This window comes from Phymastichus coffea, unplaced genomic scaffold (assembly GCF_024137745.1).
Source record: "Phymastichus coffea isolate CEN01 unplaced genomic scaffold, Cenicafe_Pcof_1.1 PCOF00078, whole genome shotgun sequence".
In the NCBI taxonomy this organism is placed as follows: domain Eukaryota; kingdom Metazoa; phylum Arthropoda; class Insecta; order Hymenoptera; family Eulophidae; genus Phymastichus; species Phymastichus coffea.
Genome location: NW_026706889.1, coordinates 918,764 through 990,421, shown reverse-complemented (window position 1 = coordinate 990,421; position 71,658 = coordinate 918,764). Strand labels below are relative to the sequence as shown.

The following is a 71,658-nucleotide window of genomic DNA, read 5'->3' as shown; positions in this document are numbered from 1 at the left end:
ACTTGCTCGACTGTTGAAGAACTCGTTAAATCAGATAAATACACATCGACCTCCTGTGTGCAAAATGTCAGTTTACTTGGGCAATAAAGCATCATCCTCATCTTCGAGTAGCAGTAGCACCAGTTGCAGTACTAGCAGCTTAGGGTCGACGGGATGTTTTTCGGAAACGAGTTTCAGCTCGTTGAGTACTATTATCGCACCTCAAGCTGGCGTCAAACCGTGAGTACATAATAATTTTGACACTTGCATCACGACACGACGTGCTCGAGTATTTTTATTCAGACAGCAGTCAGCACGTGCTACGAGATATAAAAAGAGCGTATAGTACCCGCGCGTACATTTTTTTTGGGTGACCCAAATACCGACTACCGTATGCGATTTGCAATTCAATTTTTTTACTTCTATGTCAATTTAGTGTTGCTCGAGGATAAATATTTAATTTTGGCACAATTTATTTTTTTAAATATTCAATATTAAAGTATCCATGGATATAGTATTTAAGTTTTGTTTAGTTACGTTTTATTACTTGTGTAAATTTCTACAGTATACGTTTGCTATTTTATTTGTGTAGTCACTCTAAAAATTTTTTTATTACTCATTTTACGTGATAGTTATTAAAAAAGTGTGATTTTTATGAGTCATTACTATAAAAGTTTTGACAATCTATAGTAAAGTAGATAACTATCTAAAAATATTATATATATAGATTTGGAGATCCTGATTATAATTATTTTTGGATTCAAAATCAGTCGAAGACTAATCCAAAAGCTTCATACTACTATAACTACAAAAGCCACAGTGTTGTTTGGAGTAGGCCTCTGCCGAAAACTGTTCCTCTTCCTCTTTATTCAACTGCATGGGTTAGTATTTCTGCTTTTTGAAAAAAGATATTTTTCAATGAAATTGTAATTTTAATTTAATTACTTTTAGGTTCCTCAGCCAAAAAATATATCAGAGGGTGAAGAAGAGGTAATTGTTTCAGATCCTGAAGATGCTTTTCAAAAACAAAGAAGACTGCAAATAAAACAGAGAAATAGACGGCTAGCATCAGAAAATAGATCTGGAACTATATATGTACTTTCTGTTGATAATGCAGTGAAAAGTAAAAAAAAACTTGATGTTCTTTGGAAATTGTATAGATTGCCTGGTGAAAGTGTCGAAGATGTTAAGAACCGATTACTGATGCCTATAGAAAGTGAAGTTCAAATAAAAACTGAAGTTTTATCTAATGAAGATGAAAACAGTAATACTGAAGATATTTCAGTTATTAATATAAAGGAAGAGCCTAATACTTATGATGATTATTCTTTGGAGGTTCAAGAAGCTAGTCAAAGTATTAATGAGCTAGAAAATCATTCTGATTCTGATCCAGATAATGTTGATTTCTTGATCCAGCAAGATTATAATGTTGCAAATAGTTATGATTCTGAATTGGAACATGATAGTTACAATGAAAATGATTCTTGTGATAGTAGCCAGAAAGAAGAAAGTTCAGATAATGAAAAAGAGGAGTCTTCCTGGGACTCTAATGATGAGTCAATGGATGAACTCGAAAAATGGAGACAAGAAGTTAAGAATTCTTTTAATAAGCAATCATTAAGGGAATTGCAAAATGATACCATAATAGAACCTATTATTGAAAACTGCAATTCAGAAGAGCCAGAGGTGATTAATGATTTCGTTAATAACTTTTTGTTATCAGACATGCTTGAAATAGAAATTGATGAGAATGAGAAAGAAAATATGTTTGTAGAATTTAATAATACAGCAGAGAATGATAAATGGGAAGAAGTAAACTGGAATTTTGAAAAATCATCAGAATCTGTTATAAACTCGTTGTTGACTCGAGAAGCGTTAAATCCTATGTTCAAAGTATCGAAGTCTAGACCATTTCAAAGTAAGCAGAAAAATAAGATACTAACAAAAAGAACACTTGTTGAGACGAGACGAGTACCAAAACTAATAATCAAGAAAGAGCCTTATTACCATATCAAGCAAGAGTCAGACACCGCTATCAGTAAACCACTCGTCTATGACATGTATGGCACTCGCACGACCAATTACGATTACTTTCCACAATCAAAAGAATCTCCTTTGCAAAATGACATTGTTGCAAGCGATAGTAGCAATGAAGAATCGGTCATAGAAACTATCGCTCAAAGAATCAAAAATGTACCTCGTCGTGCGTCACAAAACGACGAAAAAAAGATGAATGGAAACCAGGATGCGCTGGAGCTGAAAAATTGGTTTCCCAAGAGTGAACTGGACAGCCGCAAAAGAAAAAAGTCCGATGACGAGTGGTTGGTACCATCAGATTTATCGTCTAATTCGGACTTGGACGAAAGCGATATTAAGGTGCTGAGGAGAAAACGAAAAAAAATAAGATCCAGCATCGATGAGCAAGAATGCCAGCCTGCATCAACAACGTCGGGCAACAGCAAGCAACAGCAGCAGGCATTGACCTTAGCAATGGACCTAAGTACAGCGAAAGTCGAGTCGTATTCCTTACAGAAAGATCTGATCGAATTCACGCAAGAGGGAGGCTTCACGATGAAAACGCAAGAGAAGGAGAAGAAGGATGTCGTGCAGAACGAAAAACCAAAGGAAGAAGAGAACGATGCTACTACGGATTCTGAGTCTGACTCAAGTTCGTGCTGCTCGCGACCCTCATGCTCGTGCTCCTCGTCTTCAAGTTCCTCTAGTTCGAGCGACGATGAGAATGATAAACAGGCGAAATAGCAAGATTTGTAGTTACTATGTTCTTTCTTTTTTTATTTTTTCGTTCTCGTAAAAATGTCGGTGCTTAGGTCATTTTGTTACTAATTTTGTTAATTTCGTTTAGCATAATTAACATTATATTTATTTAATATTATTTTTTTGTATTAAGTACTAGTCTGGTTCTAAATAATTTTAAAAATTATGGATAAAACTAACATGTTGAATTATTGTTGAATATTTAGTTTAATTTCTTTTACAGTTGTAAGAACAAGAACTGGTGAACCTTTATTTTCATTCGAGAAAACTCGATATAGTATACTTTTAAATCAACGATGACTACATTTTTACAGTAAGTATTTTTCTACGTATTATTTATTTATTTATTATTCATTTCCAGTTGAATTGTTAATGTAAATCCTGGCGTAGCATTACATTGTAATAAATGTAGAAAAGTATATTATGATGAAATCTCATTGAATATAAGCGTGCGTATATCTTTAACTTAGACAATGTGATACCGAATGAAGCGCGAGTGCGCAGGTGCATTATCGTTCCGCTTTTGGAACAGTATATAAAAGCTATATAATTCATTCGTTGTAACTCACGGTGGCGATGAATCTAAGCAAGCAAAAGCTTGCGCGTGCGACACACGCGCAACTTCCTGCGCGTTAAATAATAATTCTTTTGTTATACGCGACTTCCGTGTGTCAATTAAGAGTCACTGAGATTTGGTCACAAAAAATGTAATCGAAGTCTCTCCCACCATATATCAATCAATAAGAGCAACGATTTAAAGTCTCATTAAAGTCAGTTGACCAACTTCACGCGAGTGAGTGAGAGAGAGACAGCGAGAAAGAGACGGGGGGGGGGGGGGGACAAAGAGACAGATAGGCAGATAAATAGACAGACAGGCAGAGCACAGGATTGTTAGCAACCTCCATTACATAGGCATTTTTATCATTTGTGCGTGCTATATGCAGCAGCAGCAGTAGAACGCATACTGAACACCAGGATGGCATCTGGCAGACGTTACCTTCTAAGCGGAAAAGGATTGTTCTTACCTGCGCAATTGAGTCGACGAGTAATCGTGCCACACGATGGGTAAAGGTAAGTGAAGGTGCTCGCGATTAGTTTTAGGAAACTTTGATCAAAGCAAACTCTCGGGTGTGTGCACACAGGAAATTGCAAGTGGTTATTACAAGGGTTAGGTACCGCCACGAAAAAAACGTGAAGTACGAGAGCAATGTGAAGTGTGCACATGTCGCTGTACCTTCTGCGCTCCAAAAAATTAGAACTCTTGCTCGCCTTGCCGAGTAATTGCAAGTTGCGCGCAAGTTCAACGGCTCGCGCGTTGAGTCCTAATTCGCTAATTAACGTATTGAATTCGCGCGTAATCGCTATGGGAGTCCTTACGCCGTATAGATAAGTATCGCCGCCGTAGCAGTTCTCTTCTTCTACACTAACTTGGCCGTGAACTCTGGCCCGTGGGAGGATTTTTCTCGGAAGCGAAACTGCGCGTGGTGAGGAGTGAGCGAGAGAACGGCTAATGCTTTTGCCGAGCCTACCTACCTGCTTGCCTGCCTGCCTGCGTGCCTGCCTGCCTTTTGTGGGGAAAAACGGCCTGTTTTAAAGGTGGCAAGTGAGGGATCGTTCTTCAGATGGAGAGGTTCCCAACGTTCTGTAGTATTGCGCGTGATAGTAAGCTATAGGCTGCTCTGTATGTATAACTATACGAAAGATTTATCTTATATATAAAATAGTGAGATGTGATGTTAGCAACACGCGCTCCCTTCAAGTTAGCTAGTAAATATGCCAAAGGCCTAGTCCCTATTTTTACAACTTTCACCTTCAAAACTATTCTACGCCATAGTAAATTGTCATTTAAAAACAAACATTTCAATGTTAAATCTATAGTAAATGTAGATTAAAATTTAAACAGAAATTGTATAATCTTGGAGAACATTTTCTGTACACTAAACATATCTTGACTTTAATTAAATTTTAAATGATTAATTGTTAAGTAAACATTGACTTTTTTAGCAGAAATTTTTTCTCAATTATGCAAACAATTAAACTATATTCAAATTTCTCATTGCATTGTAAAAATATTGCTTATGTACATTCACTCAAATCTAAACTTGTTTTTCAACCATTTATTTTACAGCAGCTTATTAATGATTATACATTGAATTGCTTTTTAATCGTCCATTTTTATTATCCAGGGCTGCTGTAGCATTCTCAGGCAAGTATGTCTAAGACTGGCACTATAATATATCCATACAACCTATATCTAAAGAATACGTTTGCCCACTACTTGTCTTTGACGACTTTTTAATGTTTACTTTGACAAATTATGTCACATCCTTTGTTTTTAGACATATTACTATACTTATTTAATCAGTTTGTAGGTAAAATATTGTGTTTTTAAAGTTCAATTGTTTGTTTTTCTAACAATAACTTGATTTTGTCATCTGTAAAAACCTCAAAATCATTATCAATATAGTAATAGTAATAAACAATAATGTAGAATAATCATTCTGGATAATTGTAGTTGAAAAGATCGTTGAAATAACAGTTTTCAATGTGATAAATTATAAAGTTCAAATATATGAAATATAAATATTTTGTAAATAAACTAATTTTCCGATTGCAAACTTTAACTGACTAATGACGTAAATATATGTATTAACATTAAGTAAAATAACAAGTAATTAGTCAAATAATTATTTTGTACGAAAAAGATAGATTAATTTGAATTTTCAACTCTAAAATCTTAGCTAATAATCAATTTTAAGTATGTTTTCATTTTTTTTAACCGTAAAAGGTCATCTAAAGTTTGCTGTTTATAATATTAAGTTATCAATAAGATTACACATCAGTAAATATTTTAGGAAGTAATATTATTTAACAATTTTTTCTATATTAATATATTTAACACTATGAAATAATTTTCTTACTTCTTCCGAACTCTAGTTGATTATATATTTATTTATTTAATATTCAAAGTTGACAGTTCTAAAATTTTTAAATTATATAATCATATATATATTTCATCGCGTACTGGAGTATTTCAATTCGTTTGCAAAACTGTTGGTTTATAAACAGCCCATAAGTTAATATAAAAAAATGAAAAAGGTGGCATAATCTAGTCTTACAGCTAGTCTTCTAGTCTTCTAGTCTTCTAGTCTTCTAGTATCTTAAAAAAATGATAAATCACCGACATTCAGCGTTATAGTTGGTTGATACTAAAAGAGAGCGTGAAATTTTTAATTTTCATATACTTATTTTTATTATATGTTGGAGTGTGAGATTCATATTTCAACTGTAAATTTAATTTATAAATAATTAATATAGGTAATAAACTGTAAGAATGGAAATATGCTGTTAATAAATCGGTTTGAGAACATAATACGTTATGTTTTGAAATTATCAGTACAAATCGTTAGTTTATAACCATACCTGATACTGAAATCAATATCGTTGTGTTAAAATTTGATAGAAAGAGAAAGAAAATAAATAGAATAAAATAAAATAGAGGAGAATACACATTTATCTTTTGTACATTGTAAATTAAAACGAACGCAAACAACAGAAACTAATTATCAGAATATTAAACCTGTAAGAATATTTACGGGTGTTTCATAGAAGCAATAAAAAGTAAACGATGTTAAATGTATTACTTATACTAATTTAAAATTGGAGCCATAATCACTACTATTGAATATGTAAGTTTAGTGTTGTATAATAGTATATTAGCTTTATCAATCTTAGGTTGAATTAATTTTTTGAAAAATTTTTTCGATATATCTTGAAATGAGTAAAAGTTCCTCGGGTTTTGTGAAAATATGCAAGTTCTGTTATTCATCAGTGAATATTATTGACGTATGTAATCTATTTTACACATTATAACTTACTCGTACTCATGAGAATCTCCCAATTGGCATGTTAAAAGTGCAAATAATATAATAAATAATAGAAACACACAAAAAATAGCGTGGAAAGCGCGCTAAATAATACTGCCAGGTTAAACTCTTCATTTACAGATCAGAAAATTTCTCCTTTATTTTTATTTTATTTCATATTTTTTCTAACAATAAAATTAGCCATTGATATTTATTTTTATATAAATCATTATTTATTTAATAACAGTATCCATGATTATTACAATTCACTACAATCAGTTTCATGTTATTTTTTTTTTGGTAAAACAATTATTTTTGGATTTTATTACTTATTTTTAATTTCTTTTTCATTTTTATTTTTGAGAATAAATAAGATTAAGGTGGTCTTGTGGTTCATCTATCCTCACCAGATGGTGTCGGCCATCTATAAGCGGCAGGAAATTCGCTTTTTGAATATATAAATCCACATATATAGCGATTCGAACATTCCGAGCATATGAGGTACGTGTTATCGACCGTCGATCTTCACTGACGAGTTCAGTCGGTAACATCGAGATGAAACACTTCTGTCTTACCAATCTCTCATTCTACCTCACCTTATGAGTGTGTGCCGGGCTATATATGCTCGCATTCTTCTAACTTTTACAATCTCTTAATCTTCTCATTTCTTTCTTTTGGTTCCGTTTTATTTCTTCTGCATAACCACAAGGTCCTTGTCTGATTCATTTGAAAATGTAAGACAAGGTACGTATTTGTATGATAAGAAGCAGATATGGAAAAAGTATAGATTATAGATTTTTAATGTGTTGTAAAAAAAACCGAAGTTGAATCGCATGAATCTACGTTGCGAATACACCTAATGTGTAAGATATGCAGTAGATGGCGACAGTATAAAGGGGCGCGATTTTCTTGCAGTTGCATCTTCCTATTATTTCTGGATACCTATCGTTACTTCCAGATTTATTTTCCTGTAGTTAAAACCATATTAATTAAAAAGTCGTTTATCTCAATATCTCATATATATAAGAAGTTACAAAGTGGACAGTAAATTTAGATTTTTACTTAAATTGAAGATCATCCGTTAACTCTAATAAGTTAATGTCTTTGTAAATTTTTAACTTAAAATTTAATTATGTTCATATTAGTTTGATAACATGAAGATAATAATAAAAGTTTTTTATAATAAAAAAAATGAAGTTGGTTTTTATACTTTGCGAGCGTTTTCTTCTTTACCATCTTACGCTAACTTTTCGATGGTTGGTATGAAAGAATTGTAATGTTGTACTGCAGAAATTGTCAGTATCAACAAGAAGTAATTTAAAAAGCTCCACTTAAATTTTCATAACATTTTTAAAAATAGAACATTCAAAATGAGCACACTTTTTATTGTTCTAAACTTTTTCAGAAAAATCAATTGTTTCACTTATCCAACAATAATGCTCCTGGCAGTCGTCAACTGTTCTATATTAGCAATTTGTGTAGGTAATAGTGAAGCTCGCAGGAACGAACAGCTTCTTTTTAGCATACCGAAACAATGGCTCAATGAAAATAAAAAAAGAAACCCCGGAACACTTATGGAACAAGGATAACGCAGCTATAACAAGCTTAAAACCAATCGTAAACTGTCAATTCACATAGTCTCGTGGTTCATCCATCCTCACCAAATGGTGTCGGACATCTATAAGCGGCAGGAAATTCGCTCTTTGAATATATAAACCTGCATAGCGGAAAGTAAAAATAATTGGGAAAAGCAGCTGAGCGCGTCGCAGCGCAGGAGCAACGTAATTATCGTAAAACCGCTTTCATCGAGAGAATATGGAGAGAGAGCTTTGGCCGACAAACAAGCCAACTCAATTTCAAAAGACAATGCGACACGAGGGTACGAGGGAAACAAAAGCGAATGTAAACTATACAAAAAGCCACATACACATGTGGAACTTATATGGGTGTGTGTGAAAAGGTCCCGATCACGTCGCTCCAGTTATCGGCTTCCCATTCAAATCGCGCTCGCGCTCACCCGCATGCCGATGAACTTGGCTTTAACTCGAATAAAAATTGATGATCTCGAGAGCAGTATAGAGTCTTGTGATGCTCTTAATTATAGCCGATAGAAAGTGAGCTAGTGCTTCTATTTTTTTTCTCTTTCATTTTCTTTCGACGTGTATCTGCAAATTTTATTCCTCAGCACATACATACACGCGCGCGCGATCGATAAAATGTGACGTGCAATAAAATAAGAGAAAAACAATAAACAAGGTAAGAAAATATCATTATTTTTTTATTTAGCTATCATTTTTTATAGAAGTTGCGCAAATGCTGAAAAAATGGCTAACTAAAATTTTGTTTTTTTTTTGTATTACGACAGCTTTCTGCTAAGCCACAACATGCGGTATTATCCAAGCTTATTTCAGCATTATTTCAATTTTATACAGACAATACGTGGAAATTTACTGCAAATTGGAAGGTAAAAAATGCAAACATACTTAAGTACGTACAAAATAAAAAGTAGCAAACTCATCAGTTGACTCAACGTCAAAATATAAAAAAAATTAACTCATTCAAGTGCCGTTGAACTAATGAGAACTGGTCACTTCCTTAATTTTCATCTTTTGTATTTTATTTTCAAGGTGCGCATCAGCAATTATTATTCGATTGTAGTGCTTCTGAAGAATTATACTCGTCGTAATTTCTAAAAATGCCTTTTAATGCGCTTAGAAAATGAAAAAAAAACAGAAGCTGCTGTTAGCACTTGACAAGGGAGATGTAATATTTGCGTAACAAAAGATAGATTTTCTTTCTTTCTCTTCTGTTTTTTGCGGCCTGCTTTCCATAAAAAATTAATGTAGTCTTCAGCGTAGAAGCTCCTGGACATGAATAAAAATGTACTCACGTGAGCTAATTTGCAAGTTAAACGGAAAGTTCTTATACTGTTAAACATGCAACGTTTTTTTCTTGCGTGAAAACTTGCGTGAAAGATCGGGGAAATCCAAGGAAGTTATGCACTCGACGAACTCTTGTTAATTATAGTCGTAGATAACAGTTTCTTGCAAGATAAAATATTTTGCCTACATTCGCTGAAAAATGTGAAAAGCTTGACATTCACCGAATTAAAGGTCTTGCAAGCTGAAATCAGTCACAATTTTTTCCTTGAGAATTTGGGTTTTTCATCTCCGCCTTAAAAACTTTACTCTCACTCTCTAGTCTTTCTCCGTGGACGAGTATTCACACACATATTCACGCGTTTGAATGTCTGTGCGTATGTCGATACGTTAATGTCGTTAGTGAGCATTAGACGAAATAGAATTGTAGGTTCGGAGGGCTTCACTTGGGAAGCCTCAAAAATGGCGCGTAGGCGCACTCCACGGCCCAGTTTGAAGCAGTGCAGATTTCATCAGCCCAGTGTAACGATCATCGTTATCTGGCAGCGCGATGCCTGGTGAAAACGATCGCGAGGATGAGGACGACGTCGCTGCTGACGATGGGTAAGACGTAGTTCTCCTCATTTTGGGCGTATCCGCCTGCTCTTAGTGTTCCGCTGTTATACCAAAAAAGTCACGTCCCAAATGAAATTTGCACCAAACACAGCGTACATACGAAAGCCTTTTAGGGCGATTGGTAGTCTGGCAAGTTTTGCGAAGAGAAAGAAAAAAAGAGGGATGCAACGAAGTCGAAGAAGCGCGCAGAAACCGGTTATCCTGCTGACTTTTTGTACGTACGAAAGCTTGCCGAGCGCGGCTGTCATGTGAGACATGGTATATTGGTGGCGCGGCCGTGCTCGTAGGTGTATAATACTTTGCTGCTGCTCTTGCTCGGCTTTTTTCAATTTGCCATCGAGCTCTGTTGTATCGCATCGCTCACTTGGCTCGCGAGCGCGGGGACTTTGTCTTGCGCCGTCTTTAGTATAGTAGTGTCTTTATCCGCTTCCGCTCATTGTGCAGTCTCTCTTGTACGTCCAGTTTCAATGTGCGAGCGCGCGCTTGCGTTTGCGGTGTCATAATAAAACGCTCATAGTAGATAACGCGCCAAGATAATCGCAAAGACGCACTTGATATGAGTCAAGTATCGACAGGTGCAAGATGACGACGATGAAAAGCACTAGAAACGCTCGTGCTGCGTTGTTGTTGTTGTTGTTATTGTTGCTCGGAAATGCATTACCTGTGCTGCAGACGGCGACGACGAGTCAAGCGCACCAGCGACAGTCAGCACAGCCAGCAATCGGAGTGCGCTGTCGGTGATGGCCTCGTCGGTACCTGGAGGAGGCTCGAGCGTTCCTTCTCCATTCACGATACGTGAGTTGTTAACACGTTTGCCGCGCGCGTACGCGGCCTAATATTGCGCCTGAAATGAGAAGAAAAACACGCGTGCGAGCGATGATGGAAATGCGAGGATGCAAATCGCGAGCGCATTTCAATGCTCAGGCAGCCTGGCGACGACTGCACGTGGGTATTTGTGCCCGGAATAACCTGTGAGTTGCGATGGATTCCCACGATGCGTTCAACGCATAAGGCGTGCGCGGCCGACCGGTTTCACTCTCATATATACTGTGATTAGTATGGTTTTAGATGACCGAATAATCCAATGCCGAGCGCACGATTTTCTTATTGTCAAACGCCGATTAAACGATTGCCGTGTAGTGGCATATTGCGAAATAAATAAATGCGAAGATAAATATCTTTAAATAAGCGTCTTTAAATATCGTTATAGTCGAATATGGTAGGGATAATTGGTACAATGCATAAAATCAGCTTTAATACCGAGTCAGACTATATGGCCTTGTATACTACTGCGGTGTTTTTCTCTTTGAGCATGTAACTGACATCCATGAAGTATTCATGAGAAATTCGCCGACAATAAGACACGGACAGCAAAAAAACGCAATTTTTACATACTCTCATTACATAAATTGTTTGCTTGTGTGTTCCAAATAGCCACGAAATATATTGTCAATTCACTGCGTACCAAAACAATGTTTTCGGATTTTATTTGATGTTGTCATCAGACTCTGTTGTTTTGTTGTCGCTGGTCATTTTATATGACGACGGACGAGTGACCTTGTTCTTGCGTCAAGTTTATTGTAACTGTATTACTCATCGAGAGAGGACAGCAAAAGACCTGCGCTCCGATGCTTGTACAATAGTTTCTAGTTTTTTACACTCAATCCTACAAACTTTAAAGCGTTTCCTTCCGCAAGCATAAACAGTTTTTTGTTAAGTAGAAGCCATTATCGATCAATATATAATTCATAATATTTCATATATACGTACGATCGTTATTAAATGAAGTATCGACGGTGGAAAATCCAGGTCGACTCTCTCTCTCTCTCTCTCTCTCGCTGTTCAGTAGCGAAATTATAATATCCAAGAGAACAAATGTTCTCATAAAATTGCTGACTCATTACAATAATTTCATTCCAAGTATCACTTCAATTAACAGGTATGTAATGTCAAGGACGATTGCTGTTTCGAACTCGCGACGACGTCAAATTATCAATTCCGCTTGAGAAGAAATCGTAATTATGAAATATTATCTTTGGAATTTTTATTTTGTATAAATTTGTTTTTTGTTTTTACGGCATTCTTGTGTTTCTTTTCTTTACTTTGATATTACTTGCTAATTGACATCTACGTCGATATAAAAACTACACGACACTTTAATTGATCCAAGCAACCTTGCACGTTGAAGGAGCCTCTTTTACCTGACAGGAACAAACCCAAGTTTATATTAAAATAGAAAGTATTTGATCTAAAGTTACGTTACAAAGTTCAAACTGCATTTTATAAAATAAAATCCGACGAGGCGACTTTTGAAAGGAAAGTCTTGTATATGAAATCCGATCGAGTAGGTTATACGACACTGTGTAAAAATGCCACCTTTCGAGTTTCACAAAACGAATGCAAAAGAAAATTTAATGCTTTCCGAAAAAATCTCGGTGAGTGAATCTCGAGCGATCCAAATCAAACTAATCGCAGAGCTTGTAGTAACAAACGCCGGTCGCTGGCGCAGTTTACCTGGCACTTATCGGCGGCGCTCAAGCGATAAGATCGCTCACCGCTCGCTGCCCATAATGTGTAGACACATTATGCGCACTCGATGCATGCCTCCGCGGCGGCCTGTGCAAACTTTTTCGTCAAGTTTACTTTGAATTAGTGATTGTCAAAGTATATAGCTTTTCGCATAGGTAGGCGAAAAATGTTCTCGAGCAGCTCGAGGAAGAAAGAGTTTACTGGGTCGTTATGCGCAATCAATACAATGTTATTAATAGTCGAGTGCGCTGCCACCTGCGTGCACTCGGTCGAAAATAATTATTGATTGATTCGTTCCGTACTCCCTCCATCTCTCGCGCAGGAGCTGCAGAGAAAGCACATTTTTTTGGCTGAGCAATATCCGTCAAATACATGTACAGGTGCAGAACATCAGAACATCATTCGTTTCTCCCTCGCGTCATTTTTCTCGCGGCGCTCACGGCTGCTGTCACGGCAAGAAAATAAAACTAGGGCAGAGATCCGTAAAAGTGCAACTCCTCTTCGACATACATATATATAAAACACGTCGAAAAACTTACTGCGGAGGAGAGGCATGAGTAGTAAGAATATAGCAAGCTACTTTCACCTCGTCCTTTTGAACTTGCGCGCTAGGCTCTCTTCAATGGCGCGCGCCAAGCAATTGACGTTTTTTTCTTTTCTTGCTTTCTTTTTCTTTTTTTCGTGAAAGAAGCTGAAAGAAGATGAATTAAAAATAGTGCTCAACTGCTTGTGCCTCTCTCTCTTTCTCTCTCTCTCTCTCCCTCTCTCTATCTCTCGGTCTCTCGGGTTATTTTTGCGTAAGTGCTTCGGGAAAATTTGAGCTCCCGCCCTCGCTTTTTAATTACTTGAAAAAGAAAATAAAAAAATTAAAAAAAATAAACGAGGGCTTGACGTGGAGCACTGAATAGCTATATAGATCAGAGGAATCTGAAAGAGTTTATTTTTTCTTTGACTATTATCTTTCTTTGCTGGTGTTTTGAATTCGTAAAATTGAGTTTTAATTTGAACGAGCACGGAAGGATGGCTAATTAGCCGGACAGGCTTAAAATAATGTTTCTCGCGTATTTAATAAAGATTTAAAGGACAAGGAAAACAAGCAGCAGAAAGCTCGTTCTCTCTTCTCTCTCGGGAGATTCGATAAACAAGCCAATCTCGCACATATCTCATTAGCATACTTTCCATCAAGCTATTTCGTTTTGAATTTCGGCTGGAGTTTGGTATATTATTAGGACAAGCGAGGGGCCATAATGGAAAAGTTATGAACAAGTTATCAAACTTTTCAAATTGAAGAAGCAAGAGGCGGGCAGAGATATTTCACTCGACTTCCGTACACGTTTAACTCGATAACGCTCTGTCTGAGCAAAGCTGTTGGGACATGTATTTAACGTATATAGAATACTTCCAAAGCATTCGACCACTCGCTCGTGCCGACAAAACTGTTGATTCAATCTCAACATCTCAACACGACAGATACTGCACTGCACTCCAACATTACTACTAGCAGCACTTGCACATGACCAAAAAGCTGCACGCATGCACTAACGTTAAGAGTCGCCGCCACTTTGGAGAGATAATGTTCAGTGTGTCGTGTGCATTATAGGTTGCTCGGAATGTCGCCGGGGATGGGCTACAAGGTGCAGTTCGAGCCGGGCACCAATTTACGATGTCGCGAAGACCCGAAGCCTGCCGAATCGGAGGATGAAAGGTGACTTGTCAACCTTTACCTATCAACTGTTCGCCGCTCGGTCAATGACAGCCAACCTATTCGCACGCGCGCGCCGACCGAACAGAATCTCAAATTTTTGTTCTGCTTTTTCTTGAACGTAAAATCGATTCACTGCCACCCCCCACGCACGTCTTATTCTCAAAAACAAAAGAAAGTCGTCCTTCTGCAGTTTTTTTCACGCTCATTCATCAAGCGCATACGGCTTGAATAAAAAAAGCTTATTTGCAGTCCTATCATTATGGAGCATCGGCTATTCATCTTCATTGTTTATTACCATCTTTTTCGAAAATAAGAATTCTCGTTGTTGCTTGTTTTTCTGATCAAAAAGAGCTTCCACGTCTAATTACATTCCACTGCGCTCGTGCGAGCGCGCTACAACTAAAAATATGTAAATAAGATGAACCTAATTGAATTGGTTCGTCGCACACAGTATGTACACGTGTGTTTACTAAGGTTATAACAGATAAGAAAAAGGAGGGTAGAAAGACGTAAAAATTCACACGCCGACACAAGAGTGAGAGGGAGGGGGAGTAAGAAGGGGGGGGAGGGAGCGAGCGAGCGCATCAACCGGCGTTTTAGTGGCTCTTCTATTCGACAAAATTAAAACTCTATCGTCGCGTGTGTGTGTATGTGTCTGTGTGTGTGACGATGTCCCACCCTCGCAAAGTGCCTCTCTTTGACGCTTTAACTATTTATGCGACAACTGATCAAGCTCTCCCCTCTCGTATTCGCAAAACTAATGAAAAAGAAAAAGAAAGTCAGATACGCATTTCTTTTCTCACGAGCTTCTAAAATTGAACGAGCTTCTTGCATTGTTAGAAAACTTCTCTTCTGCTTGCTCGTAAAAATGAATGAGTTGGAATGTTGAGCTGCCAAAAAGAGAAGAAGGAAAAACAATTCAATCTTCGTCCCCTCGCATGGACATGTGAAAAATGCGAGCTGTGGCGAGCGCAAGTTCAATGGAGCGGGCCGCGCGGACCACATCGGTGTTTTTCCAAAGTCTAAAAGCAGGCTAGATATAGGAAATAGGAAGTCGAGAGCGTGCGCGTGCGCCATGGCTCATGCCAGGTATACTTTCTTCACATCACGCACACGTGTGCAGCCGCTATAGAACGAAAGCTGTGCTTGCGCACATATACGCAAGATTAGTATTAGAGGGAAGAGGTTGGCTGCGCGCGCAAGCTGCTCTCTATCTCGGTCTCTTGCTCGCCGCCAAACAGAGAACGTGCACTATCTGGTCGACGTTGCTTGGCCTGGCGCATGCTCGGCTCGCACGAGAGCTTGTTGGCGGAATAGCAGCCAGGCTCTCTCTCTCTCAGTGCTAACCCCCGCGCACACGAGGCGAGAGAAAGAGTCGGAGAGAAAGAGCACACCAACACGCGCGCGCACCAGAAAAAAGTTGAAAAGAAAAGTGTAAGTGAGAGGAAGGGAGAGCGAGAGAGAGAGAGAGAGAGAGAGAGAGAGAGAGAGAGGCGCGGGGAGGTAGACGATGAAAAATTGAGAGCTTGGCTCGTCGTCGGCGAGCGCGAAGGCGAGTGCGAGAGTGAGGAATCGATAGTTCGGTACGACAACGGCGACGACGACGACGACGGCTGCGGCGGCAGCGGCGGCAGCGGCGGCGGCGGTGTCTGCGGCGACAGCGCTGAGGTGCCTCGCTGCGGAGGAGCTTTTCCGACGGCTGGCCGAAAATAGTCGTCGCCTAATTACGCGCTTGAGCGAGGAACGCCGACGCTGTCTCGTGGCGAACGCGCCATGGCCGTGAGGTGGTGGCTCGAGCTGCTGGCCGCGGCTCCGCGACAGAGCGCAGCAGCGCGGACGAGCGGCGTCAGCGCGATGACAACAACGGCGACACGAGGGGCAGTCGTAGCAGCAGTGCCACGCAACTGGCCAGCTGCGAGCAGTAGCGGCGACAGCAGCTAGTTCGCCACGACGGAGGCGAGCAAGCTGGCATGCAGAGGCTGCGCTCAACCTTCAAGAGGTCGCGCACGCCGACCGGCGCCGAGATGAAGTCGCAGTCGAGCCTCGAGGTACCGAAGCAAGTGCGCTCAGCCTCCTTCGACGAGATCCAGCTGGAGGCCCAGCGGCAGGAGGCCGAGCTCAAGCACATCGCCAGCATCGCCATGGCCACCAGCAGCAGTCTGGCCGCGGCGCACCAGCAGACTTCCTCCTCGTCCTCCTCCTACTCGCCGGCGCGCCAGAACAGCAACGCCTCGGCGAGCAAGCTCAACACCCTGCGCATACCGCAGCTGCAGACCGGCCAGCGGTCCAAGAGCCTAGACGTGGGCGACCGCAGCAGCCAGGACCCGCGGGCGCCCAGCTTGCTGGACAGGTCGGCGTCCACCGCCGCGGCGAGCGCCTCCCGCTGGCGCGGCAGCAACGCCGAGCGCGACAATCCGCCGGCGCAGGCCTACAGCTGCTGGCACTGTGTCTGCGTGGACGAGTACAAGGCGTCGTTGGCGGGCACCGACTCCTGGGAGGACGACGAGGACGAGGACGAGGACCAGGACGACGACCAGGACGCCGACGACGAGCTGGAGCGCAGCCACGAGACGCTGCTCACCGTCGACGCGCCCGCCCACCACGAGCGGCTGCCGGTCCACGTGGATCAGGAGAGCAGCTGCTACTTCGTGGTCGTGCAGCCGGCCCTCGCCTCCTCGCCGTTGCTGCATCAGCAGGAGCAGGACAGCAACGAGGACGAGGCGGCGCTGAGCGACTGCTCGCGGCGCGAGGGCAGTCCGGAGATACGGGTCACGCTCACCACCGCGCGGACCGCCTCCGAGAAGACCAGCACCGACCTCGACTCGCCCGAGGGCAGCGAGCTGCCGGCGCAGCTGCTGCCCGACAACCGCCAGCGCCGTAGGTCGCTGTCCCGACAAGAGGCCCTGCCCGAGCTGCCGGCCATTCTCGGCATCCACGTCGCCGACGAGGCGGCCCCCGCTGCCGCTACCGCTGCCGCTGCCGCTGCCGCCTCCAGTCCCGAGGACGACGACGACGACGAGGACGACACTGACCGAGCTTGCAGTGCCGCCAGTGTCGAGAACCAAGCGGCGCAGCTGGTCGTGCGAGATATCTTTCTCACGGTGCCGGATCTCAAGAGGGACCGAGCTGCGTCCGTTGACTCGTGCTTCAATCAGAATAAGAACGGCAAGATCGAGACCTGCTACTCGCTGCAGGTGCCGCAGCAAAGTGCCAGGTCCAAGAGCGTCGACATCGTTCTGCCTACCGAGATTCAATGCCGTTATACCGCTTTGCTACCCGAGGACGCCAGGCAATTCAGGTGTTCTATCTTGCCTTCTTGTCTTGTCTTGTCTTGTCTTGTCTTGTCTTGTCTTGTCTTTGTCGAGCGTACGGCGACGATCGATCGTTGGCATCAGGCGTTGGTGGAGGGAAACGTTGATGGTGTTTTCAAAGAGCTTCTTTTCTTCTGTTTTTGATTTTAGCGAGAAGGAGGATACTGGTCCGAGCCAAAGAGAGCCGAGATCGACACCGGATTGGGGCGAGCATGCTTTGAATGGAGAACATCTCTGGGTTCCCACTGCTGCCTCCGGCGAGTTTTGTTACGTCAATGATTGCTCGGTGAGTTTTCTTTGTGGAAAATTTCTGAGCTTCCTTCTCTCCTTCATCGATAGATTTGCTCACACACTGAATTATTCGAACGCGAGGTGAGTCGCGATACCGAAACTCGTTTAAGGAATTTTTGAGCTGGGCTTTTTTTTTCAAGACGTTGGGTTATCTTTGTAGAGTGGTAAACGTCGATGTGATCTTGTTAGTAGATGCTTTTTACATACGCAACTAATGACGCTGACAGGTAATATCTGATAATATTGAAGAATAAGAGTTGGAGAAAATGCTTATACATTTATACTTGCCGAAAATTTCAGATAATCGAGTTGATTGTTGTTGGAAATACTCCGTGCGCATGTACTGTTTACTCTGTGGATAGTAACTTTTAAAGAGGCATAAAATTTCATCCGAAAATGGAAATGCGAAGCCAAAGTAATATTATTAATTTTGAAGGATATCAACGTGACACGCACGTCGGCAGGTTGCTTGCTTCTAAAAAATGGGACATTAAATCTAGTTTAATAGCACACACATTAAATCGCCATTGAGATTGGTTTTATTATTTACTCCCTCCGATCAATAATGCTGCACACATTATAGCAAGATAATGAAGCACATTTCATTCTTCCATTGTAAAATCATCATAAATCATAGAATGTAACTACATTGCAATTCAAGTTATTTCTTTGTAAAATAGTACATGCAACGAAGCATAGGTACGTCGAAGGCTCGGGAAATTGAATTCTTAATAAAAGAAAACGTTTGTGTAGTATAAATTCAAAGAGAACGAGTTTGCATAAGGTACCGTTACACAGATAACAATTATCCAGTCCAATTCCAATTATTTAAACTATCGAAGCACACACCAGCTGACGAGAGAGACTTCTTTTTCCAATATATACTCAAAGTTAATTACCGTTGATTAATTTGATGAATCGACTATTGTTTAATGAGTTTTGATGCTGCTAATAGAGCATACTCCCCGCATAGAGCACACTTTGCCAATGAGATTCTCAAAGCTCCAAATGGAAGTTTATCATTCAAAACACTCTGTAATCGTAATATTTATACTGCAGAGTTTTTCAAAATTATTTTTTCAAGTCTATAGAACGAAGAAAAAAGTGAGATATTCTCATTCTTGTACGACAAGCAAAAAGCGACATGTTTTTGTATTTGCATGTCAAAAGTTTCGTTCGCTCCTCCAAATAAATGACGTTCTTATGAGCTTGAATAGCAGAGTAGACACGTGTGCGTGCAACGTTGAACTATGCATTATCCCGGAAAACTTTTGACAATTAATCAAGGACAGCGAACGTTTGATTGCACTTTTTGAAATGTGAACGCGCAAACAATATCAATACCTCCCGTCCTCTACTTAAACTCGTCCACTACTTAAAATGAATAATTGTCGGACGATTGATTGTCGCAGAAACACGGATCTCGACTGAAGTGTTCAGCTTGCCGAGTAGTCGCCCATGCAGCATGCACTCTAACGTTGAATTTTGCCTGCAAGCCAACATTCCGCGACGTTGGTGTGCGTCAATATCGCGAGCAAAAGATCACCAATCACCATTGGGTACATCGTCGCTCACAAAAAGGCAAATGCTCCAATTGCTACAAATCCTTTCAGTCGAAGCTCAGCTTCTCCTCCAAAGAGATAATCGCCGTGAGCTGTAGCTGGTGCAAGAGCGCCTATCACAACCGCGAATCCTGCTACAATGCCCAGCGCGTTGGCGAAGCTTGTGAGTTGGGCTTGCACGCGTGCATTATCGTGCCACCGTCGTGGATTGTGAAGCTACCAAAACGGGGCAATTTCAAGAGTAGCTTGCGAAAGAGCCCGAAGAAGAAACGAAACCAACCGAAAAAGAGCAAGGAGGAGAACGAAAAGGAAGATCCGTGCAAGATGTGGGTTGTTAAGCCAATACCAACGAGCAGCGTGACACCTTGTCTCGTTTTCATCAATCCCAAGTCTGGTGGTAACCAGGGTGCCAAACTACTGCAAAAGTTCCAGTGGCTGCTCAATCCACGTCAGGTCTTCGATCTCACCCAGGGTGGACCGAAAATGGGGTGAGTCTCGCTTTGCTTTTTTAACCCAAGCACAACGTTTACTCGCAACATTTTCGATGATTGCTATTGATTTTTCTCTTTTGTGTTTGTTCCCCGTATTTTTCTTTTCGTTGCCACGTTACGCAATTTACAAAACGATCAATGGGCAAATTGCCCGACTCGGCGCTACTGTTGTTTATATTCGATGTAAACCACAAGCACGCGCATCGAGTTGTCGAAGAAGCAAACAGCAATTAGCGTCGCATTGGCGAGATAGGGTCCGAGAAAAAGAAAACAGCTCGTTCAATTATTTATCGCGAATAAATCAATCGAGAAGGTCAAGCACCCTCTGCTGCAAAAATAATGCTACTTGATGTATAGAGGGAATAGTAAAATCGCGCTGACAGTGGCCAACTGTATATTTCAACGTGTAGAAAAAAACACAGATTCGTCAGTGGAAGTGCGTGTGCATGTGAGTGGTTGTAGCCTGTCGTGTCTACATGTAACGTTGCTGCCACGTTGCTGCTACGCAGAAAAGCCATGCTTAATTTCGAAGAGGGCAAGTATCATAGTTCAACAGCTCATGCAGCTACTTCTTGTAATGTATAAGACGGCACAGAAAAATTAACGTATTCGGCTTTTCACTAGCGCGCGTGAATAAATTATTAACTGTAGGGACTTTTATTCTCGTTTTCTTCTTCGTTCGTCGAGTGGGTTTTTTTAATTAAGCAGTAAAAAGGCTGTTCAAGGGATTTACACGAGAGACACGACAAACTATTCAATTAGTGCGCGCTTCGTGACAGAGCGCGAGGGATCCTCTCTCTCTCTCTCTCTCTCTCTCTCTCTCTGACGTATTCATCATTTCCCTTTTCCCACGAGTTTGACTTTAACCATACGCCTGCCTCCTTCTCGCTTCGCGCTTCATCTAATTTAATGAAATACCTGCTCACAAAGTGCGAGCTTTCTAATGAAACTTACTCCAGTTTAATTTAGAGACAACGCCTACAAGCCTGCTCTATATTTTCAACTTTAACTGTCCGATTTGGCAGAATTTTGGGTTCGATACCGGCAGCAATCGGCTGAATTTTATGCGTCCTCCCATTTCAATCAGCAAACTTTGCAATCCTGCAGCATAAATAATAGAACTTTGGAACGATCTCGGGTCAGTTCGAGATCTAATTCGACGTTGAATGAACCTAATTCGACGTTTCTTTTCTTTTACAATAATTATTAGTTTGTTACTTTTTTTCACTCGAGTAGTATAAGGTCAAATTTTTACTTTTGCAACATTAATCAAGCTCGACGAAAAGATTAATAAGTCGGGCGTTTACTTATGTGACGTTTTTTATGATTAATCGCTACTGTAATATACCGCGGCACATACAGGAAAAAGGAAGCTTAAATGATGAATTGCCAGGATTTTCTTTCTTCGTAAAATCCGCATGTATGGAATAATAATTCTTTGGCGTATTATGATACGGGTTTTACTTCAATTAAATTGTAATGGAAATGAATTGTCCTGCCAACTTGTCTTATTATTCGCTTAAAATTAGTAAAAGAAAAGGAAAGATAGCGCTATGAATTATTAATGAGACTTTGCCAATATTCTTGGATTCATTGAGAAAGAAAGATATAGCAGTTTCGTGTAGCTTGATGCACAATGGAAAAAAACTGAAATTCAATTGACGATGTGACGCCTGGAGGATGCAATTAGATAAGTAGCAGCATGCAAATATTCGCAAGTGCACCTCGCTCTTTTCCGGCAAAATACTCAGCTTATCATACTATTTTCCATTTATGCATAATTTATCACAGTCACGTTGGCGCGCGCGTCTCCTCAAGAGATACTCGTACACGTGTTTTTTCAGACGTTCCACACGACGAGCACACGCACGTAAGGAATTACCGGTGAATTCATTGTTGAGCCGCGACGTCTTATAGTATATATCGTTGCTAGTAGCGTATATGTAACGAGCGCTACGCGCTTAATTGAGCGGTAAACTGTAATTTGCATCGTATAGCTTGCTGCTGCATACAATTTGTAGTGTGTGTATGCAGTCTCTGCAGTTTCGTAAAGTTAGCCGTGCGCAAATTTGGCCTAATTATTGCATTGATATTGGCGTCGGCGGCAGTCAATTGGAATGCACCGTCTACACACACATATATAATATAAACATATACGTGCGTGCCATAAGAATCAAGCTGCAGGGGCACGAACTATGTGCAAATATGGACATTTTATAGAAATGGAATTTCAGCACGATGAAATTTTTAGCCGAGCTCGGCGAAAGAATGCGTAGGAAGGAAGTAATTTTTATACTCCTAGGGAGTTGCACTCTTTTTTATTTTTTTCGCCAGCGGGCTACACTTTGACGTTAAATCGTAATTGGTGACCTGAATACGTGTCAAAGAAACATTAAATGCGTTACGAGTATGAAGGAACCTGCTAGCGCAGCACACGCCGTATGTTTCCACTTGATGCTCTCAAATGAAAACAAAACGAACAAATCGTTTTTTACTTCTTCCTTGGCACAGGCGGAAAAAGCCTGTGCTATCCTACTCGGATAACCAAACGTTATATTTTATGCCAACAATAACAAAGCGACAATAAGTTTCTCTTAACAAATTCTAAAGTTACACAACATCTTTGAAACCGCTTCGCAAGCTCGAGAACAATATAAATTCACACTGTCAGAAATGTTATCTTATACTTTTAGAGCGTGGTAACGAGTTAAGGAAAGAGATAAATTACATCTCTTACAAGCTTGCAAAGTTTGATTTACCACGTGCATAGTGCACGACAATGTGTGGACGAGAGACTTTCGTTTGCTCGAAGGAAAATCGTCTTTCTCAAATTTTCATTTCAAATTACTGCCTTGCAGCTAACTATTCGCGTAGTTAGGTTTCGAATTAAGCGCTTTTGCAGCTGCTGGACGACAAGCCTCTCTTTCGTGGTGGTTCCCATTAACCCCTCCGTCGAGTCACATTTAGACCAAAAGCCAGCGAAAATTGCCGTGGAAAAGTGTTTTAATGTTCTTTTTGTTGAAATTTCTTGAAATTTTAATCATACAATTTTCCTCGCAAGCTCGTAAACTCACACGAATATAAGCTTGCACGGTCAAGCTCTGCCGTGTAAGCCACAATGCTCATTCGTCTTATTCGCTTCGTTCTTTTCAGCTATTTGCTAAAGTATAAGTTTCCCTACTATGACCTAATTACAGCGTTATTGGCCAAAGAGAGAGAGAGAGAGAGAGAGAGAGAGAGAGAGAGAGAGCTTTCGGCTATATAGCTGCGGTTTATCTATAGCAGCGCGCAAACGGAATAAGCCATAACGTAATCATAATACTTGAACTCGCGTATAATAACTAGCAGCTGCGAAAACTTGCTCTATTTTCCTCGTTCGCATGACCACACAATCGAATGAGAAAATTGCCGATGACCGAGCTCTTTCTTTTTTCGTAGACGTAGAATAAGGAAAACTGACTTAATTGACAAACCTGGCGCGAGCATTTTGTTTTTTTTCTTCTTTTTTCGTATGTGTGTTGGTAATGAGCAAATCGCTTAATGTCGGTGATCTACTAATATTAGAAGCTTTGGCTTTTGGCTAAAGAAAAAAGTGCGAGCGATCAACTACAGTCTGTCGCTTACTATAACCGTTAACCATTTTTTACTTTAGCTCGAGAAGAGAGAGAGAGAGAGAGAGAGAGAGAGAGAGAGAGATTTTCCGTGATCATATACGCAATCGAAACGAGCGCATGCCTACCTATAACAATATTATTTATCATTCAAGGCAATAGTGTTTTTTCATCCGCCCGGCTGTATCCTTTCATAAGCGAGCCATTAATTCCACCAACGAGTATCTTTTTTTTATCGTTGAAAAGAAACGATGCAATTGTTTTCCGGTTGATTTATTTCGCGAAATCGCAGCGTGAGTGTGCAGCTATAGCCGTCAGTTGCCTCCAACGTTAGCTTGCAAATAGAAAAGTGTACTGTTCGTAATTTAACTTAGCTCTGCCGTGTGTATTTTCTGCATAATGCTGTCGAATAAGTTAAGGAAACGTTGTCTCAACAGCATACGTGACGTTAAATTACAAATGTCATGAAAACCTACGTTCCACACGCAAATATATCAACATTAAGTCTCTGTAATTTTTATTGCAAAGTCGATTACCTAGACCGTGCAGTAGTTTTTTAAAACTGTAACCAACAAAATTTTGTTACACTCTTGCAGCTAAATCGAGTTTCTTTTTTGCAAAAAAGGTAGTTGAAAAAGAATTATCTTTCGTACATGTTACGAGTAACGGCATTCCGCCCACTAAAGTTATTACCTATTTTTCATTGATATGCACTGCAGTATACAAATGTAATATTTACCGAATTCTACCGTGAGAAAATATTTGTGACAGAAGTAATAAGGCCGAACATATCAGTCAAAATGAAAATTGATTTTCGCGCTGAGTCGTCGTTATTCGCGAGAAATGAAGTACGAGAATCTTACTCGAGAGATTAAAATTTTTTGACGGATATGAAGACAAAGCACGTACTTTCAACGTAAAGTATTAATATCAGCGATATTTCAATCTGGAAAAGTTTTTTCATCCAACAATTAGCTTTCACCGATATATTTTTCTTACGCTGCCTTTTCTCGGTCTCTCTTTTCCTCACGATACAAGTGGCGACCCTATTGACGTCAGACTTGGGGTAAAAACGAACGAACCTAATGAATAAACATTTGCTTGCATTTGAAATACTGGCCCTTTCAATATGCAGCAGAAATGCGAGATAAAAACATACTATAGTTTTCCTCTGAATAATTTCACAAAAGAGGCCGATTACGTCAAATAACCCAACATGATCAGTTATCTACGGTTTATCAATAGCAGCGCGCAAACGGAATAAGCCATAACGTAATCATAATACTCGAACTTGCATATAATAATGATCAGTTATTCCCTTAGTCTCTGGCTCGACGGAAGTCTCGTCAAATACATTCGAGTTTGGATATTAAATTTTGCAGACTGGAGCTATTCAAGAAAGTGCCGAACCTACGGATACTCGCCTGTGGTGGCGACGGTACGGTCGGTTGGGTATTATCAGTGCTAGATCAAATCGGTGTCACACCGGCACCAGCCGTCGGGACATTACCACTTGGTACTGGTAACGATCTGGCAAGAGCATTGGGTTGGGGCGGTGGTTACACGGATGAGCCAATCGGCAAGATTCTGGTGAGTTTAGCCGAGAGCGAAATCACCATTTTGGACAGATGGAAATTGGAAGTGGAAAGAAATCCCGAGGCTGCCGGTAACGACGAGGATGTGTCCAAAGGCAAGGAAAGCTTACCGCTCAACGTGGTCAACAACTACTTTAGTATGGGCGTGGACGCGCATATCGCTCTCGAGTTCCACGAGGCCAGAGGTCAGTACTGGAATGCATAATATGTCCTCCTCTCTCGAGCAATGTATATCTATAAGTATAAGTAATATGTATGCGCGGCAAAGAGAGAATGTGCTTTTTGATCAATATCAACAGCTGCTGCTACTGCACTTGGCCAAAATAGCCTGTAAAACTTGCAAGCAAATGGCTGAATATTTAGCGAGAAAGCATCCGTTTGAATGTATTCAAAGAGAGACATACCTTGTACTAATATTGCCGCGCGTACAAAAATTCCGAGGTTATCTATCTTTTGCGTGCCGACGTAAATAAGAGGATCTTGCGCACGAGCGACACATACCCCCGCTCTTCAAACTTCTTATGGGCGATTTTTTGTGCTCAATTCGGTCGGAAAAAGGAGGAGCTTTTCAAAGCAAATTCGATACTCCGCCTTGGGAAAGCAATCTTTTCTGAAATGAGAAATACTGCCTGAAAGCTAATCACTTAGAAGAGAATCGTGTGTTTCCAAAGTTAGACTGTATCACTTTCTTCGGACAGCAAAAGCTCAACTATACACGTAGATAACTGATCTTATTTCCGCGTAGGAATACCTAGCAATTTAAGCTCATGTAAAATTACAAGCTGCGCGTCGTGACCATTTAACTCTCGTAGAGCTAGCGTATTATGGCTTTCAAAAGTTTTGGAAAACAAAACCTCACGCTTGCTCTCCCGCTCGTTTCTCCTCTTCCTCCTCCTCCTCCTCCTCCTCCTCCTTATCCTTCTTCTTCTTTGCAAATAGCCTTGGGGCTCTTCGGCTATCTCATTATATAAGTCGAGAGACGAAATTTTTGCTTTTTTGCAAGCTCTGGCCTCGTAAAGCTACTAACAACAAACTAACAAACTATATCGCGAACGGTAATGGCTAAAGTGAGCTGGCTGAATTATTAAAACGATAACAGCCCACACATCTCTCGTTTACACCGAATTGAGAAGTTACTCTCGACTACAAGGCATATCAACAAGTTTGTTTTTTTTTCTCTTACAGAGGCTCATCCCGAACGATTTAACTCGAGGTTGCGCAACAAGATGTTTTACGGTCAAATGGGTGGTAAAGATTTGGTAGTGCGTCGATGGAAAGATCTCTCGGAATTCGTCACATTAGAGTGCGACGGGCAAGACATGACGGCTAAATTGAAGGAGCATCGTGTACACGCGATACTGTTTCTCAATATCGCGTCATATGGCGGCGGCACGCATCCGTGGGGCGGTGGTATTGGACGTGAACCAACCACAGAGGATGGCTTGATCGAAGTCGTCGGCTTGACCACGTATCAGTTGCCATTGCTGCAAGCTGGTGGACACGGTACTAGTATCGCCCAGTGTAGTACTGCTACTATCACCACCACAAGGACTATACCTATGCAGGTGTGTTGTATTATCATTGTTCCACCTAAAATTAGACTTTCGTGTAATTCCATTATTGATTGATCATTTGCATACAAGGCTTTTCTCTTTTTTTGACCATACTACAGCCGTCGAAAAATGTATCTGTATATGCGTACTTACACCTTGACGAGTAGTCGAGATCTTAAAGGAGTATAATGGATACGTAGCTTCCAATTGAGCGACGGCTTCCAACTGCTGTTGAGTCACACTGCAACAATATTCCGCATATTTTTAAATGTGTGTGCGAACGATAATGCGCGGAGAAAAAACGACGTTACCATATGCTCGATTCATTGTCAGAATTTGTAAATTTAGATTAAAATTTATTCAACATTGTTCCTCAAAAGATAACGTTATTTTCAATCATTAATTTCTCCATTTTTAAGCTCTGAAGGGTCACGAAATGTCAAACATTACTAAAGTAGACTACAATACATGTCCTGTCAAAATTACAAGCAATTCTCATTTTTAATTCTCTTGCTCGCCCTACTCCTTTGACAGTAAGTTCACCTACGTTGAAGATTGATGGTTAAAATATTCTAATTTGATTTTAATAGTTGAATAGCTTTCACCTCTGTCGTACTTTTTATGTGTGTTTTTTTTTAATCTATAAGTGTCGAGAGATTTTTCTAGAACTTTCGTGACTATTTATACGGAGCGCTGAAGTTTTTGTTACCACATATGGAGCATGTATTATTTCTTTTTTTTTGAAAAGAAAAAACGAAGGTTGGCAGTCACGCGATATTTAAGGAAGAGCAAAGTTCTTGAAAACTGTCGATGTTCGTTTTCAAGCGAAAATCGCCTCAAGAGTCTACATTGAAAAACCAGCTGAAAAACAAAGATAAAAAAAAAAGTGTATCTCTTTCAGTCTTTATAATATTTTGGGATTCTGACTAACATGTGAAAGTTAGAGAAATAATGGGCTGTCGTATGCGAATGAGAATGATCGAAAACCGATTTTAGCGTATAAGTAGGCTTCCGAATTGTAATATAAATAGCCATTGCACAATCCTGATACATGTTAATCACGTCGACTGGGCCGGGGGGGGGGGGGTAGGATTTAGCTGAATCTTATGTCCATGCTAATTAACAAATACACTTTGAAAATCGGATTCCACCCCTCGTGTTAAAAGTATCACGCTAACCCCACCAGTCACTAGCTCGCTAATGTAGGTGCAATAAAACGAACAGGTAGACGGAGAGGCGTGTCGACTGCTACCCTCAATCATCAAATTGAGCCTATTGAACAAAGCGACAATGTTGTCAAAACGACGAAATCCTGGCAAGCCAATGCAGAAGACTCAAGAATTGGAGAGGCTGAAGTTGCCACTGATGAGGATTCGCATGGTCGATTACGAGAACTTCCACTCTGACAAAGAAAGACTGACTAAGACTGCCACCCAATGGGCCACTGAACCGCTCGAGCTTGACGCTGCCATGGATCTCGAGTCGCTTAGGAAACAACTTGCTAAGGAGTATCCCATGGATAGTTGCTGCTTTCTCGATTGTGAGTTTTTTGTATTTTTTATTCGTCATCTTTGAACTAGTTGTTTCAACTACTGTTCGGCTACTATTATTTTTATTTCAATTCAACAAATTTGTGCGCTTTAGTTATGTTTTACAATCGTGAATTTTCGTTGTATATTCACTTGAAACTTATTAAAAAAAGAATTTCTAATTATTATTTTTAAATAGACGTTTCATTATTATATTTTCAGACATGTTTTATTTTCCGGCTATTGTTCAAACGAAAAATTCGCTTAATACAAGTACCACTTAGCCACGATGAAAACTTCTTTCCGCTGAGCCCATCACGTAGCTTTTAACAAAGAGAAGCATATTGCCGCTGCCAGCGCGGAATATCGTCCGCGTTAAACGTAGGAAAAGAACGCAGCCGCTGCAAATACGTTTTTATCTCTCGCTCGCGGGTTGCTCGTAACGATATCAAATTTTTTTTTGCGCTCACGCGATTCTCTCTGACATAAAAATAGAGGGTAATTTTTTTCCTGCGCGCAAATTTCAGCTTGCACGGCGGAACGGTTTTTCCGAATCGACCGAGCACAGGAGCAGTTGCATTACGTCACGGATGTCGTAAGCGAGGCCATCTACGTGCTTCAGGAAGGTCCTGCAAGCCAAAACTCGCAAACTCAGCAGTCTACTGATAATCAATCATCCAGGTAGAACTTTTATTTGACAAATGTGATGTCTTCCTCGCTCTGCCTCTCACTCTTTGTTTTTGCTATTTGCATGACGTCCTTTGCAAGCTTTTGCGGCAATCTGCACTGTTTATCGATAGCCAATATATGGAAATATTTATCAGCTTGCTGAAAGCTCCAATACCTTTGCGTGTGGTATATAGTTGACGCTTTTATCCGTAAGAGTTAGAGAGACTATAAAAATTGATATTTTTGTAGCGATTATACACGACACCTATAAATTGTGTATCGGTGATGCTGCCTAGCGATTAATTTTAGCTTTACGAGCGGATATCGCTGCTACGCTACATTATAACATCGCGATTTAATATCGAAACTATTAAAAGCCGTTCTGAAGCATATTTCTTTTCTAGCACTAAAGAAAATCAGTGCAAAAGTAATAAAGTTAATGTCCGCATCATAAAACGAACCAAATGAAAGGTACAAACCAACAGATCAATAAGTAAATAAAAAAACAACATAAAAATCAAAATAAAATCTTGTCCACGAGAATTCTTTCGATTAGTGTCATTCAACATGATAAAATATAGCTTTTTGGTGCTTCGCAATTGTTGCACTGAGAAACTACTTATTTTCAATTCGATGCATTTTACATGTATCCTTGGCGTTTTAGAGAAAACATGCTCTTTAGCGGCTTTTAGTGTCTCACTCATCCTTTCTTTAGTAGCACAACAACAGCGTCATACTTTCAGAAAAAGCTCGCGCGCGACTTTGCCACCAGGCAAGCCAACTTAAGGTAAAAAGTTGCGGGGTGGAAATTGGCCTTTGATATTTTAGCACGACCACGCTTAGCTAATCAGCTTACGCTAGTGAAACCGATTGTAGCGCGTCGTGAAAAGTTTACACTAGACTCGTGTACTTGACGTAAACATCCATAATGCATCTCCACGCGGCTCATTAACTTAGCGCCTATTGACAAGCATATGGCTCTTGTAACTTGGCGCAAAGATTTCAAGCTTCTTCTGCGTCACGACTCTCGAGAAAGTTATATTTGCATTTGCTCTTCACCCATCATTTACTAGAGCTTGTTGAGTATAAACACTTGCAACTAGTTAAGGATGAGAAAAACCTGAAACAAAGAGAGAATAGATACGCATGTTGCTGATCTTGAAAACAAACGAAACCCTCGTTTCTCGAACATGCTACGCTGTGTTTGTAAATGTGGACGTTCGAAATTGAAGAGTCGACCGGCGCAAAACATCCGCAGAAAAGAAGGCGACGCCGGCGACCAGTGCACACTCGACGGAGGGCAACAACAACATCAGCAACCGATACGAGTCTCGCGATGAGCAACAGCAACAGCCTCAGGCAAAGTCGCGCCAGCAGTCCAAGCGTTCTGACAACTACCTCAATTACGAGGATACAAGGCAACACGCTGCTGGTGGTACTTCGACCAAAGTTGGCTCCACTTCGTCCAAACATCATTCCCAACATTCGCATGCATCGACCGACCCACCGGCGCATCTTCATCACCCGGATCCACCTGCTTTCATCAGGTCAGCTTCTCTTCTCTTTTTTCTTTGTCTGCACTACGTAGTGTGGCGGTGACTTTATCGCGTTACGACTCGATCCTCTTGATGGGAAATTGCTCGATTTTCTCGCTCGATTCGCGCCCGATTTTCACTCTTGGCGATGGAAGAGAGCGAAAACAAAGTTAGCGATAGACGTCGGAAGTCTATACGTTATCGATTTTTCTCTATCGTTGCTTTCCTGTTCCTCTTTTCTGACTCGTTGAAAAATGTAACGCAAGCTGCGTCATGCAATATGAAAACTAATGGCGCGCTCTGTAACGAAAATATAGACTGATAGTAACGTCGGAATAGGACAATATTAGACTTTTATAAATTGAATGGCTCGACTTTATCTGCCTTTTGCCGCTAGGATCAAGCCGAGTTGTTCTTCCAGCTCGAAAAATTTGTCTCCATATCCGGCCAGCTGAAACTTGTGCAAAAGCAAAGTTTTTAAAAAATACATGCATTTTTCGAGATACAGACTTGGTCGCTTGGCTCTCGCTCTAAATTCAAATCTACTGTTGACTCTGCGAATTTGTTCGGACGCAAAGCTACGTTAACTTGTCTACGCAAATATGCATACTCAACTGAGTAACATAAATTTTTGTCGTATGGCTTAATCCAACAGTACACTCGAACTGTTTTTCCATCGGAAGCTAAATTCATGGACTTTAATGGCGCTCGTTTTCGCCTTACTTAATTATCAATAGCCTCGTCGGGAGCCAAAGTGGGTCGTCTGAATTATTGAGGCTCATTAGAGCACTCCTCGATTGACTCGTGTCTGCCTGCGCCTGCCGAACGGAATTTTGACTAGACAGGAGCTTGCTGCTGCTCGGGCTCGCGCTCGTCGTCTTTTATTCACGACGCTCCTCCCAAGAAATTGAATCATTACCGTGCTAACAATACAATCGTGTCCCTTCTGCAGCTTTTATCCGCTTAATCATTTTAATGGACTTTTAATCCAGCTGGCATTTACGAGGACTTTCAGTGTGCCTTTTGATTCGCACTCACTCGAATTACAGGCGTGATGTGCGCGATACGCTTGTACGATGGTAGTATGACTCAAGTATGACGCTACTGTTGACTTTGGCTTCTTATAACGCGAATAACGAACAACATTTTAGTTTGGTCCTGCGAAGCTTTGGGAAAAGGGTAAAACAGCAATATTTTTGCTTCGGACGTGCGGATGAACTGCAGTATTTTTAGCGTACAGCTCATTTTTCGATATAGACACCGCTAAAGTGACATGTGTCAAGGCAAAAATAACGACATTCGGACATTGGACCGTCAATGTTACATTTTCGATTGTTATTGAAATGTTTTTAATTGAACATTTCTTCATTTTTTTCTCTGTGAAATGTAGACGTAAGAACACGAATTGTCGAGAAGTGTCGCAGCATCGCAGCGTAAACAGCAAAATCCGATCGTTACTAATGCATGATAGTCGTATGTTTCCGTCGATACTTTTACACTATTTAGGTATTCGGCCGTAAATTTAGCTTCTATGACGTTGAAAGTTTCTATGGATAAGTTATTATTGCATGTCTGACGTCGAACGTAAGATACCTATCGTTGACATTTGTTACATTTGCATTTCCGAAATTTATCCACAGCGACAATGTAGGTCGATGACGTCAAAGCTTGGCATTGCGCTTCGCTTAAGAACTCTCTTGACACGGCAGATATAATAAAGGCGAATTTGGCCAGTTATTTTCATATGAACCTAGAAACAAACGGCAATACTTGACTGCCGAAGAATGTCTGTTTAAATGTTCTCTTTGCTCCTCTTCGCGATTTCAATTTCATAGTCGGACTCTGTACAATGCTATGAACGATTTAAATGATAAGTTGTCGTCTCTGAGCTCCCTTTTCCACCCATGTACTCAGTCGAACTTTAATCGAAGTAGAGCGTGCGCGTTCAACTGGAAAAAAGAAATAGCGCTCGATAGGCAAAGCAAAAGCTTCCGGAATATAAACTGCCAGATTTGGAAGTTTTGAAGCTAAAGCCCTGCCTCCTTCCCGGCTCAAGTATTAACGTGGAACACACTTTGGACGGATTACATTGCAGCCCCCGTGACAGACTGTTTGGTTTGAGTTCGGAAGTGCACGTATTCAGCACGGAGCTGTTGGAGAAGACGTCGGATGGCATTTTGCGCGCCGCTAAAGTTGGCGATTTGAACGGCTTGAAGCAATTGCACTCGCGTGGCTACTCGTTATTGTCGATCGATGCCACTGGTCAAACTGGACTGCATATTGCATCACGTCTCGGCCATAAGGATATCGTCAGGTATCTCATCGCTTGCGCTCCACCCTCTATACTCAACATCGTCGACAATGACAAGTGAGTTTTTATATACTCTTTTACGTGAAAAAGAAAGGAAGTTTTTCCCGGCTGTTGCTCGGGGAGACGGATAGCCAAATCAAAATCAGATCAATGTCTTTGTTCTCTTTGTTTTCGAACTATTTTCAGTGCCGACTTCGCGTAATGACGTCCGTCGAGTGAAATAAGATATGAAACGTTCGTTTCATTAGTCCGCAGCGAAAGACAAAGCTAATGACGGTGCGCTTGGATTAATGAAAGTGCCGCGCGTTGCTGTGGGGGCCTATTTTTTCGGTAGCCAATTCAGAAAGTGTATTAATCCTGGAAAAGAAGGCGCGTCGATACAGTGCCCTCGTTCAATTCGGTTCTTGCTTGTCGATGCTCTTGGCGCGGTTTTATAATTCACTGCGTCTTTTGCAGTGCTATTGTCGAGACACAATGCAATTGCTCAATTTATCAATCACGCGAGTCGAGCAGCAGCAGCGCGGATTTCGGAATTAAAACTAATCCAACGTACGCATTGATGTGTGTGCCCAGGGGTCAGACAGCGCTGCACAAAGCAGCGCAACAAAAACGCCGATCGATCTGCTGCATGCTGGTGGCCGGTGGGGCCAAGCTCACCGTGCGGGACCGCAACGGCAACACACCCCGGGAGTTGGCGCTGCAAGCCGAGGATCGCGACCTTGCCGCCTATCTTCACAGTAAGCTACCTGCTTCCGGCTTTTTTTGCAATCTCGTTTATCCTTGGGTTGGGTTTCTCATTTGGCTTACGTCCACTTGCACGTTAATTGTCCTTTAAGGCGCAGCGGACCTGCACCGCTCATTAGCCATTCTACTTAGTTTTTATTTGCCTTGAGCTTTTTGCGCCATATACCAAAGCTAATCGATTCACCTATTGATTTCCCACCGGTGTGTATCTCCTCCTCCGTTCTTATTTCTAAAGCTTTCTGTGTTCCTTTTTTCTCTGAATTAACGTTTGTTTGTCTTTATTTTGTTTTTATTTATATTTGACTCCGAGCTTATTTGGATAATTTGTAGACTCTATAGCAGCGCTTATAATTAATTAATTCATTAACTCAGTGAACTTTAAACGTTGTAAAATCTAATCTAATCTCTTGGTATATACGTATACTTTTCGCGGGAAACACGATGAGGCCTAATATGTATTAATCAACGTGAAATCAAATATTTCGTTTTCAATTAGCAATAGCTTGCTGAAATTTTATCATCATTGCAATTCATTATCATAATCAACAGAGATGGTTGTTGACCTGCAATTATCGCTATTCATTAAAACTTGGCTTTCTAATTCGGTTGAAAATTATTGGTTGCGACGACGACAATCATTAATTAAAATGCATTGAAATCATTCGACCGATTATTACGCGACCGTTTTGTGTATTGGATGCACGCTCAGTAATGCAATATTACGATATTAAAAATTCTGGATTACAAAATCGACATTATTGTGTTTTATTAAAACACATTTGTTCATTGATATGCGCTCTTTGCACACTTGGCTACAAGCATTTCTTTCCTCGTGGATATAATCATAATTCACGGTACTAGAGATCATTCAAAAAAGTTAATGAAAAGGAAAAGAAAAAATACAGTGATGAATTCCGAGAAGAGTTTTTGATAAATAATTTGACTTAGGCCAAGAGCAATTCCAACTGGTGACGGAGGACATGGACAACGTGGCATGACGCCGCGATGAGTACGCGTAACGAGACTACGACGATCATGGTAGGAGTGGTGGTGGTGGTGGTGACGTTGATGGTGGTAGTGGGCGCAATTCGATGAACGTACTCCCACCTTTTTAAAGCTGAAGAACACGTCGCAAGCCTTGATCCAACTTATAATAATACATACACACATTCTCTCTCTCTCTCTCTCCCTCTCTCTCACATACATACACGCGCGCGCGCGCGCGTTCTTCCCAGAGCAAAGCTGTTGCAAGCGAGGAAACATCAACGAGAATATATATCTTCTTTATTTTTTCCACCTCTTGTTCAAGAATATTCACCGGTATAACTCACACATTCGAATCACATATATTTCTTGATTGTACCGTCGTTATAATACAAAGTAATTTCGAGTTTGAACGATTCAACTTACTAAAATAAAAAATAAGGTTATATACATTAGTGAGCAGGGAAGAGATATCTTAAAGGAGTGTATAGAATCAATTTAATCAACAATCCTACAACGGATTTCAATATATCTTGTAATTCTCGAGCTAAGAAAGAAAGAAGAACGGCATAGAATGACATTTCGACGTGTTTATAATATTATTACTATTTCAAAAAGTAAGGTTACACACACATACACATATGTATATGTATATTATTAACTAACGTACGAGTGTGTAAGTAAAAGTGTCGAGTAGTAAAAAAATCATGAAATGAAAGTCTGGATAAAGAGATTAGCAAACAAAAAGTATATGAAAAATAAGAATAGGAAAACACTCGACTAAATGATGAGGAACATAAACAATTAAATTTATTACATTTATTATGATAATTATAATAGTAATAATCGAACAAATTCCTTTGTAATTGTGCGTCGGTGACGCCATCGTTTTATGGATGTTCCGTACCAATCCAAATATAATGACACATCGCTACCTTTAAAAAAGCAACAAATGGGCATGAGTAGTTTTTTAAACTAATTGGGATATCTTATTGAATCAAAAAAAAAGAATAAAGTAAAGGAGGGACGAAATTCAAATGTCAATTTGTATTTGTTGTAAAAAAAAACGAAAATTCGATTTGAAATTGGATACTAGCCCTACAAACGAGACGGTTATTTTCTTAAAAAAAGTAAAAGAAAAAAAAAACACAAATTGGAGTGGCAACCTAAAAATGAGATAAACGGACATAGGTGTTTATTTCAGTACCAATATGAAAAAGAGGGATCAACGTACGAACACCAATTAGCTATTAGAAGCGGTCTATCGCTGAAACTATACTATTATACTGCTATTGTTATATATACACATATAAGTATAATCTAATCTATCGTAATATCGACTCTATGATTAGGTCGTGTTTAAGCCTACTCGAAGAGTCTGTTTTTTGGCAAACGCGCGCGATGCTGTAAGATGAGAATGGTCCGCGTGATATTATTATTATTATTATTGCGTAATAGCTACACGACACATTCTTCCACCTATAAAATTTCTTGGTTTTCTTCCTTTTTTCCGTGTGTCGTTAATGTACAGATATAGAAGGGAGCAATTGTTGTAAGTACGTTCTTTTGTTCGTACAACTGTGTAGCTATACATCGTCATGTAAGACAAAGTAACTTACTGCAGATTGTTAGGTATCGTATAATGTTGAGCAAGGAGCATTAATGTACATTTTTTCCGGAGAGACACAAAAAATATTTCCTACATTCTTTAAACCTGTATTTTTACCGGTTCTTTCTTAAATTAAATTCGAATTTTCATGAATAACGAACAAAATAAAAAAGTATTTTTCAAGCGAAAACTAATCAAATTTTATCAGATTTTACTAAGTACAGTATTAATCACTTTACGCTACTTTAATTCCATATCATTATTAACGTAAGATATGAGACCGATCAAATTTGAAATTTATCGGGGGTTAATATTTTAAAGATTTATAATTATCAAAGATTTAAAGTCGTACAAAATACACCAACAAAAAAAATAATCGTTGTTACCTTGATACATTTTATACTATCACTACAATCTAGAAGAACAAATCTGACTTGAAAAGTTTAAGAATAAAAGTTTAAAAATAAAAGTTTAAAAATAAAAAATTTTACGACAAAAAGTATTTAAAAAAATGTTATTACTTATAACGAAACATTTAAATGGCTTTTTTTACAAACCACAATTATATATCGAATCTGACAATCTCCACGAATAAGTTCTTCTTTCTAAAATGAAAAATAAAGAAAAAAAGACAAAAAAGTAACAATCGTCGCGCTTCTTTTTACAATGGCCGTACGGTATATATATATATATTTAATAAGATTAAGTATCTTAGCCGATTACATATGTATATTGCATGCATGCCTATATACATACGACACACACAACTCTAGTTAAATTACAATTACGTCAATCGTTTAAATGAATTAGCAAGAGCCAAGGCACTAAAAAGGATTATCGACGACGAATCGAATACTCGTATTCGATTCGTCGTCATTAAAAAAAATTGACGAATAGAAAAATAATATTCCTAAGTACGCTAATATATACAAAACTACAGAAAAAGTATAAGTAAATAAATATAAATAAAAGAATAAAATAATGCCTTGTAAGGTTCAACAGCAAACTACGCGAACGAAAGCATATCGGCTATCGTGCGTACAAGTCGAAAGCACGTTATAATAGAGGATATTTAGGGATGCGAGTATATTGCGTGGGATAGTAGCGGGAGCAAGAAGTTCTAGTATAGAAATGCGCGCTATAAATATAAATCTACGTGTGTGCATTGTCGGAACACAACATTGCCTTCCTCTCAGATTTTAGAGAGCGAGACGTTGGCCTGCTGCGCGCCATCGGCGCATAAATATACAACGTATATAAGTATATATCTCTTTATGATTTAACGTTTTTGGAGCAATAATAATTCGGAGGACAATCAATTTGAAATGAGGGAAGGCCACCATACGCGAGCAGGTCGGCGTCGTTCTCTCTCGTAAGTATCTCTTTCACGCTGTAATATGGCGTCTGTCGTTGAGATTTTCATTGATTATATAAGATAAATATTACATATAATAAATACACTTGTATGTACGTTGTCTAATGGTAGATTATACGGAAGATGAATGATACGACGCATCACACAGGCGTTGCAACGAAAAGTTTTTGTGTCTTTGATTTGACGAACTCTTGATGTATTCGCGCGTGTTTTTAGGACAAAACGAATTCTAAATATAAAGAAGCTTTATCTCTAATTTGGGCCAGTATCTTAAAGTACACAACGATGATTGTTGGCGTAAGCCCCTCGCTTTTTCGAGAAAAAAGTCTATTGTAAATAAAACAAATGAAGGGTAAAGAATGAAAAATTCACGCTGCTCGCGAACACTTCACCTACTCATACGATACCCGTTCGCGACAACAAGAATTCCATAAATCGATAAAGGCATATAGGGCAAAGTACTAACGTATGTACAATGAACACTTATTTCTCTTTATTCTTTGGCTCTCTACGATTGAATTATTGTCGTTGGCTAATTAGGTATATACGCAGCCGTACTAATCGAGTGATTTAAATATAGATCGCGCACGGTCGAAATTTAAACAAGTCTTTAGGCAAATCAAGTCTTAGGATTAATGTACCTTGAGTGATCATATATCCTTATGCTCATTTCGATTATTAAACTCTTAATGAATTTAGATGGCCTCCGTACACGTGGATTAACTTCGAACTATAAATTTATATTTTAGGTACCTTTGACCTGCTCCTCGTAAAGAAAGTAGTCGTCAAACCGCTTTAAAAAGTTTTTTTTCAAACATTGTTCTTTCTTCCACTTAATGTTAGTTTATAAATGTCGCTGATAGACACTCATTCCTCTGCTGAGCATTTTTTTTTATTTTGTATATTTATGCTGATGATATTTTAATACTTACACCGCGATGTGTACATCTGACTTTGCGTCATAATAACGTAATGAGAGTTTCCAATAAAGTTGATCTATACATTTTGTTAATATCATTATAGCGACTGTTAGCTATTAGAGTGTGTATAATAATAATAGTAATACAAGGGACGAGGAAAAACAATCTTATGTTATGTATAGGGAGTTTGTAAATGATACAACACGAAGTCGTTAGTAAATGTTACATGCAAAAAAACTTCCTAATGTAACAATGTAAAGTGTTAGATCTTTTTAAATATTCTTAATTTCTTATATTTATCATCTTAACTAACTTAACATCCACTGTGATATTTACCTTTACTTTATTGCTTTTCGAATTTCGTTGGAGCTCGCTCAGAATCAAAACAGACTTCGGTTATTTTGCGAAATATAGAAAAGTGAAAAAGGAAAACATAATACGAGTGGTTGTGAAAAATTTTAAAGTAAACAATTATAGACAGCCATGAGTAAATAGGTGGAGCGAGTTCCTAATGTTAAAACGTGAGAAAGACAGCAATTTTTACGTAAAACTTCAACAGATAAACACCAAAGTATTAAAAGACGAAAACAAGTAGCAAAGTATATTAAAGAAAAAAAAAAAAAAAAGAAAGCGTCGAAAGAACCATGTTTATTCGTACTACGGTACTGACGCAAATCTTCTGTGCAAAGAGCTAAAAAAAAGTAACAGTAACACAAGCTTATTCGGTACATGCGTACGTATCTTCCTTAAGAAATTAATTTACCATTGCTGTTTGTATGTACTATAATCTTTTTAGAAAGCGCGAATCTTAATTTTTTTGACAAACGGACGAAAAAAAAAGAATTTATTCACAATATATCTTGCCATCATTATAACTAAATGAATACATTTTTGTAACAGTTCCCTATTGTATATAAACATGAGTCGAAAACAATTAGAGTTATCAAACTATATTACTGGAGAAGATATAAAAGAAAATAAATATGAACCTTTCAGGAAAATTACTTTCCTCGTGAAATCTTTGTTCTTCCACGTTCGGTATTCTTTTATAATGAAAAAATTGCGTTCTGACGCAGAGACATGTGCTTTCTTCCCGTGTGATATGATTACTTCTGACATGTAATGTAATGAGCTATGCGATCTATCCCTTCGCAACGAATCATTTTTTTTATCCAGTTCGAATATTGTTGATATAGGTTTATCTGTCATTATATAATTTTCTTCTTAGTAAGACTGTAAGTATCAAAATTATCATTGTTATATTGTTGTTACCTCTGTTATTTAAGATCACTCCTGATATCTACTTGAGTTATTAATGCTGTATAAGTTTTTTCTCATATTAATGTTTTCGATTCTCCTCCTACACATTATGAAATTCAGCGTGTTTATGTGTATGATACGTAAAAACTTCTCTTTATATATTTGTTTATTTACTAAGAGTTACAATTACTAGTCAAAAAATCAAGTGTAAAGAATATCAAATGTTGTTGATTTAAGGGGCTGCTAATGCATAAAATAAATGTATGAAAACAAAAATTTCTTTCAATAAATTTCAACGAAGCCCTTTGTTCTCTGATTCCAACAGTTTCCATTGTATCTAAATAATATAAGGCACTCAAAGAGAATGGCTATAAATTATTGAATATCGTACATACTACTTATTTTATATGTTATTCTTTAGATGAAATACAACGAAATCCTTAATGTATAGTATCTGAGACTGCTAATTATTCTAAATTTTACTATTCTTTCGACTTATGATGTATGGTATATTATATATATTTTTCAAAATTCTTTTATAGAGATAGAAGTGCGAATTTTTCGTTCTTATTGGTCGAATCGCTTGGGCGTATTGTGTTTGTAGCCCCTTAACACTTTGAAAATATCATGAAAAAAGGAGTAAGTTTAAGCTTAATATTGCTGCAAGCATCGTCGTTATATTATTGTAGTGTAAGAACTGACTATTTTAATATAAATCATTCTCACTACAAAGGAATTTGTACAGTAGCTGAGAAAAAATGTTCGAGCGAGATATTGATTGAGTAGAAAGATAAAGTAATCAAGAAAAAAAACCACTTAACTCTCCTCATTTAAAAATTACAAATAATTATGATGAAAATACAAAATATAACGAAGAAAAATATGTGATTTGGTAATAATTAATTATCATATCTTATTTGAAAGCTGCAGTAATATACGACAGCGGCACAGGACCAATAAAATTGTTAAAAACAAAACGGTGTTGAATTTCATAAAAAAAAAAGTTTAGAGAGCCAATCTATTTATTAATTAAATAACATACTTTTTAAGCACCTCTCGGTAAGTTTCGCTACCAAACAATCATCTATGATAATAGTACTTATATTTTAATATAATATCCTGAAAATTTTGACGTCGTTCAGACAATTCTTACCGAGTTGTGCAAGAATATAGCATTATGTTTAAAGGAGATGTCACACACAATCTAAACTTTATTGTAATTCATAACAGTAATTCAATCATTATATCATTTCCTCGATAAAGGCAAAGGTAAAATGATTTTACTTTCTAGATTTAATTTTATGACAAATAAAGCACTTTACTACAGCAGTTTCTTTCTTGTTTTCTCCTCCAATATCCTAGAAAAAATTATTTAATAATTAATTTAAATATTCCATAATCCGTTTCTTTATAATATATATCTAAAAGTAGAAACATTACGTTTATATAGTATTTACTATATTTCAAAAATATTACGTAACACTGTCTATATACAAATACAGTGAAATAAATGATTATCGAATAATAACAAAGATGTTAAAGCCAGAGGAAATAGAGATGAAAATTGGAATTTTAAATATTCAAACATATTCCCTTTATTTCGACCCTCCTTTAGCAAATAAGAGATAAGAAGAGTACTATCTGTTCAGATGAGAGATAAGTTTAAATATACGGTGATAATTCACGAGAAAGAACGCAAACAGAAACTTGCATTGTTTTGTCAATGTATAGATAAAACGATAGTCATAGTCCCGTCTATAAATTATGCTGTAATGGTTTCCTTATTTATTTAAATACTCATGAAAGATGTATCAAACATTAGATTTACAATATTTCTATTCTAAATTGTAGTTACGAATCAAATAATAAATGTAAAAATATCTATAATTCAATATCACTAGCCAAATGTGTACAATTATTATGAAATTTGTACAGCTTTCATTTAAAAATTGTCTTATGTAAGTATAACTCAGATTACATTAATAGACCGTATGAAAACTCGATCAAAATATGACTACCTATACGTATCGATAACATTATCGTTACATGGAATAAGATTTTCTATGACCTATAAAAATATGGATATCTCATTTCTGATTTTTAATATAAATAAGTATGAAAATAGTAATAGTAGTTGCTATTACTTGTTTCAGTGAAGTTTGTTGCCAGTACATTTTTACACAAATGTCGAACATTTACTTTTAAGCTTTATGTAATGCGTCTACTTGACGGAGCAGCTCACTTTTCATTCGGCACTGAAGTCTAATAGTACGAAATTTGTGCTCTCATAGTATTAATTTAGTGCTTTGAATACACAATGTTGATGACTCTTATTTTGTCATTTTTATTATTATTTATATTGTATGATTGGGCATGGAGAACATTCAGTAAAAATGGAAAATTAATAAGTCAAATTCCTGGACCACCATCATATCCAATTTTTGGAAATTTGTTCTCATTTAATTTTCCTTCTGGTAAGTAGAATGTTTAATATTTTTCGTTCACCGATATAATTGTTTAAAAAATTTATTTACTATACTTATCATTTTTGTAAATTTATTATGACAGTTATAATATAATTTAATATCGTTTTAAAACATTACAACGTTTCAATTCATGTGGGAAAAGAAAGATCTTTATTATAAATATAATTTTACGAATGAATAAAAATAGTTTTCGAATTAAGATAATACTTGATTTAAAAAAACTAATTCTATTTTTTAACATTTATTCTAACTTGCGGCATAAAAGTTTGATATAAATGGCACAATATTGTTTTCCCACAAGTACCCTTAATATATTTACAGAACTTTAAAAGTTTATAATAAAACACTTGAATACTGAGTTAAATTATTTATAACTTTTAAAAAAATATAGATTCTCACGTTAATCAGCTTATAAATACCAAATAGCATAAGTACTATAAAAGTTCATTTTACAAATAACTCAAATATCGGTTATCATTGGCAGCGTATGATTAATTTGTGTGTAATAGAGAAAAAAAGTACCGTGCAATAAACTAAAACATAACGCAAGCAGCGATATTCTGGAATTCCGATTTTTCATAAGAAATTTCAAAGAATTACTGATTTTTCTGGAATCGCCCGATTTAATCAAAACCACTTGTTACGTAATTCGTAACTAATGAAAAACTACGTTCCGATACTAACAACCCGGTTTTCTCTATGAAGAGATTCCCGGATAACAGGCTTTTTGCTCAGATGTCAATTAACTTTTTCTCTTTAAATAATTGTTTCTAGAAAAACTTTGGAACGAGGTACGGAATTTTTCGAATAAATATTACCCAATATTTAAAATATGGGGTCTTTCAAAAGCGACAATTATAATTCGACATCCAAATGATATCAAGGTACTAATTATCTTGCGAAATGATAACTCAACTCTTAACTTTATAGGTTCAATTATAAAGCATAAAGCTACTATATTTTCATATAGGTTATTGTAACGAGCAGGAAAAATACATATAAAAGCACCATAGGATACGATATATTAAGAAATACTGGAAATAACGGTATATTTGTATCGATTGGTAATAAAAATGTATATTTATGTTTAATAATTTTAAAGCTAAGTGACTGTATAACAATACGTATTTTCTAGATGAACTTTGGCAACGACGTCACAAAATGTTAGTACAAGCTTTCACCACGACTTGCTTAGAAAAATACGCTGCGAAATTTGGTAAACGCGCAAAGAATTTATCTGACAAACTTCGTTCTCAGGGAGAAAGCGTTGTGAAGAATATTACACCTATGTTTTTAGATTGTGCCTTTGAAGCTGTTTGTGGTAGGTTGATAAATTTCACATTTCCAAATAAATTAGTAACAAATTTAAGTTTACATGTTGTAGATACAATGGATTTCGATATTGATACTATGCCAGTTAATAAAGAAAACTTTCAAAAAGCTATAGCAGGCTTTCATAAAATATTTGTTTATAGGTAAAGTATTACAGTGTTATTAATGTAATGTAATGTAAGCGAAACATTTATATAAACTCTTGTGGCTTGAAATATTTTGTTTATCGTGATTCCACCTTCTACCCTTTACCTTTTTCAATCTTCTACTTTTTCTATATTTCAAAACAGAGGTAGTAAATATATTAACTTAACAAAATAAATAACGTTTATTAACAGAAGACATACATATAATACATATTTTACTCACTATGTCGAATTGAGATAATCTATTAAATTAATAGCACATTTACATGATCTCATCAACAAAACCTATGCTTTTAATTTTATCTATAAAGTATTGGGAGACCTTACGTATTGAATTGGATGTTGAAATATGTACCGCTTGGGCGACTTATAGACCGAATAAATAAAGTATTCGATGACTTTAAATGGAAGGTAAATTAGTTCATTTTTTATGACTGAATAATAATTATTAAAATGCACTAACAATGAAGTATTCGATGATTCTTCTATTATATCATAGGTGAGTAGAGAGCGTCGACTATTCCATGAGCAAACTGACTACACTTATCTCCAAAATAATTCAGATAATAAGATGAACGAGGGTGATACGAAAAGTAAGGGTATTGCAATTATCACGTAAAACATAATTATTTTTTACTATTTAAATGTTTTTGTATTTTAGAAGTGAAGAAAGCTTTAGGTGTACTAGACTTATTGTTGCTAGCTGAAAAAGAAGGCCAAATTGATGAAATAGGCGTGTGTGAGGAATTTTTGACTATGATCACAGCGGTGAACACTATTTTTTTACATAATATGAAAGTTTTTTAAATTAGTTTTCTGTAAACGAGTGAATAAAATTTTGTATAGGGTTTCGAAACAACAGGTATGACGATCTGCTATTTGTTAACTTTACTAGCAGAAAATAAAGAAGCACAGGTAAATCATCGTTGCGTTAGTTATATCTTAGCCGAGTAAATATTTTCTAATAAAGTACATTTGTTATCAGAATTTGGCTAGAACTGAAGTACGCGAAGTCTTGGGTGATTATACTGGTCCTTTGACAATGGAACACCTGAAAAAGATGGACTACCTTGGACGTTGTGTAAAAGAATCATTGCGAATACTTCCCACCGTGCCACTTTTTGCTCGTTTGATAAGCGACGAAGTAGAACTAAGTAAAATAAACAAAAAATATAATTATACTACTATCTTTTCTTATTAAGCTCGATCAATATTACAGTTAAGTGAAAGAAATGATTACTAGCACTTTTTTATAGGTAATTACCGAATTCCACCGGGATCAGAAGTAGTGGTCAGTGTCTTCGATGTTCATAGGGATCCTCAATTTTGGCCAGAGCCAGAAAAGTTTGACCCAGACAGATTTTTATCGGACAATTTAAAAAATCAACATCCTTTTGCATATATACCTTTCAGCGGCGGAATGCGCTCATGTATCGGTAAGAATATAAAAATGTAGTTGCTCTACCAGTATGTTAAACGAGGCAGTTACGATGACATAACGCGATTAAATCAGTTAATGAAAATATAGGTTAAAATGTTTATTTTTTCTATTAAACTGTGAAGTATGATCATATACATGGTATTAAACTAGATTTTGCATATACCTTTTTGATACGTTCGCGATATGATTAAGGCATTCGCATCAATATCTCATTTTTAATTTATTCAATACTTCGTGAAACTGAATAAGTTTGTTTAATTTAGAATGAATATATAGTCGAAGTTGACTTAATATTATAACGTTTCCTATTTTTATATACAGGACAAAAATTTGCTTTGTTGGAAGTGAAAACTGTGACCGCTCAAATCCTGCGCGACTTTTACTTGGAACCTATTGATGCTAGCAAAGACTTCAAGTTTTTAATGAGTATAACATTAAAAGTTGACGATCTTCATTTGAAATTTATTAAAATTAATAGCTAATAAATTATTTTATTGATCTTATAATAACACTTGAAACTATTGTGATTTTCAAAATATTTGCAAAATCGAATTTCATATCTTTGATTTCGCATTTTTTACTATCATATTTTACATTTAAAAAGCTAGATATTAGTTATCAACACAATAACCCTGAAGCTGATGAATAGCAATATTCTGTATTCCAAGTATTTTTTTAAGAAAATAATTAAAAATATTTATCAATAAAATTAATCAATTTAAATTCTATTAAATTATAAATTATTTTCAAGAAGTTTAGAAAAATAATTATATGTATACATACATTGACGTAACTTTCTAGTGAATAAATAAATGGTATGATTCTAGCACAATTACAAATAATTTATAATAGTTTGTTCAATATTTAATAAATTTAATAAACGCCTTCACATAAAAATACAACTTTTCGCTAAAAATGTAATCCTTTTGATTAAAATCGTAAATGAAAACTGATACCCCGCTGATGCCAGATATCTTGCTGCTCGCGGGTATAGGGTACAGGGAGTGCGCATATTAGATGATTCTTAAACGAGTCTGTATAGACAGGTACGCTTAAGGCACATAGATCACTCGTTAACTCCACATCGTTTTCACTTTCATCGTCATTTTCATCGGGAATATCATCAACAAAGGCAATGAGACACGGAGGTGCTGTTATCGCCGAACTTGCATTTGCAGTCACTTCGTCTAGAATACCATTGTCTATTCGTGCACCTAAAATGAATATTACATTTTTCACTTATATTCCAACATTTTTAGATAATGTCATCATCCTTACCGGTCAAAAGAAGTCCTTGAACAAGTACAGATATCCTCCAACTACCCTCTTTATCAGTTTCACTCGTCCATTTAATTTTCAATCGTAAGTTTTCGAAAGCTTTGCCTGTTTGTCGCGCGGTGTGCTGTTTGAGAGCTGAGAAAAAAGCATCAGGCCGAGCGAACCACGATAACTCCACTTTACTTGGCAAACCACTTAACGTCATAAGTGATTGATACCTCGATACTAATTTATTCACAAATGGAATGGTTTCCTGAGGTCCTGAATTCCATTGTACAATCCATGTTTTAGGAGTCTGCATGTGGAATATAGATAAAAGCTTTTCGTCTTTCAAAAAGTAAAAATTCAAAAAAATTTAATTCAAAGAGGAAGATAAATTACGTACCTTTAGGTCATCGGATGATCGCAGACTATCAAGATCTGATCTAACCATTTGTAGTAACTGTCTTGTAGTATTAATCTCGTCGCTGAAGAATCGCCTTAGAGGGTCTTGTTCTTTATCTTTCGACGTACTTTTCGGGTCGTCGATTCTTTGTTGATCTATCATGAGTTTCAACTCTCTAATAGTTTTCGACATCGATGGGGAAACTCTTCCATCGGAGTTTTCTTTACTAATTTTTATCGTTCTCCTGGATATTTCTAAAAAAAATTAACAAATCATAATATGTTAATTGTATTCACTCTCCATAACTATCAGTAAATTAAAAAAAAACTATAAAATAAAACTTCAAACTTATTCTTTGTAAGTATGGTTATCTCACCTCTGAGATATCGCAAACTCAATTCAGCTGCCGACTTTTCCCAAGCCCTATGGGCATTAGCTGGTAAACCAAAGTACATTTGAATTGGATCAGTATCATCCAATCTATCGGTCAAAGTCAAAGGGTTTTCAGATGCAGCTTTTGGTACGCTAAGGATTCCTCCAAGTTTGCGTCGACCGAGATATACATCTTTAGACCAAGTATGCTTGAGTATAGCTCGTAGAATTCTCATGTCATATTCATCTTGCAATAATCCTCCATAAACCGCTACATCAAGAATACCTCGATCGGCTTCCCAATCATCGTCTAATTGATTCATTGCTATGTATTTCTGAATTACCAATTCACAGGCTGCTTCAAGATCTGCCTCACTCCATGCGTAAGCTTTGATCCAGCTTTGAGGTACAAACCTTTATGACGAAAAAAAAATTTTTGAGTTAAAATTAAAAATCATATGCATCGAATGAAACTTACTTTCTTCTCTCTTGAAGTGTAGCATGGAGCCATGAAATCATCAATGACTTGCCAGCATTCTGAATAGGAGGTTCCCGCTGTTGTAACTGCTGTAAGGAGCGTTTGATATTGCGTTTCACGCCTTCTGGTGGTTCGTATGCTAGTTTAAGACACAATCCTGAAAGTCCTGGATAGAATCCCGAACATTCTTCTGTGCTTAACCAAATTCTGGTATTTGGATTTTTGTGAGTTGTGCAGCTTGGTGAACGTAATAAAGCTTCAAGACGCGGTAACCAGTTTAAAGCGAGTTGTAGATTGCTCAAAAGAATCCAACTTCCTTGCCTGTATTATATGATATATTAAAGTGCGGTATATTAGTAAGCAAATAAAGATAATATTATTCTTACTTGCAAGCTAATTCTAAAGCAGATTCAGCTTGTCCGACATGGTCTTGACCTAGAGATACTTCGACGAATCCGTGGGCTAAGACTATCTGATTAGCAATCAAACTACTTAATTCTAGTTCTGGATCTGCTCCAGGCGATAATAATAGTAATATTGGTTTCTCTGCATTTTCTTCGGCTATCTGCTTCAAAGTCCATGAAGGTGGCGTTAGATTCCGAACTCCTAAATAGTATTTCAATGAATGTTTTTCAAAATCATAAAAATATTAAGAAAGAAATTATACTTACCGAGTTGCTGAGAGGCCCATTTTGATAGAGTTGTATGCAAGTGTTCAGGATGGAGAGCTTGAATGACTAGAATCTTTTCGAAATTATTTAAATTGTTCTCCGCATAAACACTAACAATGTTATTAACCCAGCTGGATTTCAATTTTTGCGCTATCTAAATGTTAAATTTGTAATAAATAACCTGAATATTTTTTATTTGAAAAATGGATTAGGCTTCTTAATTACCGTAGGTATCGTCGTAATGAGACTCCTAACAGCGGATTTCTGCTCAGACGAAATAAAATCAGGTAAATCAAATTCCAAACCAACGTGCATGCCTTCCCCGCTCATTAGTAGACTACGCTGCTCATCTGGTATCGAGTTCAGCGATATCGCTAGATGAAGGGCCATGGGTAAACGATGTTTTCTGTACGCTGCTCTTATGCAATGGTGCAATGTCAGTGACGTGACACTGAAATATTTTTAAATAAAGTAATAATGTACAATGTTTCATTTAATGAAAGAATCCACTTACGTTTTCTCTAGTGTCTTCTCACGCTCGTCTTTTCCAAGCCTAAATCTAGATCTTTCTGCTTCCAAAAATATTTCCGTAATTGTCTCTGTGGTAAAAACATAAAGCGAACTCAAAGCAGAAAACGACCTAACGAACTTATACATAATTGCCGTGAATATAGCGAGCCTTTCGTGCTCTTTGCTTCGTTTATTGATATTTTCAAGATCACGCCGACTCTCTTCAAGAGCTTTAGCAATTTCTTTGGCTTTCGACTGAGTTAATTCAAGAGTAGCGAGTAATCCAGCACCATCGCTTCGCGATTCCTGAAGGATATCTTGGCCACGGGCTTCACCCAGCTGAACAAGAAGCTCTAAGCGAGCAGCTTCAATTTCACCGGACAATTGTTCTTCGCGTTCAAGGGCTTCTTTGCGTCTCATCTCGATCTCCGGGGTCTCTTGTAAGATAGCTTTTATGACTAGTCGTTCTGTTAAGCTTCTACTTCCAATGCCTAGACTGATTTTCACTAACGTCGCATCAGCTTCACTTGGTAACTTGTTTGTTAAACTGTCTTGCCTCGTTGCCAAAAATAATTGAAATCCTTGCTGAGCTGGTAGGCTTTTATCTCCAATTCTTAATGGTCTTTTTCTGAGCAATGGCAAGAGTATAGTTGGTAGTTCGATAATTTCTTCTACAAGAAGTGGTTTGCCAAATCTCACTGCTAACTCGACACTAGTAAGGAAACGAGAGTCTTCAGGTCTAGTAATTTCTATTCGCGTTTCACCAATGTTAAATCTTAACCAATTCACCGCTACACCCAAAGGATCTAAGAAGAGAGGTACTAAATTGCCTCTTATTGCTCGTGCTGCACCGATGAAACTTTCTGTATCGACAGGTAAGCCTTGTGTTCGCCATTGTAATTTGTCGCGTTCAGTTATTAATAGATCGATCGTGTGTTTTCGTTTTTCATCGTTCTTTGTTGCTGGATTCTAAAGTTATAATGTTGCTCAATTATTTGGATAAATTTGATATTTACGTTGATCATACCTGGTAAATAAGTAATGTAGCTAAGGTTGCCGCTTCGACGTCAATTTTACTATTTCTTTCGGTCAATGTCTGGAATTGTCCTCGCCAATCGCTATGCTCAGCATCAAGTTTACTAAGTAATGAACGAGCTGAATTGAGACTTGCTTCAGTTGCCTCCATACGTAACTGAAGCTCAGCTGCACCTCGAGTGTGAGCTGCAAGCTCTTCTTGCAGGTGAGCTACTTTACTTTCAACAGTGTTTAGGCCAGACTCTAATTTGCCGATTTGTGCTTCAGCAGCAGCAAGTCGACTGTGAGAAAACGCTTATGATAAACTACAACAGCTTGACCAATTATTGTTACCAATAATATACTAAAAACTTACTCAGTGAGTACTCGCTGTTCTCTCTCCAATGGCGCGACCTGTTGTAATATTTGTCCATATTGCAAATTCGCCAATACCCAAGCAGCCAAAGGTGCAGCAGCAACAGATGCTCTCTTGGCAGTTTTCTCATCGAAACTTTCTGGCCTTTCTTTAATTAACTTAGCAACGGCGTCAAGACTCGTCGGCGAGCTACGTCGTGCATCCCAATTACGTATCTCCTCTTTAACCCCGCGCTTTGCTAGGAAAGTCTTCATACTATTCCACGAGGTATCGCGAATACCCATTAACCTTAGTACTCCCTCGAGAACATCACGTACCGCAGCAGGTGGTGCTCGTAGAGAGCGAACTTCTGATAAAGCATCCGAACTAATATTCGCAACTGCCTGCGATGCTTGCTCAACTAGTGGTTCAACGCTGCCAAGTTCGCTCTCGATGTCAGCTTTACGACGAGCAAGTTCGATACTTTCACGCTCCGTTTCACTTTTCAACGATGCCATTTCAGTTCTTTGACCGGTTGCTCCACGCATTGTCGCTGTTATTTGTTCGAGTGCTGCGTTTGCTTTACCTTTTTCGATCTACAACGTAAATACATTTAGTTTTACAAGAGCCTCTATTAATATTTTTTTGAGGTACCTCGAGCTCTCGCCTCTGCTTCGAAGCATCTTCTTCAAGTTTAGCAACTCGATCGCCTGCTTCTTTTAGTCTCTCGATACCCGCCTCTAAATGCTTCAATTTTGCTGTTATATCATTAATCCAACTTTCTCTCAACTCCTTCCACTTATTCAGCAATGCAAGGAATCTTGCCGGTGCTTGCTGTTGAATTGGAGCATTAATGTGCGCCTGTACAACTTCAACCACGCCGCTCGCGACGTCTGTCGTGACTTTCGCTGGATCTTTGTACAGGCTTGCTAACTCAATCAATGAACTTTCCGATAGCCACCATTCGTTTCCTAAGTTTTGGCCAGTGGTTTGAATGCAGTAAAGAAGAAGATTTGATTGGCAGAACCAAGCTTCTTTTAGGTCGTTCAAATCGACGATAAGGACCACCTTTAAGTATTTTCTTAAACCTAAGAAGAATAATGTTACTAATATTTTTTAGTATAAAAGAGATTACATATTAATTTGAAAACTCACGATAATACAAGAACTGTTCTAAGCTCCCAGGAAATTCTTCTCTAGCAGCCAAATCGGAAAGTGGTGCAATAAGACCATCAAGTTCTTCCGTCGTGTACAGACCTGGTACTTCACCATTAGCAATAATCCCACTGATTAAAATAGCAAAATCATCTTCACGAAGATGGTGTTCTTCAAGCAATAGAATCGTCCATTCACCCTCAATACCAGCTGCTTGAACTGCTGATTTTACAGCTGATTTACCCTTACCAGGTGCCGAATCAATGAGTTTCAAACATGAAATAATGGAAACAATCTTTGTTGCCGACTTTCTAGCCGCTCCCGGGCGACCAGTTAAAAGTATGCCCCTTTGCTCACAACCGAATCCCCAACTTATACCTGCTGTTATTTCCATTAAGTAAGAGAAAATATTTGTTGACATTGTATCTCCTTCACGAATGCACCTTGTTATCGCATTTTCAAGATCTGCTTTCCAATGAGCGTTAGATAATATTGTTAAGCCATTGTTAGCACCTTTCCACACGTAAACGTTGTCTCCTAAATTAGTGCGAGATGTTGTACGAGAATTCACTATTGTTTCCAAACGTTTTTGTTGTTTTAGTTGTAATCTAAAAAAATCATAATTTTTATTAAACTTGTCATGAAATTAAGTTAACGCGCAAAGCTTACTTTGGTCTAAAAAGTCGACGTGAAGCATCAATCAAATAGCCTGTGATATTACCCTCGGTGTCTGTTTCAGGATAATATTTCAACAAATCAATCCAGGTCATCAAATCTCTCGGCGTCCACTTTACTTTTGACATGTCATTTGTAATTTCGTTGAAAGCTTCAACTATAGCTGGAGACATTTTTGATATCCATGCTCTGACTACCATTTGGTCACTCTTTAGAGATTCTCTTAAATGTAAGTCAACAATTACGTCTAGGTCCTTAAGTTTGATAGACCTGAAAGTATTACATAGATTCATTGATTAAAAGAAATTAATATGATATTTATAGCATAATTTTTCTTTACGGCAAGTAAAGCGTGGCCAATAAAGAATCTAATCTTGGATGTAACTTTGTTGATAAATCTCCCGTTGTCAGTATAGTTAAAGGTATTTTCGCGAATTCTAAATCATCTTCGTAAAAACCACCTTCTTGAATTAACTGCCTTATTAATTCTTGCAAATTCTGCGAAGCTAAGTGTAAATCTTCGACAACTAAAATTATACGAGATCCATTTTTTGATCGGTATTGCCTACTACCAGCTGATGAATCTAATTTAATGCAAGATCTTTTCAATCTAGTTATAAGATCTTTAGATCCATATAATGATGAACTCTTTATGATTAAAATAGCTTCGTCTGTTTCGTTTTTCAACGAGGTGATTACCACGTTTAATAATGCATTTTTTCCGCAACCTGTTGGTCCTCGAAGTATCACTGGTAATCTGAATTTAATCCATGGTAATATTGCATTCATTCCCCTTTGCATTGATCCTAAAATTGTCATTTGTTTGTGATAATGATTATATGAGTGCAAAATAAATTATATTATAAATTTACCTGATAGATAAACAGATCCTTCTTCTGTTTTTATAATTGTTACTTCGTTAGTGAAAGAATCTAGAATATCTTTTTGCTTATTATAGACAACATCGCAAGGATTATTTGAATCCGGACACCTATGTTATCAAATAAAAATTATTTTTAAAAGAATAAATTTACATTCACACCATTAAATAGAGTGGTTACCAAACGCCAGTAAGATGATAAATTTTTCGTGCTAAATCGTCACGTGAAGTGTGATCTTTAATTTGACTACAAACTGAAGCTAATAAGGCTTGAGTACAACTGGCCTGGGTACTAGCAATTTGAAAATGTACTAGTGCTGCTTTTAACAATCCCGATGCAGATTTTTGATCTTTCTTTGCTTTTAACACTTGTTCTATTATGTCACTCAGATGAGTCATTATAGTATCTATTGCTATAGATGTAAAATCCTTCAGAAATGAAGGATTCAATAAAACGGACGAGTCAAATTCTCGAAGGAATACGATCCCTAATCGAGATACAGTTGCTGGACTTGCTCCTGATAGTTTATGCGACTCGAATATGAGTCTAAAATTTGAGATTCAAAGATTTCAAAACTCACGTTATCTCAATGATTATAAGAAATATATTAAGAAATAAATAGTAACTACCTTGTATCATTACGAAGTTTTATACCCACACCATTAGGTAGTGTAAGAATACGATTGTCATCCAAAGCAGAGTTAAGAGCCTCCGCCCATTCTGGTTCCACATCACCATTGAGAACAATCCATAAAGGTTTATCCTCCGAGTTCGAAATAATGTTTGACATCAAACCTTCCTTTAATTCTCTAAAACCATGGAAAATATCTTTTCAAATTTTATTTTCAAAAAAATTAAATAATATTTTGAATAGATATTGGACCTTGTTTGAGAATCCACACTACCAAGTAATTTCGATTTTGAAATAGCTCCCGGATATACTTGATACAACTTCACTGCCTCTCCTATTTTCAATAACGCTTCAGCCAATATCTTAATAATCAAAGTTTTGCCACAACCCGGTGGACCAACTATAGCAACACCACTTCTACCATGCAATTGATCATTTAATTGAGTACAATTCCTAATCAAGCTATCGTGTAGCTCTTGAACTTCACATATATTTGCGAGAACAGATTGCAGTTTGTCTTTTCTTTTAGCTAAAACTGAAACATCAGTATTGGGGAAAATGTCATTCAATAGCGTTAAAAATTTAGCAGCGTCCTCTTCAACCAATTTCGGCATCGTAGACACGTAAATTCCTGACAACATTCTAAAAAATAAAAAAACAAAAGAAAATAATTAAAACACCGTTTTACTTGCAAATAATAAGAAATAAAAGATTATGCCACCTAGCTACTTCAATAGATTCGTTATCGGAGCCACTCGACAACGGAATAGCATTCAAAACCGATCGAAGTGCTCTCAATCCCCAGTCATAATGCGGCTGTTTGGACAAAAGTTTTTCCGCCGTGTCGAAGGTCTCGACCAATTGATTGGCCAATCTCGAAGCATTGACAAAGCCAGCACACTCGAGAAGAGATCTAACAATATTGGTTTTGTTAGGATGAGCCATACCAATAGGTCGAAATAGGCGGGCAAGCGAGTCGGGTAGTTTGTGTCTACCACCGTAATCGTCAGCCGCTGGATTCATCGTGATAAACAGACAACAATGCGGGTTAACTGGTATCTCAAGACCACCAAGATTCGCTCGAGTAGCACCGTCTCGCACCGCTTCCTGTAATGGTCTTATCAGCATCGCTACAGCACTCATTGTACTCTCTTCGAGACGATTGAATTCGTCGAAACAGCCCCAGGTACCCGCTTGTGCTAAGCCACTCAAAATACGACGCATACTCCCGGAATCCATCCCTTTTGTAACGAAAAATAAAACGATTGTATGAATCCAGTTGTTTCTTTTCTTTAAATACTATCGATTGATTATAAACCTACCTTCGTCACAATTGAATACAAGTACTCGGCGACCTAAGATGCTACCAAGAGCTTTAACGCTCTCAGTTTTTCCAGTTCCAGCCGGTCCGGTTGGACTACCGCCTAATCCTAATTTCATGGCTTGTGTTAGCGCGAGATAACATTTTTCAGTCAATGGTGTTCTAACGAGTCCTACTGCTGCTCCTTGGTATTCGAATCGATATGGAAATTCCGCCTTAGCGCAACGTATTAATGCTCCTCCACCCTGAAATTATCGTAATTGTCGTAAACAATTTAGCGTAAATTTAATATTTAAAAAAATTACTTACACTCTTGTAAGTTCTAACTTGACGACTCCAGTTCCACTTAAGCGTTTCTTTGTCTGTTACGGCTTCTAACAAATTTCTAACAACATGCAGATGATGAACTGTCTCAAGCAATAAATTCTTAGCTTTTAATGATTTTGACAGGTTATCTGGATCTTCTAAACTCCTGTAACGCGTTCTTTGATTTTCTAGATATTTTAGTAAATTTTTCAAACCGATAGCGTCGTCGTCCATTGCCATCTCGCATTTTTCCGTAAAACGTATTCTTTCACAAAGTAAAAGTATCTGTGTTGGATACGCAGAAATGTCTGGCGTCTGTTCAAGTAAACAGGTGTTTAAACACTGCTGCAATGCATTTCGTATACCATTTTCTAAATTGATTAGCCACTGAGGGAACGTTGCCGTTAAATTTATTTTCTCTAAAAGTTTTAATTTTTCTCCTTCTGGAGATATCACACTTGTAATGTAGTTTAATTCTTTTTCACTTGAGCTAATTCCTTGATATAATTTTGATAAATGGACATCAATCCCTTTTCCTTTTCCAGATACTAATTCAAGAAGATCTTCATCACTCAAGAAATACAATCGCGGATAAGCTGATCTTTTTTCCTGTAAATAAATAATTTTTGTGTGGAGTCGAAAGTTACTTTGTTAACCAAAATATAAATGTTTACCTCTAAGAAATCATCTAAGCTTCTTTGACATCTATCCAGCAGATCTTTTAGATTCGTCAGAGCATGAAATGGTAATTTTCTTAAAGACGGTATCTTTGGATCTTTTGCTATTTCTCCCATAAAGTACCTGAAAGTGCCATCGATGTCACTAAAAATATTACAAGTTACGTATTTTTTGCACGATTTATACCTAAATTCTTTATCAGCTCGTGTCCATCTACCAGAATCGTTAGGCGCAGCACCACTGCTATACACTGGGTCAAGGTAGATCCATTTTCTTTGAACAACGCTCAATATTTTTATACGCTCCTCCAATTCACTTAAAGCTGCTTCGCATCTTGCAGCTCTTGAAGCAAATCTTTCGTAACCTGCTGCACCCCTCGCACCTTCTAAAATTAGCCTCAGCTCACCTGTAATTTACAATTTACTATACGACTTTCAATCGATCGATTTATAAATTCTTTTTTTTTAATATTTAACTGACCAGCTCTAACGAGCAAAGCGCTATAATCACCGACGATGTGAATTTTTATATTTCTACTATCTTTTGATTCTAATAATGGAAGCGACGTGTAACTTTCCCAAGCTTCCAATTCTATAAGAGCTTGTCGAATGCCACTTTCGGCTGCAGCTCGTTTTGTAATATCCTTCATTCAGACAAAAGATTACGAAAAAACTTAATCACTTATCTATAACAATAAATTTTCTAAAAGATTAAACAAACCTTAACGCGATCCAAATTACTTTTAATAAGCGGGGCACTCTTTAATAAATGTCCTAGCGTGATATCACTCATTCGTTTCAATACTCCAAGCTCCAATATTTCATTTAATTCATTCCAGTGTTCTTCAGCCAAATCTTCAGCTCTGAGTAATTGTACGCATTCCACCGCATCTCTTAGCTCAACAATCTTTCTCTCGATAAATGAGTTAGCTTCTTGCTTCGCTGATTCTTCCTTTAATGATTCAGGTTGATTTTTCATTTGTAAATGTAATCGACTCTCCCAAGAATCCAGCCATTCATGTAATTTAGGTAATCGTCGTCTAGCCACTGACCATTCTTCTTCTTCGTGTTTTTGAAGTTCTTCGATGAATTCACTCTGAAAGCGATTATTTAGTTCTTCAGTTTCCAGTTCGGCTTCAAGTTGGGCTATGAGCTTTTCATTTGATTCGAAAATTTCATCGACGGGTAGATTCAATCTTTTGCAATCGTTGACAAGTACATCTCTTTGCTCGATTAAATTTATCCATCTTTCGCGCATGATTTCCAACCAATCTTTAGTGACGACTGCCGGTCTTGATGCCCACACGTCTTTCCAACGCTCCTGATCATCGTGCATTGCTAAAACTTGATGTCGCAAGTTCAATTTGGCTTCTTCCAATTGATGTAACATTACATCGTGATAATTGTCTAGACGCTCTTTCAAACTGTCCCACGCCGTAGATGCATTGCTCAGTCCTGTAAAATAATAAATTAATGATCAACTTTAAATTATTAGTAATTAATATGGAATTTTCCTTGCCGTCTAATTTGTCTCTGGTCCAAGCTGCCAATACTCGACCTAATCCGGATACATCTTCTAATTCTCGTGCAATGTCATCCGATTGCTTTTTGATGCTCGAGTATGCCTCGTACGCTTCACCGATTTCCTCAATTGTACGTGCGCGATGAGACAATTTTTTCGACGCCGATGACAGAAAGTCGATAATAAACACTAAACGTGACGATGCTTCTGCTCGCAAGTCAAGTGCTAAGCGCTCCCAGTACCTATAATTGTCGATCAAGTGTTGGGAGTACATACATGATTCGATTTAATTAATTAATTATTACCTTCTCGAGAGCAATTCTAAGTCGTTTCTTATTGTGCTGATATCGATGACTATGCATGATATTTTTATTTCTGTTGCTCTTAATTTATTTACCTACAAGAAAAACATATTATTTAAAACATCGATACATTATTTTATATTTGCTTCTCTTACTTCTTGTGCCCATTGTTTAGCATCTTTGAAAGCTTTTTCCCAATCATGTGACTGTTTTCCCTTTAATCTAAATTCACAGAAAAATGAAAATCGTTAATATTTCAAATCATCGCAAATTTGCATATATACGTACGTTTGTCCAATATCGATCTTGGCCGGTGAAACTAGAGGTAGCCACTTGACGCGCAAACACTCGAAGGCGTTCAGCAAATTTTCCGCCTCCCTGTACACGGCGCCAAATAGATAAGCACTTCTCGGTACAAGAGTATGGAAGTGGCCGTCCTCCGGGTTACCAACACCGCGAAAGTTTGTTGGTATAGCCAGGAAGCGTCGGATACCCGAGTAAAGCTTCATGCGGGTATCCTCGAGCGTCGGCCGCCAATGTAAATTTTCATCGCGGAATGTTAACTCCACTCGGATTTCCGGCAGCTTTTTCAGTAACGTTGGCAGTGCAGCTCTGTAAATAGAAAGAAGTGTAATTAGCTCGCACTAGTTCAAACTCATTGTATACAGAGCGTAATTTTGGCTAATTGACTGAACTTGAATATTTGAATAATAGTTTAGCACGACATTGTGACGATTTAAAAAAAATTTTGAAAAACAAATCGTAGCTGGCGTTACCTATATGCAATCCCTAGAGCTTTGAGCAGCTGTCGGTCCCAGTGCAGCTTCCAAGCTTTGGTATTGCCGTAATGCGCCTCAACCGAGTCAACGACATCTCTCATATTCCTTAACGTGTCTTTCCAAACGTTTTGATTTGTCACCAAATTAATCGAGTCACCTTTTAGCAGATTACATACCAAATCTCTCAGAACTGCATGCTTCGACGCGAGTTCTGCATTTTGACGAGCGAATTTTTTCACCTAGCACACAGTTTTGCATATTAATCGTTACATTTATACATTTTCAAAAAAATAAAGAACTTACCAATTCCCTAAGTCGATTTGTATACACGTCAATGGCTCTCGCATCCGTCCAAATAACTCCCGATTGTTCTCTCACAGCACCGGCAAGTTCGAGCGATGAAGCGAGCATTAATGGCCTTTGCGAAGGTATCATTCGATCACCTATTGTGTTATGAAAGTTAGCAATCTGTTGAAGAGCCCTTGCTCGACCAGTTAACGATGATGCACGTTCGACCAACTCCTTGATTTCACGTGGCAATTCAACCCCTTGTGCTGCTAGACCACGAGATTCACGGATCAATGCCGTGAGACGTGGATCGAAATTTACGCGCATCAGTTTTGCACCGCACAACTCCACCACTGCTGATTCTTTTCCGAGAGAAAGCTCATCTCGCTGGACGGATAGTTTGGTATCTTCGACCTAGACATCGGTCATATAACGTTAAACTGCTTATAGTATTGTTTTGTGCTTTAATTTTATATTTGTACTATTTGTATAGCACAAAATCAAAAGATGTTTTGATATTTTCACCACCTCTTTACGCCACATTTTCTATTTTTCAAGCAGCGGCAGCAGCTGCAGTAACAGTTCGAGACAAAACGACATACTTACCCATGTCTCGGTGAGTTCTTGTCTTTGCCTCTCGGCATCGTTGAGAGCTGTCGTGAGCTTTCCCGAAATGTCATCGTAGCCTGGAAGATCGCTAAGCAATTGTTTCCCTAGTTTCTGCAAACTCTCGAGGCGCAATTCCGCCACTCTTGCCGTCTGCACTTTCTGTAGGATTTCCGGCGTGTCGAGCAGTTCACGTGTATCCGGTCCGTGCATGCACGCATCTAATTAATGTGAGGATAAGTATAAATTTTTATTAAGCATTAATGATGATATAACAAGCAGTAGTGATGGGCTCCCCGTTAAGCACTTATAGACAAGCAACATGCATCTAAAATCCCAACAGCAACAAGGCTTAATCCAGTATCGAGAGAAGGGAAATAGATAGGGGCACGATAGACCGAATGAATGGACTCGTATCAAGTACTCTAACCGATAAGATCCGCATAAGCCGAGAGAAGAGCCTGCCGCTCGGGTTTTAGTTGGCTTCTGATTGCTTCTCGACGCATCAGCTCGCTATAACGACGAAATTCTGTTTCCAGTGCCAACGGCGTTTTCGCTGCTGTAAACAATGCTCGCAACTTGGCCGCTACTCTCTCCTCTGTTAGACCTAGGCCTGTGCGAAGTTTGTCTCGCAGCCGATCCCATTCCACGTCGTTCTCTTCCCCTAATAATTCTGCCGAACGAAGATTAATAGTAGTTGTAAATTCGTTTATGTTTGTTCTTTTTTTAATGCACCTTCAATATTGTCGAAACACTTGAATATTACGTCGGTGCCGAGATTGGCGCGCTCCGTTGGGGTCAAGAGTCTCGTTAGCTGGCGGTTCTGCGCGCGTATTTCCGCTATTTCCCTTTAATTATAATCGTGTACGCTAGTTAATTTTCCAAACAATAGTATGTTTCCACGGAAAACATGACGCACTACGTACTTGAGCCGTGTCTCGTAATTGTGACATTTTTCCGGTTTGTAAGATTTGGCTTTCCACGCGTGTGGTAAATTCGGCCAGAAAAGACTGGTCAATTGATGTGTCATTTCCATCCATTTCTTGCAGATCATTGCTCCGTACGATATCGCTTCGTCTTTCGCACGACTGTTGGACTGAACCTGCGGCCGATAGGAGAAAATTAGTCGCGCGTGTAGCTGAATGGATTCTGTTCTATTTTACGGAGTAATAACAAGGCGAGTTACTTTGCTGATCAGAGTTTGGACTAACTGTGCTATCTCAGTGCCCACGACTTCCAGCAGCGACTGCATGCGTTCCTCGTTATAAACTGGGCCTTTGAGCTTCCACAAGTCGTCCAAGTGGCCGGACAGCGTGTCAAGTATCTCTTCTAACATTACCAAACCTTCCCTGTTCAAATTGTTACGTACAGCAGATCAGTACGCTTAACGCAAAGTCCGACTAATCCGCGTTAAGCCGATAAACAGGAGAAAACAGTCGAAAAGGCAAATCGTCCAATTTTGATTGACAAACCTCGCAATGGCAGCACTCTCGAGTTCACGTCTCAAATTCTTTAAATAGAGTACGGCTTGCTCGTAAAGTTTTTTCTCGGCGGATGTCTTGGCAAGTTCGGATTTTTCTCTCATGTGAGTTTCCTCCTCGAGAAGAGACGAAGCCGTCCTCGGCCCAAGCAATTGGTTCTCCAATCTTTTCAATAGCAACGAATCGAAGCCAGAGCTTTGCAATGCCGGCGACCAAACTTGTCGGAGTGCTTCGGCCAACGATGCTACGCTATTCTTACTTATTGATGTTACTTGCACGATTTCGTGAAAGTTTTCCTCGGTTACCGTCGAGTCCGATATCTAAATTAACGTAGATTTTTTCTCTTAGTATTCTGCTACTTTTTAACAAACAATTTCAATACTGACGTAAGCATGTGTCATAACAATATAAGACTGAAAAGTGATATTTTACAATTGACGGCCTTGTAACTCTTTGCAAATTTCTTGTATCAACGTGCACACATACTTTTCTCAGTCGCGTACGAATATTCATGTTTGAAAGATAACAACTCGGAATCGATTATCATGATTGCCATTGTGTTATGTGAGGATACAAGCTGGCTATAGATTGAGGAAAAATCTATACATTTTATATTTCGTCGTATAAAATCGTATAGCTAGTCAGGAAATGGAATATTTTCACATAATTACAAATGAGCTGAACTATGCATCGAAACCAATTCAAAAAAAGTAACATTCTCTCGACAAAAAGTACGCGTTTGCTGGATAGACACATACGTACACCTTGTTATCTATCTATCACCTTGAACTTGACATTGGTCATGGGTACATAATTACCTTGAAAAACACAAGTGTATTTTCGCCAAATGATAGATTATTGGTCAACTTCACATGTCGCCCAGAGTGAGTAGGCGAAGCTAAAGCGATAGCACACAACGTCCGGCATTTTTTCTCATCTAAAAACTTGTCAATCGCATCTAATTCATCCTTACCGAACTGGTCGTTTACAGGAACACCAAAAAAATTATGAGCCGTCGCTACGACAAACGTTTGTCTCTTATCGATCGCGACCATTTTTTATATTAAATCTTTGGAAAAATACGTATGCAAGGTGTCGTTCGGCCGAGTAGATCGTAACAATGTGCATTGGAGTAGCGTCGTATCCATGGTTACGCTTACCTACTCGAAGCTCACAACAAAAAGCATCAGAGTGCGCGATGTACGCGTGACACATGCATAGTGAACAGCCTACAAGCGTCTAGTTTTATGTATCACCGCGGATTTTGGCCTTCACGCGACCGAGATTCCACGCAGGTAAAATCGATGGGCTTCAATATTTCTGCTCAACTGTGGACTCGATCTGCCTCTCGGCTTGTAAAACGTGCGTCACAGTTGACTCGAGGTAAATGCTTAACACACTTGCTTGAGCGATTGTTGGCCGAATGCATAAATTGTTCGCGCGGTGCCTCGTTGTTTTGGAATAATCGATGCTACATCTTTCTACAAAATTATTTCGGAGTCATATAATAAAGTTCATTAACATTGTTCTTTAAATCAAGAGTGCAAATGCCCATTGAATAAATGTACTTTTCTCGCTGTCAAAGAACGGATGGATCACGATATTAAAAAGACTATATTACAAAAGAATCTGTTAAGAAAGCAATGAGAATAAAATAGTCATTAAAAAAACGCTCGCGTTGCAGTTAAATATTTTCGATAGAACATAACAATGGCATGATGCCACTGCTCGAGCGCTTCGCAATTCAACGTGGCGTTGAATAAGAAATTAATAAGATTAAGATGGAAAACCTGTTGAAAGGCGTACTCGCGCGCGCATTCATAACGCTCTCACGACACAGCACACAGTTTGCCAACGATATACGTAAGTAGTTAAAAGGAATCTTCTCTCGCGTGTAATCGTGTAATGCTTCGACGGCACGACACACGACACCTTCCATTCATGGATTTTACGATGTGCCACAACTCTAAAGCATATGTAACGAAAAAAGGAAGTCGTTAAACTAAATCTATCAAAACTACGCCTTTTTTTCTACGCGCGAACTCGCCTTGATCCAAATCATTCCGAACAATTAAACATAGCTATTTTTTCTCCTCTTTCCGTCGGTTAACAAACCGCAGACGCCTAAGAAGAAGAAGAAGAAGAAGAAGAAGAAGAAGAAGAAGAAGAAGAAGAAGAAGAAGAAGAAGAAGAAGAAGAAGAAGAAGAAGAAGAAGAAGAAGAAGAAGAAGAAGACGAATTAGAAGAAGCAGCGTGCGATGTGTATGGGGGATCTCTTGTGTTGAGGCTCACACGAGTTGGTGGGAGAAGAAAACGAGCGGCCGAGCGAGTTGAGGCATCAAGGCCGACAGTCGCCGCGCGGATTCCAAACGAAACACCTGCTTACAAGCCAACGGTTTTCATTCAGGTTTGTGTGTTGTGTTTTTTTTCTCCCTTAAGCTGCGACTTCTTTTCTTTTGTCTTTTATATTTTATATTGCCGATTACTTCCCGAGTTACTCGAATGTACGAATGTATTCATAAACGCGAGGCCCTTTATTTTTGGTCTGAGTTTATGGTATTGGACTACTCTCGCTTAGTTTTCTCTATTGTGTCGCGGTAACGGCGTTCTCGTGTTAGTTGGAAGGAAAATACCTTTCTAGATTCAATGAGAAAAAAAAATAGAGTTGCATAATTTGGTTGTATGATTGGATGCATTTCTGCATCTCGTTACGTACAAAGAGCAAAGGTGTACACATTTTATTCGTTAGAAAGTTGTGTATGTTATGGGCTGAAATATATGGTAAATGACATATTTTACGCTTAATTAATCAACGATCGTTCCAATATACAGTTTCAGAACTGAGTAGGCTCATTTATGCCACTGCATTACTCGATGCACATTTGCTTTGACACTGTAAAAATTCGCATAATTACACGTACAATTAGCATAGCAGCATTTGTTAAAGCACAAGATTTATTTGTAAAAAAAAACGATTGGTTTGCATTGAAAATTCCAGCTGAAAAATAGCAATTATCTCTAGTGTATACGTCATACAGGAAACGTTTAGATAATTTATTGTGAATTGTATTAATTGACTCTGGGAATAGCCGTCATTCAACTAAACGAGATAATCAAAAAACTTTTGTTTATATATCTTTTTATCAGTTTATGCTTGCAGCTCTGCAAACACTGCTTTTAAAAGTAGTCACCAAACGCGGCTCAATGAATTTCAAAAGCTCGCAGTGTTTTGAATTTCGCGAGAAACTTACAAATGTTTTTCACTGGCTCAAATACATAAAACAGGTAAAACTATAATTGAGATATCAGCAACCGCAATGCATATATAAATTTTCTCGACAACATTTTCTCTGCCCGCAAAACGGATTTATAAACAAGTTGGAGTATTGAACCGCGTAAAATTTCTCGAAAGCTCTAATAAACAATGGGTTTTTCGAAGGAAGCTGCCTAATAAACAGCAGTATTGAATTACTCGAGACAAGGCGTGAGCAGCCTAATAAAATATACAAGACCCAGCAATTAGTCGCGCAAACAGAGAAAGAGAGAGAGAGAGAGAGAGAGAGAGAGAGTAGTACGAGCTTACTAGGCTCGAACCAAAAAAGCTCACACGTCGAAGAATAATATTTGCTGGCGCACGTGTAAGCGAGAAGAAAAAGACGAGAGAGAGGGGGAGAGAGAGAGAGAGAGAGAGAGAGACGCTGCTGCATCGGCCGTTACAAGCAATGATGATTCGATGAATCATTGCCCGAGCATTTCTTGTAGTTATTACGTAAAGAGATTCTCTCTTACAACGCTTCTTGTCTAATTGACTACTTGACGCACTTGTTCTGGGTTCTGTTCGCAGGCAGGGGTTTTTAAACTTTCGCGCCTTCATGCTCTAGCGGCTGACTGATTTGTCGAGGCGACGTATAACTTTGATAAGAGATACACAAAACGAACAGATAATACCGGATAAGAGAATGAAGAGCGAGGAGCAGCAGCAACAGCACGGTGACAGGGGACTGTCCAGTACTGTTGCGTTTGTTTTCAGCATGCTTACCCACATTTTGTTGCTAGTTTCGGTGCTCTACATCGTTGGACTTGGCTTTCAAAATTATCAACTTTTCTCTTGGCATCCAATATGCATGGCTCTTAGCGTGAGTACTTTTTCAGTTATTTTAAATATCCTTGATTTGTTATTAATTTTGGAATAGACAATGAAGATTACATTAATTGACGACATTCTTTTCAATTTTTGCATTCACTGCCTCGATTGTATCATGCCTACGTTCTTTCTAAATGAAGACTTACGCGCTGAAATGGCACGTTTATCAATGAAATGTTATTGATGGCTGCAAGTCGTAAAGTTAAAAATTTAGTCAGTGCTGCATTAAAGCTATCCTTTCGCGCTATATATCACTGCAAATGTTGTTCTTATTATCAGTCGTTACCAGAGATAACGAAATATTCTTGAAAAACACTCCCATGTACATTGCAAAAGTTAGTAAAAATATGTCGAACTTCAATCTAAATTTCAGTTTTAAATTAACCGGAGATAGGTATAAATTAATCACTATTGATTTCCTTATTCTAAGAATTGATAGCGAGTCGCGCAGACCTGTCACCGTCTTGGCAATAGGCTGTAACGCCTTCGATACGGACTTACTCAGATGCATAAATTGAGGCAACTGTATTGATTGCAAATTTTATTGTCGACTTTTACAAGCCAAACAAAACTTTATAGCCGTGTTAATAACGTTGAATTTTATAAATATCTTAATCAGTTAATATTCGTCCGATTACAATAAAATAATTATTTATCAATTCAACATTATTGAAAAGGAAAAAGGAACTCATACCAACAATCAGTTTAATGCCATAATCCAGTACGTGATAAAAATAAAAGTTCACAGTAGGCGAATATGAATCAATGTGTAAAGGTGAAGGTTAAGAAAGTAACTAATTCACTAATTATTACGTCAACAAATATGCGTGCTGGTGAAGGAGCGACGACTCCCCCGGCATACATGACATCAAGGACAATTGTTAGAAATTGCTTTTAAAGAGGTCGACAACGAGGCCGTACAAACGTTAAATAATACGGCGTTCAGTACTCTTTCGCTCCTTTTTTTCTGATATACATGCCTTTACTTTAAGTCACTAGCGAATCCAGTGAAATTCACACCGGCTTTAACTGTTGCCTGCTTATAAATGATTTAATGTCCAGCACACTTCTCAAGATTGTTAAGTTTGTAGAATTCACAGGGAAAATGTCAATGATGCATGCAGAAAAGTGCTTTGCTGAATAATTTTTTTTCAATGATTATTGAACCGAAAATTTAACAACAACTCATTAATGCAGTAATCAGTGTGCAAAACATTCAAAAAGTCAAATTGATTGAAATAAAAATTATCTGTGGAACGACACGCGACTAACTAGAATTCGCTGCTGATGAGATAACTGTTTATCGAGACTCGCGATCATGTCGGCGAATGTAATAATCTCCAGAAAGGTACTTGCAAGAAAAGTTACGATACAGATTATGCATCGACTTATCTCCATTTGAAATTGGCATTTTTAGCTTCGATTTTCATCTAACTGTATCGTTGGGCACTATATGATAAATATGTATTAATTATATATTTTTACAAATTATCGTAAGTCTTATAGTTGTGACTTTTGATAATAAATTATTTTTTACATTATTGTTGCATAAAAATTAATATATAAATAATACTAAAAATTTTTTCAAGGTAGACTTTTTATAAAAACTTGTAAATTTAAGAAAATCTTTTCTCCGTACTGCTCTAATTTTCAAAGTACCGGGAAAATCCTTTTTATGATTCTTTGTCGACATCGCGCGCGCGCGTCTCAATAATAGATATACGTATCAGTATTTAGTACAAGAATTTCTAATTTACTGAAATATTTTGCAAGAACAATGAAACCTATTCACATAGAAACCCATTAATTTTTCAGGCCGGCTTTCTGCTTATCGAAGGAGTCTACGCAATCTCGGGTGAGGCATTTGTCTCAAAGAAACTCACTCGTAAGAATCGTATAACCTTGCACTGGATTCTCCATCTAGTTGGTTTGATTCTGATGACAATTGGTTTGGTGATAACCATCGTCAATAAGAACAAGCTTGGCAAGGATCATTTCGTCACGACTCACGCTCAACTGGGACTGGCAGTCTTCGTCATCGTTTGGGTCATTGCCGCTTTTGGGATTCTCGCTAATAACGCTCAGTGGTTCTATCCGACAGTTCGACCTGTACTTCTCAAAGTCGTGCACTCGTGCGCTGGTATTTGTATGGTGATTCTGCTACTTGCGACTGTCATCAATGGTACTTATACCAAGTGGTGGGGAAAGAGTGGTGGCACTGAAACCAGCAAGGGTCTTGTCTTCGCGGCCTTATTTATCGCGGGTGTTTTAGTGATTGTTAAACCGATAATTGGAGCTATTGCCAGGACGAGGGTTCTCATGCGACCTCCACCGTCAGCGCAGTCTAGTAGTAATGTTGCCGCGAGTTAGTTATTTTTCAAATTTTGATACCTTTTTTTATTTCCTTCTTTACTCTTCGATGATGCAAGCTTTTGTAAACGATGATGACTCATTTTTAATTTTATGAAGTATTTTCATGTCTTCGATATCTAGAAAATTTATTGATCACATCATGCAAAGATCAACTTATTTCGTGCTTGTTAGAGTTATTTTTGAGGAATGTAAATTGAAAAACAATATTTTCTATGAATTCATTGGAAAAAAGTCTATTTATAATATTTTTGCAAAATTTGTAAACATCTTTCTATAAAAAAACCTCAATATGCGCAGTTTATTCAAAAGGCTTACGCAAACGGCTTAAAAAAATTGACTTTGATGAAACGGAAATTCTCATAACAATGCCGAGTCGATCGTAGGTAGACTGAGAGAATCTTACTGTTGAATAAAAAAAACTATAAGACAGCCAACGACGATTCTAAAAAAGGCGTCATTGCGCATGCGCGCTGCATCATCCTTCGATGCAATTCCAAAGATATATCGTATACTAAACAATGTGTCGTACGTTTTTTCCTTAATTTTATTATTTCTGCTTCGTATTCTGCGCTAAAGCAACTTGCTGTTGTTATAGAAGCTCTATTACCGAGAGAAAGTATTGCATGAATAATAATTTTTTATATAATTGATGTTTGTTTAAGCGTAAAAAAATTTGTTATAACGTTGTTGTATTATTCTATTTTTGTAATTGTACTAAAAAATTGATATAAACGAAATTACCATTTTTTACCAGTTCTTATATAACTATTGCGTAGAATAATAAATGTAATTTTGTATGTCACATTGTTACGTATCGACTTTTCGACGCGATATTTTTCTTCCAGTAATAGTAAGGCAAAAGTCAATAGTATCGTTACGAGTTTCTCTAGATATACATTACGTAACGGTGCCATAACGTATTCAATACACATTTATGTCGCCGCTTATCACCTTTTTTCAATCTGTCCACAAAATTGTAATACTACACCTGATCCGTGGCAGGTATTACAAAGTTATATATAGTGTAGTTAAACCAATGTCTCGATATATTACTTAAAATTTAATTATTCTCCTTTATCCCGTACTGTACGTTTTTTATCGACTATTATATATTTATGAGATCATTTATGCATAATGCGTATTATTTCAGGTAATCTCAAGATAAGCATCACAATGTGTATCATCAACCATATATCAACACTTTATTAATCTTACACGCATCATATACATATACACAAAATATAATGTATATATTTTCTTTCATAGTACAATATATTCGCATAATGATACATTACAATTTTTGTCAACGGTTTTTCGAAATAAAATACATCTGCTTTGGTTTTTGTGTAATACAGTCAGCCGTTTACAAGAATTCTTTTTTCGACACTCCGCGCGGAAAGTGTGTTTTTCCCGCACGCTCGGCAAAAAACGTGCGTTGAAAATCGCACTTTCCACACGTCGTATCAAAAAATACGGTACGGGACATGTTCGGGAAAGAGTTTCTCGTCTCGTGTACCTTTCCACCATCGCTTCGCTCGGGCGTAAACGCCACACGAGACAAGAATCTACTTTCCCGCACTTGTATCGTAATGTACTATTTATATAATCGCAAACGAAAACATTTTTTTTATGTTTAACATTATGTAACAACGTCTATACATATATTTATTTTTATACATATATAGATCTGCATCTATTTTTTATATTTTTGAACGCGATGTGTACAATAAAATATCTTAAAAACCGAATAATTTTTGCATTTCATTTTAACTTTGGAAAATTTATCTTCAAATTTATTTTCAAAGCATCGATGTGTTTATACAATAATAATTATTCTGATAAAATTATTTTGCTTAGCGTTAAGCATGTGCTTTTATAATATCTTTAATATACAAAGCATATTTTGAAGGCTTCGACAAATATTATTTTCAAATCTCGATACTTCTTTGTAAACATCTCGCCTGAATAAATTTCTAATTTCATTTCGGTATTACAGCTAATATTGCTACGTAAAAATTTATCCAATACAGTATGTGAGTATAATTTAAAAATAAATATACTGCTGTGGGTAAAGCGATTCATTATACTTTGAGAGTACAGAGGATAAATTTTTCGAAGACGCTGCAACTTGAATAATTCTCCACGTTACGCTGTAATTTCTTCTATAAACTATATATCACCGTATTTTTTTATTTACTTTTATTCATTGAGTAATTAATCTGGTTTTATTTTTTCAAATTTTGAATTATATTTCGCATACAATCACTCGTGCTTTCATTCTCTCACATACGGTATATTTAACGGCGTGTACGAGAATCGGTTACATAGATTAATGTTTTTCTGAATTTTCAAGAAAAAATTTTAGCTGGTGTAAAGTACTCTCATTACTATAAATTTTCAGAGTTAAGTTTCAAATTTACCACATCATGTTTCGATATTTAATTTCTCTACAAATTACGCTGAAAACACAATTTGTCCAATTTATATTTTCAAACTTAACATTACTTTCTATTAACCCTTTGCACATATAGTACATAGGACACATTACTTTGTACTGTCTGCTCTATATATTTCGATAGCTCATTTTTAAGCTCAGAACACTTAGCCACGCGCTGTGCCGCGCTAACCGAACAACCATTCGCCCGCAAGGTCGTTCCTCTATTATTTTACTTATTTCAATTTTTTTTTATCATTAGATTTTCTTTTATTTTTTTACTTAAAAAAAAATTATGTTTAATTTTTTTGTGACTTTTGAAAGTCAAAAGTTTTTTTTTAATATTGTGCTCATTTTGGAACATAATTTTGCACTTGAGAAACCTGAATAAAAATCAGTGAGTGACCTATATAAATATATACTTTAATCATCGAGTATATTTTGTAGATGGTGAGATGCTACAAAAAATGTTTCTATGGTTATCAGCATTCAATGACGTAAGCTTATAATTTTCTATGCATAAAGCACCAAATAGGTGTCATAAATCGTACTTTATACATGTCCTACTTGATTGGATTTTGAAACTTACGTTAACTATACAGTAATGAAATACTGCATTATTTGATTCGCGCTGGACAATTAGTCATTTTTTAATGCGCTAACTAGATCAGTCACTCGGCTTACACGTATAGATTTCTTTTCTCGCAGCAAAAAATATCACTATTCTCGCATATTATTATATATATATATATTCCTTTAGACCGAAATATTACTTCAGCACTGTATCTACGTACATTTACCTGTGCAACAAATAAACTCTTTTCTTATATATGCATTATTTTTCGCAATGCGATTACAATCTTCTGACGGACTCTTTCACTCGGTCATTTTAGCTTTTACATACTCTCGTTTTTATTTCTCTTTCTCGCATTGAACAATAACAAGAGATACGGTGTGTCTCACTAGAATTATGTATATTTATATAATAATTCAAGAGAAAATTTACCTAATATCTTATTGTAATTTCTGATGTAAACATGAATTTCATTTTATATTTTTATAACATTATACCTATGTCTACCACATCAGAAACAAAATTTTTTTCAATTCCGATTGATGTAATTTTCACATAGAACAAAAATTTCTTATCGACCTTCAGACCTATAAATTTCAGTGTTTTGTATTTTTTAAGTGCATGAATATTTTGATTGAAGAGTTAAAGTGCCTATATATAATTAATAACGCTTTAGTATGTAATAATTGAAACAGCTGTTTCGAAAAATTGATTTTGGATAGATTAGCGTATCAAGAATATAAGAGTTCCTTCAATTTAGTTCAGTTCTAAAGCACTTTTCTAGTCATGGATCAAAAAACTTTTCCCGACGCCGTAACACATAATACTAAGAAAGCAAATGCAAAGTTGAAAAATACTGTAATGTATGGAATTTCTTTTGTGTATTGCTTGTTAATAATGAAATCATATTAAGAATAAATGATTTTATAATATTGGCACCAAAAGGTAGGGTTACACTTTGCAGCTAAATCAATCAAGAGTGCAAAAACTGGTAAAAAATAGCTGCTTTGTGAAAATTAGATTTGTACAAAATATTATAAAAAAATTTAAGATAGCTATTACCTGCTAATATAGAAAGATATACAAATCTATGATTGTTTTGTTGGTACGTGAAATATTTCAATTGAATATTTGTAATTTGGATTGTGATCACTTTCTTTTTACAAGAGTAAAAGTTTTTTTTTCGATTTTACTCAATTTAACGTATAAAATATTAAGTACCTATTGAAACTGCTATTTTATACCAATTTTCATGAAAAAATAAAGAATGAATAAAAGTCATTAGATAGATTATTTATAAATGAATATTCTAAGCTTTGAGAATATCAGTCATCGTACTCCTT

At 37.7% G+C, this 71,658-nt stretch overlaps 5 protein-coding genes across 7 annotated transcripts in view; 4 read left to right on the top strand and 1 right to left on the bottom strand.

Annotated features, from left to right (window-relative positions):
- The window catches only part of LOC131668478 (uncharacterized), a 3,824-nt gene extending 933 nt beyond the window's left edge, over positions 1–2,891 (top strand). The window contains exons 2-4 of the mRNA XM_058942680.1: positions 1–219; positions 707–860; positions 931–2,891. The exon at positions 1–219 is cut by the window's left edge and continues 2 nt beyond it. Coding sequence (XP_058798663.1) covers positions 65–219; positions 707–860; positions 931–2,739 — 2,118 coding nt within the window. The 5' untranslated portion in view covers positions 1–64 and the 3' untranslated portion in view covers positions 2,740–2,891. The remainder of the gene's footprint in view (positions 220–706; positions 861–930) is intronic.
- Positions 2,892–15,658: 12,767 nt separating this feature from the next.
- Positions 15,659–41,032, top strand: LOC131668513 (eye-specific diacylglycerol kinase). The gene is made up of 11 exons (XM_058942764.1): positions 15,659–17,646; positions 17,810–17,945; positions 19,363–20,000; positions 24,997–25,394; positions 26,395–26,774; positions 27,987–28,302; positions 28,819–28,972; positions 30,193–30,507; positions 32,591–32,863; positions 33,380–33,543; positions 34,499–41,032. The coding sequence occupies exons 1-11, from the start codon at positions 16,319–16,321 to the stop codon at positions 34,546–34,548; spliced, it is 4,152 nt and encodes a 1,383-aa protein (XP_058798747.1). The 5' UTR covers positions 15,659–16,318; the 3' UTR covers positions 34,549–41,032.
- Positions 41,033–43,957: 2,925 nt separating this feature from the next.
- On the top strand, positions 43,958–45,765 carry LOC131668494 (probable cytochrome P450 4p2). Its single transcript, XM_058942715.1, has 7 exons — positions 43,958–44,073; positions 44,162–44,255; positions 44,324–44,430; positions 44,509–44,577; positions 44,648–44,816; positions 44,919–45,098; positions 45,425–45,765. Exons 1-7 carry the CDS (start codon positions 44,002–44,004, stop codon positions 45,583–45,585), a joined length of 852 nt encoding a protein of 283 aa, XP_058798698.1. The 5' UTR covers positions 43,958–44,001; the 3' UTR covers positions 45,586–45,765.
- Positions 45,766–45,916: 151 nt separating this feature from the next.
- LOC131668461 (cytoplasmic dynein 2 heavy chain 1) lies at positions 45,917–61,845 on the bottom strand. Its single transcript, XM_058942654.1, has 39 exons — positions 61,609–61,845; positions 60,782–61,110; positions 60,484–60,658; positions 60,236–60,405; positions 60,045–60,157; positions 59,740–59,982; positions 59,310–59,530; positions 58,719–59,117; positions 58,413–58,654; positions 57,925–58,248; positions 57,792–57,858; positions 57,640–57,731; positions 57,332–57,576; positions 56,534–57,267; positions 56,294–56,456; positions 56,000–56,219; positions 55,810–55,936; positions 55,139–55,744; positions 54,831–55,074; positions 54,230–54,749; positions 53,761–54,150; positions 53,507–53,686; positions 53,058–53,423; positions 52,869–52,987; positions 52,337–52,802; positions 51,991–52,266; positions 51,322–51,929; positions 50,821–51,254; positions 50,188–50,762; positions 49,825–50,113; positions 48,802–49,766; positions 48,513–48,738; positions 48,288–48,441; positions 48,003–48,222; positions 47,617–47,937; positions 47,143–47,552; positions 46,767–47,020; positions 46,382–46,676; positions 45,917–46,317 (listed from the first exon to the last, which is right to left on the bottom strand). Exons 1-39 carry the CDS (start codon positions 61,843–61,845, stop codon positions 46,034–46,036), a joined length of 12,303 nt encoding a protein of 4,100 aa, XP_058798637.1. The 3' UTR covers positions 45,917–46,033.
- Positions 61,846–62,052: 207 nt separating this feature from the next.
- On the top strand, positions 62,053–67,304 carry LOC131668447 (transmembrane reductase CYB561D2-like). Of its 3 annotated transcripts, none has more exons than XM_058942625.1 (4): positions 62,053–62,173; positions 62,911–63,197; positions 64,635–64,926; positions 66,750–67,304. In XM_058942625.1, exons 3-4 carry the CDS (start codon positions 64,750–64,752, stop codon positions 67,302–67,304), a joined length of 732 nt encoding a protein of 243 aa, XP_058798608.1. In that variant the 5' UTR covers positions 62,053–62,173; positions 62,911–63,197; positions 64,635–64,749. The 3 variants fall into 3 exon arrangements, with proteins under 3 accessions (XP_058798608.1, XP_058798609.1, XP_058798607.1); XM_058942626.1 differs by lacking the exon at positions 62,053–62,173 and having other exon boundaries at positions 62,685–63,197; positions 66,750–66,789; positions 66,859–67,304; XM_058942624.1 differs by lacking the exon at positions 62,053–62,173 and having other exon boundaries at positions 62,691–63,197.
- The last annotated feature ends 4,354 nt before the right edge of the window (positions 67,305–71,658 follow it).

Coding starts and splice junctions, on each gene's coding strand:
- LOC131668461 (XM_058942654.1), bottom strand. CDS start 61,845: ATGGTCGCGATCGATAAGAGACAAACGTTTGTCGTAGCGACGGCTCAT. Junction 52,803..52,868: donor AGGATCTGTTTATCTATCAG/GTAAATTTATAA, acceptor TGACAATTTTAG/GATCAATGCAAAGGGGAATG. Junction 48,223..48,287: donor ATGGGCCTCTCAGCAACTCG/GTAAGTATAATT, acceptor AATACTATTTAG/GAGTTCGGAATCTAACGCCA.
- LOC131668447 (XM_058942625.1), top strand. CDS start 64,750: ATGAAGAGCGAGGAGCAGCAGCAACAGCACGGTGACAGGGGACTGTCC. Junction 64,927..66,749: donor CAATATGCATGGCTCTTAGC/GTGAGTACTTTT, acceptor TTAATTTTTCAG/GCCGGCTTTCTGCTTATCGA.
- LOC131668494 (XM_058942715.1), top strand. CDS start 44,002: ATGTTGAAATATGTACCGCTTGGGCGACTTATAGACCGAATAAATAAA. Junction 44,074..44,161: donor TCGATGACTTTAAATGGAAG/GTAAATTAGTTC, acceptor ATTATATCATAG/GTGAGTAGAGAGCGTCGACT. Junction 44,256..44,323: donor GAACGAGGGTGATACGAAAA/GTAAGGGTATTG, acceptor TTTGTATTTTAG/AAGTGAAGAAAGCTTTAGGT.
- LOC131668513 (XM_058942764.1), top strand. CDS start 16,319: ATGCAGAGGCTGCGCTCAACCTTCAAGAGGTCGCGCACGCCGACCGGC. Junction 17,647..17,809: donor GAGGACGCCAGGCAATTCAG/GTGTTCTATCTT, acceptor TTTTGATTTTAG/CGAGAAGGAGGATACTGGTC. Junction 30,508..32,590: donor GATCCACCTGCTTTCATCAG/GTCAGCTTCTCT, acceptor ATTACATTGCAG/CCCCCGTGACAGACTGTTTG.